Source organism: Lineus longissimus, chromosome 16, assembly GCF_910592395.1.
Source record: "Lineus longissimus chromosome 16, tnLinLong1.2, whole genome shotgun sequence".
Lineage (NCBI taxonomy): Eukaryota > Metazoa > Nemertea > Pilidiophora > Heteronemertea > Lineidae > Lineus > Lineus longissimus.
In genome coordinates this window covers 8,288,233-8,360,321 of record NC_088323.1, presented here as the reverse complement: position 1 = coordinate 8,360,321, position 72,089 = coordinate 8,288,233, and the positions used below count along the sequence as shown (strand labels likewise).

General features: G+C 40.9%; 1 protein-coding gene across 2 annotated transcripts; it reads right to left on the bottom strand.

The window, feature by feature from the left end:
- Window positions 1-38,779: 38,779 nt before the first annotated feature.
- Window positions 38,780-69,784, bottom strand: LOC135500350 (ecdysone receptor-like). Of its 2 annotated transcripts, XM_064791768.1 has the most exons (8): window positions 69,467-69,784; window positions 66,967-67,062; window positions 60,088-60,326; window positions 56,871-57,011; window positions 54,422-54,714; window positions 53,011-53,163; window positions 50,426-50,648; window positions 38,780-47,000 (listed from the first exon to the last, which is right to left on the bottom strand). In XM_064791768.1, the coding sequence occupies exons 3-8, from the start codon at window positions 60,314-60,316 to the stop codon at window positions 46,756-46,758; spliced, it is 1,284 nt and encodes a 427-aa protein (XP_064647838.1). In that variant the 5' UTR covers window positions 60,317-60,326; window positions 66,967-67,062; window positions 69,467-69,784; the 3' UTR covers window positions 38,780-46,755. The 2 variants fall into 2 exon arrangements, with proteins under 2 accessions (XP_064647838.1, XP_064647837.1); XM_064791767.1 differs by lacking the exon at window positions 66,967-67,062.
- Window positions 69,785-72,089: the final 2,305 nt, after the last annotated feature.

Genomic DNA, 72,089 nt, shown 5'->3' with positions numbered 1-72,089 from the left:
TAGTTATTTTCAATCGGCGGATGTATGTATGTAGCCATGACATGTACTCATGTACTGTACATTGTGTAGTGTTTACATTAGCAGACGAATGTTTGAAGCAAGTCAAGGCCCGGCTAGAAGGCTTCGTACTTTCTGTTCGGGAATTAAACAATCACACTTAATGCAACCTGCCTGGTATTTGGGCATAATTCAAGACACTGACAGCATCACTGTGCAAAATCATGGCGTAAATCGCCGTAAATATGTTGTTTTTTATCGCCGATTTCGTCAGCTAAAACTTGAGGGCCGCCATTTGCATTTTCATGTCATCGATGACGTCAGTGGTAAAATAATGCCATAAAACACTAAAAATTATTTTACCTCACGTGATCCTGAATGACGTGATGTGATTGGCTCACACATTAATGAGGTATGACAAACCGGGATATACTGAGATTTATTTCGAATATAATGATCAGTATATCGGAGCATATTCTTTACCCCTAGTATACTGAGATGTACATTATAACCCAGTATACTAGATTCATTCGTATCAATGTTTTCTACTGAAAAATATAAAGCCATTTTATTGGATACTGAATGCGATAGTATAACACATTATACATCATGGTATCCTGTCATGTTATATAATAGAAACTTGAAAAATGCTGCGTCAGTATTTCATAGAAAATAATATCCTTCCCCATTCCTCCCCCTGTTAATATGCATTCTGGGATTGAGTATCAATCTGTTATATTTAGTTTTATTGCATGATATGCTACTTTAGTTGTTGTTGGATGAAGTAGTAGTATACTGCTAAGATACTGTATCAGTATTACAAATGTTACTTTCTCACCGTTTTTACCTGTATAGTATGCTATCGTGCATCTTGACCCGCAATGTTTTGAGATCGCTGAATAGTGATGACGCAAACGCATGAGAGTCAGGATGGCTATAATGTTGTACTGACATGGTATAAAAATACACGAGGAATATCGCTCGATTCGTTTACTTGGTTGTGTATTCGCCAGGAGATGCCAGCGCGAAGACAAGACAATCGCTCTCAAAAAGGCACAACCTGTCCTCAGTTGTGGGGGGTACTATACTGCTGAGGTGGACGGGTCAAGGGCTAACTAAGAACAATGTTGCTAAGCCAACACTGAAGTATCGTAATTAAGGACTTACATAGGCCTTCCAACCCAACGCTGGGTAGTTAAGGGGAGCTAAGGATTAGGCCTACCAATGGCACTGAACGACAATTGTGTTAGGGACAGTTTGCAACTTCAACTAGAGACACTGTGTGTGTGTAAGACGGACAGAACTTCGTGGAGTTGTACTTGGCCTGGGATCGATATTTCGAAGCAGGTACTAACGCCTATCTACTTCACGGCCTGAGACATTGTCACAACCTTAAGTCACAACCAATAAGTTCGAGACTTTGAGCGGTCAAAAAGTAATGGAGAGCCGACGGTGCAACAATGTTGACGTCCTTGCCCCCCCCCCCCCCCTCCCCAGCACCACGTTCCAACAAATGAAATTAATCAATTAGACAAGAAAATTAACATGATTTGATTCGCAGGTCATAGTTCCGTCCTTAGAGGCTGGTTACTCTAAGTTCCGTCACACTATATAGTAAGGCGCCCCCCCCCCCACCCCCACCCCCACCCCATCCACTCACTCAGAATCTTTTATATTTAGCTACACGACGCGGAGCCAATCACCGACCGTATCGTGTGATGAAAGTTGTCAGCGATGGTCATAAGTTTATCACCATTGGCGTAAAATTTCAGAGCGATCAACGCTTGAGTACATGTACTTAAACTCTTTTTTCTGCCAGTTGGACGGCTCAGCTTATTGTCCAACATGTAACAAATCAACTCAATACCCTCTATTCCAAAACGTAATCGTTTTCTGATTGTCTCTTCTCCTCGGAAATCGACCAATGGGCATTTTTTCTACGAAATGTCCTCTTTTGACGTTGATGTTGAAAATTGTGTAGTAATGGAATATGCAAAAGCATCCTGGCCGCCATGTTTTGCAGGTAACATATACCTGACGCAGCCCCCTGCCAACGTTATTTGTAGCGGCATGGTAACATGAAGATAACATGATGTGAGCATCAAAATGCTTTCTAGCAAGAGATTTAACGATAGGGTAACACAGACTTAACGACATGTCCATATGCAACCAAACAACTAAAAGCTACGTTGTTGCGCAAGGTATATCATTTTTAGCCTAAGCAACGTCAACGGATAACATTGTCCTTATTTCATTACCCATATAGCACAAGATGTGCATTTAAATAAATGAAGCTGATCAAAGACAATTCTTCAATAATATAAATAAAACATTAATACTAACACAAACTTTTATTAGACTCATTGATGAAGGTTAAGGTGTCACTTTCAGTCATGAGAGTTGACGTATTATTTGTGACGCATGGTGGATCCGCCGAAGCAATGGCGACACATGTCCATAAACGTGTTTCTGAACGATTTACCCACCGAAACATAGATGAAAAAATTTACAGTTGAATTTAATTTACTCAAGAAATTGGTCCAGCGAGAAAAATCATCAATTTCATAAGTTGTGATGAATCCCATGCCGTCTAGCTGAGTGAGCAACATGGTAATGCATGCTGGGAGCCGAAGCAGGATGAAAATGTTCACCATGGCAATGGTTAGTTTGGTACCGTCCGTCCCGGCTAACTTATTCTTTGTTGATTTTATTGTGCCTTGTTCCTGTCGCATTCTTCTCCATCCTCGCAGGACAGCCACGTTGACAGGTATCAAAATGCCAAACAGTGGTATCAAGTGTATCACGAGCATAATGTAGACATAAAACCCTAAAAAATATGTGCTCGTTTTTCCATATTGTCGGATCATGAGCCAAGCTTCGTACACTTCTTCTTTCTCATTCCATACCCATTCAGTGTATCTTCTGCAAATCTTTGGCATAATAGAAATCAGAGAGAAGAAGAATGTCCCAATAACGGCCATCTTCGCATACCTGCGCGTGTCCATCGACTTTGCTTTCAGTGGCATACATATATGGATGTACCTGAAATAAAGTAATTTTGAATGACAAACCAGACCAACGGTGATGTGAAGCGTTAACATCAATGAAAAAAAACACTTATTTATTAATCTTTCATGGATATTGAAGAGGATACATAGTCTTACAACTTCGTCTATGACCTCACGACGACCAGAACGATCTCCAAATTTATTTGCACTTAGCAACTTCCGGATCGTTCCCATCCCGTCAAAGAACTGGAAGTTGTAAGACGCTATCTCATATTTAAATTAATCTCTAAAAATCACTGCAGGTAATTTCGTTAGTGATCAAATAATGAGTGTGTCCTATAGATAGAGCGCTTGGAATATTAACCCATTAACTCCTGAAACACCCGAGACAATAAAGAGCAAAAATTACCATCGGTCGAAAGCCTCACCGAAACCCCCTGCTCATTTTAAAAGATTTTTGCCACATCCACGCTGAGTTCGCGGATACCTCAGGAGCTAAAGGGCAAAGCTGTTTTCTGGTCCGGGGGTAGCAAAAGTGAAATTTACAGAGAAAAAAAATGTAGGGACTAGATTCCCGCGGAAATAGTGAACAGCAAGGAATTGATTTAAAGGCCTACGCCGTTCGTTGAATATTTGAAAGTTGTAGTTTGATTTGAAAATTTCAAATCGTGTGAATACGTACTGAATTTAAATTTCAACGATGCCGTTGTGTTGACATACATACACATACTATAAACACCAAAGTTTAGCAAATCGTTATGCATAATAACTGCACTAAGGCATTGTGTATAACGGCATTTCCATTTTTCGGGAACACCAGTTTTTACGAACGGCGTACCCCTCTAAGGGATCTAGACTTCCCGTCTTTCAATTGGTCGTCCAATTGCGAATACTGTATATGTAGAATACGTAAAGTTACTAGCATCATCGGCACTCGTTTTGCTTATACTAACTCTAGGAGAAAGGGCAGTGAGGGACAACATCATAGAATATCATTTGGCCGGCGGGAAAAACACGTTGAGATGAGTGCTCGTGATATTTGTCCTTACCTGTCTATGGATACTGTGACAACGACGTAAACATTCCACATATCCATAACATTGACGATTGGAAACATGAGAATGACATAGCTCTCGAAGGATTTATACACACCATTGAGGGGAACTCCCTTCACTTGAGCAATCACCCGATCCGGCACATCCAGTACAAATGAGAAGAAGATGTACATTATATCACAGACAGCCAAGGCCTGGAGTAAGAAATACGCCGACGACAACCTCTTTTGGCGCCTGAATACAGCTAAACAAAGCGCATTACCAATAATGCCAGGGATGGTAACGACAAGTCTTAAGGTTAGCATTAAAAACATCTCGTATTCAGAATATGGCTTGCGAAGCCCTCTGGTTGTCAAAGCAATATACAATTCTGTGGTATCCATGACGTCAGTGCTGATGCTCGTGTGTTACCTGTTTCCTAAGATGGAGGGGAGAATCAGGCAGGAATCATCGGTCCGCTGAGATTTCTCACATTAGTTTCACAGGTTTTGGTAGTTGTTTTTTTCGAAGATATCAGTAAGGGATCATATCCACTTTCATTTCGTTTCAAACGCTTTTCAAAACGAACCTAACACTAAACGAAACACAAAATGAAACTCAAACGATTTAGAAAACGTCTGTGGAACGGTTGTGGGGTGTTTTGTTTGCTCCAAGGAATAAATGCGTCGAACGAAAGTCAAACAAACATTAACGAACATCGTTTGAAACGAACTTCAATATTTATATTTATTCATTTATTGATGCTGAATAACGATTTATACAATTCGTTTACATTCCATGGTTCCAAATCTGAGGAGTCGCATTTTTGTCTAAGTGTCGGAGGTAATTTGTCTTGGGGTTAAATGATATAATTGCGCGAGCTTATTGATTGTGTGTCAACTTCTTCGAAACAAATTCATAGGAAATCGTCAATTTTTTATCATAAAATGCACATTCTATGTTAGTTGTGGTACATGTACATGAATATGATAAATAAAAAAAACGAGAATGTGACCGGTCCCCGTGACCGGCTCCCGCACCGGTTAGAATGCTCTCGACCGTTTGCTTATCCTCTGCATTGTAGTCGCGGGGCAGAATAGCAGTCTTGTCTTAACAGCTTTGATTAAAACATATATTGCAATAGATATATTGTCATAGTGTCACTGAAATGGTGGAGCTAGGTGTGTAGTAGTTGGATCAGTAAATGATGGTTTACCGGTGAAATCTTAGTGTTATCAGCAGTTCACTGATTGTTTTATCATTCACGTGACCAGTGTAAATCGCGCGCTGGATGATGTAAGAGCCTTTATGTCTTTTGGTATCATGTTGGTGCATGCAAATGAAATCGTGTTGATTCGGATCTACAAATAAGTGTGTGTGTGGGGGGGGGGGGGGGGGGTCACATGAACATTAAGCATCACTACTATACGCTGTTCTATATTCCTGTATGATTAGTTTCTACACTGATATTTGCCACTTCTGATTGAAAGTGCTCGGGGAGAAAGAATGCTAGGAGTGAAATCATAGGACTACTACATGTAACAAACATAAATCGACTAACTTAACCTTTTTCTTTGATTCAAAGAAGCCAAATTTTTTCGTTCAGAGTCAGCAAAAAAGATCGTTCATCTAATGATCATTTGCCGAGTCAGAGTCAGAGTCTTCTGAAAACGATCGTCTAATAATCACTTCATTGCCTTCCAGTGCCCATTTCCGAAAACCTAACTTCAGGACGAACAAAGCGATAACTTAACAAAACTCAAATCTTAACAGGCTTGGTGGTGATGCGATAGCCTCTTTACAAATCGGAAAATTATTTCCCTTTCTACAGGGTGGCCTAGAAAACTTTTCCCTCACACAATAGAGTTCTATTGTGGATGGGAAAACTTTCTGGGCCACCCTGTATATCAACGGTACTGCTTTTTTAAGACAGTAGCAACTTATAAATACTACAGGGTGGCCCAGAATTATTTTCCCTTGCACAAAAGAATTCTATTGTGTCCATTGTGTGAGGGAAAATAATTCTGGGCCACCCTGTCGAGGCGTTGTCAGGAACGAAATCAGCGCATCTAGCAACCCCTACATCCGAGGTCTACTTGATTAGCATTCAGAATGGCTGCACCACTAGACCCTGGATACAGGTTTACGTCATATCCAATCATATCGCTCGTCACCGCCAGAATCTGTGTGTGACGTAGCACGGCATGACCCGTCTATTCGGGCACAACGTGTCAGCACTGTTTCATCATGACCAAAACCGTTTGTAGCCGACCAAATAATTGTAAAATTGATCAGTTATCTCAGAGTGAATACAGATAAAGAAGCCTTGTACTTGAATATAAAAATGATTATCAAAAAGGATTTTGAAATAATATTTTCAGAGTCCTCGCGCGATTGGCCATTGTAAACACGTGCTTTTTCGGTTCTATTTTGCTCGGAGTGCTCGCATGGCTCGACTAAATGACGCAATTTTCTTTTAGCTGCTATTAATTTTTCATATCAGCATAAGTTTCATATAATAGCCCAATTTACGTTAATACATTACGTTTCTAGAGCCCTTGATCCCGATTCGGTTGATACGTTATCTTCCCTCAAGATCGTCCATTGTTCCCGACCGAAGCGTGAGCCTAATTCCTCAACCCCAAACACAATCCAGTCTGTGTCACCCTAGGTAGAGATTAATTACCAGTATATAAACTATGCTTAACATATATATCATTGTTTGGGTAGCTAGGACTACTCTGACTGGAAGGATGATTGATTTTTCAAAATAGTGACTTTGATGAACAAAACCTTTACAAAGATTGGGCCCATTTTGTTAGAACTTTGACTGACTGATTATTAGGTCTGTGGCGAGATGAATATATGAGCAGTTTTTGCAGTGAAATGTCTCATCTTACAAAAAAAGAGGATTTGTCAGCACTCTCTTTGCATTAATCTACAAAATATAGTGTTTCAATATTGGTCGAAGTCTTGCCTAAAAATTGATGAAACCACTGTCAGATTGATGACTTTGATTGCCTGAACAAGAAAGTAGTGAAAAGTCTCATTTTACAAAAAATAGGATTTGTGAACACTCTCTTTGCATAATATACAAATGGAGAGCTAGAAAAGTAAAGACGACATTCCTCTCTCACGCACATTCCCCTTTCATGGATCCTGTCAAAACTTCTCAAACCTATTCTACAATAAAGCGCAACCAACGGAGATTGTAATATAGTCAACATAGCAACACATAGTTGACATGTGACCCTCTTTTCTAGAATTGATGACATTTAACTTGGGATTAGATTCATGAGGATAAGCATTCTCAGTAAAATCCACTATTCCAGAACATTTGAAATTCCATTTAAAGCATAAATACTGTAAATTTTATAAATAATTTTAATTTCACATTTCCAAAATTACACTGTAGAACGGAAAAATTTCGCGTACAGTATATTTTCGCGAATTTCGCGAGTAGGTCAGGCTCGCGAAAATATTCTGCCGCAAAATCTCCTGCTTTTAGCTTGGAATCCATGTCATTGTTGCCATGTTTCAACAGAGGCACTGCATACAGCTTGGCCCAACGAAGGCCTATGTGTATATCTGGGGCTGGTCAAACTTTTGGTGCGAGCTTTTTAATGTGCTTTTATATATCTGTTTAACTGTATCAACTGTATTGTTCTCCTGTTTGGAGGTTTTAAATAAATAAATAAAAATAAAATATCCCGCGCAATTAGCACTTGTTATAATTACACCTAACTTAAACAATTTTTACTTAATTATTGCTCAAATTATGCCAAGTAGGGCGCATTTTACACTACAGTCCCCATACACTTAGCGCTTAGAGTCAAAATAGACAGTTTAAATTTTCTTGGAAAAAAATTCTTCACTCGCGAAAATATTCTGCCGCGAATATGCCCACCGTAAGGGATTTGCGAAAATGTTATGCCGCGCATATTTTACGCTCTAGAGTAACAACTGCGCACGGCAACTGAACACGTTTGAGTGATCAGTCTGGGTGCACAAAACACTGCGACTTTCTCGAGGCGGGGGTACGCTAACTGATCGGCAAAGCCGTGCCGCTTCTTCAAACGATGAGAATCAGGCCAGATCGACAAAAATGCCTTATTTAATAGCTCTAACATCGTTCATCTTCAGTCAATTTCAAATTTTAAAAGAGCTATTTGTGATAGAGATTGCTGGCGAACTGTCTCTTTCCCAAAAGCGACGCTGCACAATATTTCATCTTTTATTTCTTTTAATAGTGGGGAGGAAATATTCCCGAGATACACAAACTGAACGGCCAATCCCTCATAATCCGTAGGCAATCTTGATGAAATGGGTCCACCAAAAGGGCTAAAACGGGAGGGCCTTACGGAAAAATCATCAAGGGCAGAGAAACGTAATTAATGCATATCAGTATTTGTTTCCTATAATAGCCCAATTTACACAGTGCGGGTTCGATCCGGATCGAGACCGGTTTGGTTCAACACGCACCGTGTAAATGGGATTTTAACTAGACCGAATCGCCCTTAGCCGGCCTCAAGCGAATCAACCCCAGACTCGTCAAATAACGCAGCAGGTCGGTTCAGGAGAATTCGGCCGGTTAAGGCGGATTCGCGCTGTCGTATGAATGACCAGGTCGGTTTGAATCTGTGTGTGTTTTAGGCAACTGTCACATAGAAATGAACGATTCATTTTTCACGCCTCACGCGTGAGGCCATACGTGTCACACATGAGGCCTCACGCGTCATGATTCATCCGTCATTTTTTAGGGGATGTCACATACGGTTCACTTTGAACTCGTTCATTTGTCACTTGGCGTTTCCCGCGGACAGAAATGGACTCCGAGGACGAAATGTTGGCCATGTTGCTGTTAATGCAGAACGGCCGCAAAAGAAAGCGAAGGCAACATCGTACATTATGGTGTAGGGAACATTTCCTGGTCCGTATTTAGCTCGGAGAGGGCACAAGGTCATCTAGGGGGGGGGGGGGGGGGGGCGGGCAAATACTAAATTTCTCCATTTTTTCCCCAATTCTACACGAAAATCACCATTGTTTGAAATGCAGTACACCTGCTGACATGCAGTAAAATCGTGGAAAGGTGTGAGGTTTGCTTTCAACTGTGGGCTATCGTAAACAGTAAAAAAAGGTCTGAAACCATCGGATACTCACATATTCAAGTGATTTTGACAGCAGGCACCTCCTCTCTGCACCTAGTTCATGTCACAAAGAATTGGCCGTCCAATTCTTTGAGTCATTTATGACATTCATGAGTTCACGCATGAAATGACATGAATCGGCCGAAAATAAAAATGACTACAAAATCAGGCCCTATGTGACATGGTATATTGAAAATACCTGGGGAATTCTTCAGGTCATGAATGACCCGTGAAGCGTCACGCATGAGGCGTAAAAACGTGAGGTCTATGTGACAGTTGCCTTAGGCACCTATTCCATAGAGCTATACCCTATACTATACTATACGCGAACAATAGTTTCATGGTCATGCACCCTTTGTGAAGCCATTGTTCGCGTATAGTGTAGTATACCGTATACCTCTATGGGGAAGGTGCCTTATGTGCACGTCGTATAACGACGAGTCGTGTTGTGCATCTAACATGGGTGTATATACTCTACCCTCGTCTGTTTATGGGTACTTTCAAATTATGCAGGTAGGCCTCCAGGCCCAGCCCCTGCCGGTGTCATTCAGGTATGGAACTATTCTCGGCCATTGATGTGCATTCAACTGGCGCTGACCAAGGCATTTGTGGCAAGCGCTGGCCCTGTCATCATTCGCGATTTTTTACACAGCGTGCGCCAGAAATAATGAATCATTGCACTGTGAACTTCGGGCTCTATAGTCAAATTCATCAGTATTCTTCAACAATGAAGAGGACTTTAAAGACCTAATTTTCGGTAGCTTCCGAAGGGTCCTGCATGGTCCTGCCGACCGCTGAGCATCCAAGATGAGGCGATCGTCTGCGGTGCAAAGAAGAGCATTGCGCGGTTTTGCGGGTCATTCCGTTCACCATTTCGTTATGTGAGAACGTTACGTGACAAATTATTGACCTGGCCCGGCGGACGCGATGATCCTGTCAGTTTCTGTTAGGACGAACTTGTCACATTTTCTTCCCCAGACGGTCATGGCCATCCTGCACCATAAAACTGGGGGCCTATCTCCCTAATGTCACAAATTTGAAGATGGATCGTCAAGAACAAGAACCTCTGCCAAAACGACGCAGAAGTTATACCGTCACCGAGAAGATCTCCTATTTAAGGGATTTGGAAGCAGCTCTACTGGATGGGACTGTCGGAAGCATGCGTGATTTAGCCGCACATTACCGAATCCCCGTGCAGTGCACAATGCAGAAGTGGAACCTAAGAGAGCTGGAGGAGAAAGAAGAAGATGAAAGAGGAAAAGCTAGACACGTCAAAAACAAAGGCGTTGGCCTGTGGCCCACCGTCGAGGAACGATTACTCGATTGGTTTAGAGGCGTCCGGGACAAGAGGTTGGCTGTCGCTATTCAAGATATCCAGGAAAGAGCTGCATCCATTTTCGAAGACTGGTGGATGCATTGCCGCACGATGAAAGACAAGACCTTGTCGAGTCACGGCCAACCTTGCACGAATTTCATGCGTCGGGTGGGTGGGTGCACCAGTTTATGGAACGAAAGAAGATTTCCTTCAGGAAAACAAACAAAAACACGACAACTCTGCCCGCTGATGCCGCCATTCGAGTGCAGCAGTTCCGCGATAACGTCACCGATACCATCGAATGACTCGAAATTGCCATGAGATTTCTGTACAATATGGACCAAACGTTCGCTCTATTCGAACAACGCCCTTTGTACACTGCCAATGCTAAAGGGGCCAAAACTGTTGACGTTAGATCCTCGAGATCTAACACCAAACTCGGGTGCACCGTTACACTTGTCATCACCGCCACAGGGTGAAAACTGCAAGCTCATATCACGTTCCCACGTAGAGGATTTGTAAGACAACTTGCGGCCCTTGAAGACCAACAACTGCCAGCTAATGTAGTTGTAACTAATTCAACGACGGGATGGGTGAAACAGGAGACGGCAGAACATTGGTTCGACACGGTGTTTGAGCCTCATGTGACGGCTGAAGCAGCTGACCAATTCCTGCTCCTTGTAGATCGCTACAAAGTCCACCGGACGGAAGCCTTCGGTATGAGAGTGATTAACCTGGCAGGTGTTCTTGACTTCATTCCGGTGGGGTGCACTTCGCTCGTGCAGCCACTAGATTTAACTGTGATGAAATCCATGAAGAGCGAAATGAGAAAAGTCTGGAAGAGGTGGAAGAAAGACCACACAGACAACGAAGGACGTTGTCCACGCATTGAACTTCTAGATGTTGTTCGCATAGTGAGTCAGGCATGGGATACGGTACCGGTCGGAGTCGTCGAAAGCGGATTTGAAAGAGCCTTCCGACCTGTCCCCGTCGATGGAGAACCATTGCCTCTTCTTGACGAGGAGGAGGAAGGACTAGAATTCGAAAATGTAGATCGGGAGGAAATAGACATTATGTAGTAAGCCTTCATCAACTGGGATGTGATTGTGACTTCAGCCTTCGAGTAACTGCAGAGCAGGGACGTAGCTATCGTCCGGGGGGGGGCAAAAATCTTTTGCCACTTTCTTGCCAAGACTTGAATGAAAAACACTTTTTTGAGGGGCATTTGTCAACCCCCCCCCCCCCCCCCCCGCTAACTACGCTCCTGTGCGGTCTTGTGCCAATTTTGACTGTTCAAAAGAAGTGCAGAAGTGACGCGGTTCAAATTTGAGCGGTAAACAGTTCACTCACCTATCGTTGACTGCGTTACATGATTTTTGACACACCCTGTATGAAAGCACACTTCCAGTCTGACTTTTAATAGAACCACCTGTGCCTGGATTCCCGAATGGCCGCTTTTTCGTGGACTAAATACTGTTTCATAACCATGGTACGCCGCAAACCGCAAACGTTTACCGAGCCCGGCGAACCAGCAAACACAAATGGGCCTCTTTGTCAAACAAAATCCATGTAGTAATGTGGGAGGTACTACTGATGTTTAATGAGGTACCCATAAACGCCTTTGTTTTTGACGTGTCTAGTATTTCCTCTTCCATCTTCTTCTTTCTCCTCCAGCTCTCTTAGGTTCCACTTCTGCATTGTGCACTGCACGGGGATTCGGTAATGTGCGGCTAAATCACGCATGCTTCCGACAGTCCCATCCAGTAGAGCTGCTTCCAAATCCCTTAAATAGGATATCTTCTCGGTGACAGTATAACTTCTGCGTCGTTTTGGCAGAGGTTCTTGTTCTTGACGATCCATCTTCAAATTTGTGACATTAGGGAGATAGGCCCCCAGTTTTATGGTGACAGGATGGCCATGACCGTCTGGGGAAGAAAATGTGACAAGTTCGTCCTAACAGAAACTGACAGGATCATCGCGTCCGCCGGGCCAGGTCAATAATTTGTCACGTAACGTTCTCACATAACGAAATGGTGAACGGAATGACCCGCAAAACCGCGCAATGCTCTTCTTTGCACCGCAGACGATCGCCTCATCTTGGATGCTCAGCGGTCGGCAGGACCATGCAGGACCCTTCGGAAGCTACCATAAATTAGGTCTTTAAAGTCCTCTTCATTTTTTGAAGAATACTGATGATTTTGACTATAGAGCCCCAAGTTCACAGTACAATGATTCATTATTTCTGGCGCACGCTGTGTAAAAAATCGCGAATGATGACAGGGCCAGCGCTTGCCACAAATGCCTTGGTCAGCGCCAGTTGAATGCACATCAATGGCCGAGAATAGTTCCATACCTGAATGACACCGGCAGGGCCTGGGCCTGGAGGCCTACCCGCATAATTTTAAGTACCCATAAGCAGACGAGGGTAGAGTATGTAACCATGTGTATCCTATGATATCCATCAGTTAATAGGGACTGTAGCCTACAGTGAAAATGTTGCAACGGTAGTTCATAGACACTAGTTACATGTACATTTTGATATTCGAAGATTTGTCAAACTGGTCTATAAATTGTACGTGTAGTCAAAGCTGTGACAGGGTGGATGCAATGGCCGATAAAACACCGATTTTCTCAGTAGAACGTGAGCATGGTAGGCATTTTGATGCATTTTAAAACCGGCCAACTCCACCAACGGCCACGGTACGAACGAACTGGCCCCGATCCGGATCGAAGCTGGTTCAGCTAATTCGCACCATCTAAATAGGATTTCACTCCAGGTCAACTGACTTTGTCGGAACCGAACCTGGACTTTGCAAATCGTAAGAACTGACAAAAACCGTTAGACTTATGACCAAGTAATTGATATATTTGCGTTGTTAATGATATGATGAATATAACAAAAATTCTAAACGTGGGTACAACAGATAATGTATAGTAACAACCGTTCTGACGGCCGATCAGGGGGAGTTTACCGGCGATGAAGGATGGTATACGCACAACTACGGTAGATCGGTATGGACGTGATGCTGAGTCTACTCACCGACTAAGGAACGAACTGTTGCCAATGGCTATGTCCTCCCTGTGGAGCTCTTTTTCCCCTTCTGTATTAACGGAAATACTTAGCGAGAAAGAACGGTAATGACGCAGGCTAAATAGCTACATTTTTGTAATTAGAGCCGCTCTAGCTCGTGCTCTGCAGATCGAGTATCAGTTTAGTCGCAGTCAGTATGGATCTGATTAAGGCAGCAGTATGGTGTTTGTGTTAATTTCGGGAACGCTATATAGTTTTTTCAGCAGTCCTGAACGCACAGTTTGTTCAAAAAAAGGTTGTCGACTCATAGCATTAGGTCCGATAGGTGTTGATCGCAGTGTTTCCCCAATGGTCGGTTGCATTTTTGCTACACAAAAGTCCAAAAAGCCTGCCATAGTAATAACTAAATCAACTTTGAAATCGCCCATCATCAATACACGTGGCCGAGAAAACTTTTTCCCCACGAAGAGTATTTGAGTGTATGAAAACAATGTTTTATTGGCATCCCCGAAGAACTAGCATTGAATAAACTAGTACATGTATACGATTGATGAAATAAAATCCCTCTTTCTTCATAAATGAGTGGTCGTGTATATTAGTACATTGTATATTGCGTACGGGAACGACTTAATACATTCAGGGCAGTTTTTGAGTTGATTCCATTCGGAATTCCATTCGTGGGTGGCGGCACTTTAAGAGAATGTGCATGTGTGACGTCAAGCTGTTCCCTCTATTGCAAATGACACCAATTTTGAAATGCGTTTTGAAGGCGCTTTTCGAACATTGACCAATTGATGCTACACACCGCTGGAGATCGAGGCCGTGATCTCCTCTTTCTACGGCAACTCAGTTCATTTATGAGATGAGTACAAGTCAGTAATTAGTGCAGCATTAGCCCCAAACACTTAAGACCACCCCAAACCGAAAATGTCAAACCTGACTCCCAAATCAATAGACCGCGATTCTTTATTAAATTTCAGAGGTTAATATCCAAATATACTATATTTCTTCCATTGTACCAAACATCTTCGAGTCGGTTGTAATGTAACTCTGTTGTTATCTACTACCACTAGGCGAACGTTCATTTCTATTTCTGTCTTGAACCAATTAAATATGTCTAAGGGCCAATATTAATGCGCTGGAAATAACCGTCTACACACGAAGAAACCTCATCACACAGCACTGTTTCATACGTTATATAATTAAAAGGAGAAAATATTTCGGTCAAAGACTTGGAAGTTTTTGAATTTTTTTAATAGAAAAAAAGCATGAAAAGACGAACATGACAAATAGTTACGCAGATGTGCGATTTTAGCACATATAGATTCAATGGCGACCATTCCAAGCAGTAAGAGCAGGCCACCTGATTACACTACTATCGGTGTGTCGGTGGAGCATATCGGTCGGTGATAAGATTTAGCTCTCTAGTGAAGATTGCCGAAAATGTATGAAAGAAAACCAAACGGAATCAAACACATAACCGCAACAAAGCACCACACCACCAAGAATGTAATAACATCGCCAAATTCATCAACAAATAAACGTGAGCAAATCTATAATCAGTAAGTCTAATTGTTCGGAACAGTGCTAGAGAGTTTTCACAAAGCCCCCGAAACGTCCACGTGAATGCCTGTCCCATTGTTCGACTTCGTTATCAGGAGGTCATAAAATGAGATAGGCACGTAACTATGTGAACATGATGGTGCGGCGTGTACAGGGCAGTATTCTTTTCCATCGATTTTCAAAACAATCGATGACAAAATAAGCACACTCATGCAATATTTTATTTGAATACAATTATTGACGCCAGTTGTGTTGTTATTGATTAAATGTTGTATTGATCATGTCATCGCGATCTGTTGGATGTGTGTGCCAAAGCAGAACCATAACTTAAGGGACGCCAGGTCAGAGAGGTGACTTACATGCTCGTTAACCAGAACTTACTTCGTCTCATGATCAGTTGTTTGGTCCGGGATTTGGTCGACGAATGTTTAGATTAACCACGGCCTGCAGATCAGCGTATGTAATTTCTACAAAAATAGGGAGTTTGAGATCAGGGACTTATCACGGATCCTTATACGTATACGGATAGATATGTTCACAAAATCCGTCCTCTTTCTACATAGTTTTATCCGTATACGTATACGGATACTTGATAAGTCGCTGTTCTCAACCTCCCTAATGCATTTGAGATATTCGCTCGTGCCATGCAAATGCTGCATTTCGTCACAAACAAGGAGGCTCTTTGTCATACCAATGTATTTTGAATGTCACTTGACGATTAAATCCTCATTAATCCGTTACCGAAATGCGACATGTATGCTTGTCTTGATATCTTTCATGAAATGACGCGATTGGGTTCGCCAATTATGATATATTCCCTGAAGTTCCCCTTCTCGCCGAGAAGCAATCTATACTATAATGCGCGTTGTGGCCGCTAAATAGGAGGCGATTTTTGTTTCAAAATTGGGCCTCCGAAATACGTCGAATTCTTGCAACTTTTGGCTTCGTAGGTGTGGCTCATAAGTAAAAGTGTCACTGAGGGTGTCGTACGAATATCTTGGTGGTTTTGGAATAAATAACAACTTTGTGGAGATGACGTCAACTGGAGAGCTCCAAGTAATCTCTTCGCCGAGAAGTCCATCAGTAATCTCTCTGCATTATTACCGTCACGAAAATTGCCGAGCCACCTCCCACCTCCGCTATCAACCAATTAGATGTCCTGTTCAAATGGTCCCTTCCATGCGCGCATCATCAACTTATCAAAATCGACGTCACTGATGCCAGCATGCAAGATGCCGGCGCCCATATCTGAAGGAAAAATGAGACAAGACCACTAATGAATATTCATAGGTTGGAGGGTCCAGGCCTATCTATTAGACGAGTGCATGTTTTTTTACTCTCAAGTACATATTTGGAGAGGTATTGAAAAAATATTTGCTGTGGCAAGTCTACAGATATAAATAAATTGTTTGGTAAAAAAAATAATTTTGAATTTTGACAACCTGGCCATAGGGGGGTGGTTCAAATTTGGAGTGAAAATGGCCGAAATGGGTAAAAATGTCCACTTGTGTCAAACTTGTCAATTTAAAAAAAAAATTCCGTGGTCAATCACCAATTTAAATCGCACCAGTTACTCGCAAGACTAACCCGTATATCATATCCGAATTTCAGTTTCACAGCTCCACGCATTCTTTGATGGCGGGCATTTGAAATAACTGGAAATGGCTTGGAAAATCAATTGTGGTCTTGTCTCAAATGCTGCTTTTTCACCTCGAGACAGCCATTTATTCACAAATAGCTCATCTTAGGACACTATGTACCCAACGGGAGACAAGATTCACGCACACACCGGTAACTTAAACCATTCTGGCGCTAATCGCTGGCTGATATCGAGTAGGCCTACATCACCAGGCTGCCCCGTCGGTTTTCCGAGAATTGGTTTAGCATTGTGGACGCCTGTACATCATGTACATGGTTACATAGTTCCGTTTTCAAGAAGTATTACACTCATGAAAAGAAGTGTTACTCACAAACCAGCACCCCATTTACACCAAACCCACAACATACCAGCATCCACACAATCCGATTTTTATTCCTCGAACAGCCCGCGCCACGGGTATATGCTAGTATTGGTTAATGGAAGGACGACGCACATCATTGGGGGGGGGGGGGGGGGGGGTCTCCATTTCAAGCTCATAACACGTGAGTATAAGCAAGTTAAAATGATGGACTTTAGGTATCTTAATCGGATTAATTGGACGGTAGCAACAAAACGTTTGTTGAATTGATGCGTGCTAAGATGCTATATGTGCTTTATGTCAGTCATTTGCAATTGCAGCGTTTCAGACATACATATTTTTCATGTATACGTGTAATTTAAAAAGTTAAGTTAAAGTACTATAATACATCCATCAATCCACTGAAAATCTATGTATAAATTATTCATAAAAAATAAAGGATCCAGTAAGGTTGTCATTTACAACACCTATAGAGATTCTATACACAATTTGATTCTATAATTTTCTTTAAAGATTTGCTACGGAGAGTTTTGTCGGTGGATCATTTGCACTGACACCATCAATATCTCGAGAAAGCAGGTCGTCCGATAGAGAGTTCTATTGGTTTAGTTCTCGTAGACCGTGTAATTGCAATTCTTGACAAATAAGGATTATTGCACGTCCTGACAAACATGGACATAGCTTCAGCAAATTTAGTATTTTCCTCATTCCATTTCATGACAATGCACATTAGCGGAACCGATAATAACTTAACTTATGCAATCTTGCGAGTTCAGTCGATTCTTCGATGTGGCGTAGCATGCTCGAATATTCAGAGGTGTATTGCCTTTTCCATCACCTACATGATCGATCATGATGGCCATGATCAGAAGGGAACCTGTCATCTGCACAAGGATGCTGCTACCAAGCGCTGGAATTGCCATGACTGGAAAACAAGACATCGGCTTTGGAAAAAGCAGGTAGCCAATATTTTCAGTTTTCACATATTTGCAACCTATTTTGCAATAAGGACATATTTTCTGTTGCTGTGTGGACAACACGTTAAACGCTGGTACGGTGGTGCTCTCGATCCGTCGTCGGTCAGGTTTTGTTTCCTTCTCTGTCCTTTTGTTTGCATGATCGACTGACGAGCCCGTGTACTGCACGGTTTGGTAATACATGTAGTTCTTAGACTGATTGAATGCCAGGGCAAATGAGATAGGTACGTAACTATGCGAACATGATGGTGCGGCGTGTACAGGGCAGTATTCTTTTCCATCGATTTTCAAAACAATCGATGACAAAATAAGCACACTCATCAAAAATACCATTGGAGATGGGGAATATGCTCGTGTGACCTAAATGTGGAATACGGATGATACAGTGAAATCAAACTGGAAAAACGACTATGAAACTTTTCTACCGATGTCGCAATTGAAAAAAAAAAATTCTCGTTCGAATTCACGATGTAAGTCAACTGAGGAATGAAGTTAACGCCTACACTTCAACTTGGTGAATTACAGTCGTCTGGTAAAAAATCTACAGTGATAAATTACGTGTACCTGCACAAAATTACTTTTTAATTCCATACATGTGCTTTGGGCGTGCGTAATAAAGTCGTGTTCCAAGTCGTGGACTGGAACTTTGATAACCACTTCGTTGTAGCTATATTTTGCACCGATCGAATTTGGAATTTCAAAAAACTTTACTGCAGATGGAACATCACTATAAAAACTTTCGTCGATTAACTGAATATACATGTATTACTAAATAACTGTTGATGTAATTACACCTCCGAGATAAAGTCGGGGCAAGTGTTCGAACGTGCAAAATCCTATTTATCGGAAACAGCCTACAAAAACAGTGAGAATATCGATGTTTATGGAGCATTACAAGTACATGTATTTGTTTTATATGTATCAAATCGTTCAAACCTCAATTAATATCAAACAAATTAGGAAAAAAAAATGCATGAAAACAAGACCTGCATTATTTTTTAACGGACCATTTCCACATCAGCTGTGTAGAAAAGAAGACAAAACGTGGCAAATTTACAAGTAATTTTCATATATTGAATATCGATAATCTCATATTTACTGTTTAATAAATGCGTGTTCAATTACTAAGCGAGAGTAAGCGCCAGTGTTGTTTTTGTTACTTGCGCCTCATCTCGCGCTTGGCCGAAGCGAGCGATCCTCGGATTGGGTTATTTCGGCTAAAATAGGAAAAGCCACGGGCCAAAAAAATCGAGGGTCAAAAATTTTTAAATGGTTTCATACGGTGAGAATGTTTCCTTGGAGTGGACCATTCGATGCAAATTTCAGAAGCACAAGAACAGGGGAAAAACCTGTCTATATCTCGCTTAGATTGGTATAAAATATTAAACGTTCGGTTTGTTCTTAAACTTCAGTATATTAAAAGCCTCAAATGGATGCACTACTCTCTCATGTCTGAAGCTGACAGAGTTAAATCACTTAATATGGATATGGATATGGTTATGAATCTCTAAAAAATTATCAGTCAGAACAAACTCCATTTAATACCATCTTAGCAAAACCGTACGGGCATAATTCATCCACGTCGATTATCTTTCGTGATAATTTCTTCTAAAAATTTGGACACTCTCCAATTGTGTCTTTGCTAGGATCTTATATCATTGCCGTTGAGGTTCATTGGTCGAAGGCTGTCACCAACATCGTTTATGACCCAACGAAGAGTTACAAGTTTAGTTCTAAGAAACACGCAAAATTTGTTTTTATGATAAATTTTGGGGCATGCCTTGAACAATCTGATGTGGAAGCTGGTACATTATTGATGACCTTACATGCCAAGTGTGTCTCATATTATATTCTTTCTGTTGGTGCGAACGTAACAATAATTTGGCTGGCCAAAATTTCCTGCTAGTAAGCAATTGATTGCACAAGCATTTATTGAGTGATCGAGAAGACGAAAACGTGTAGTGGGTTAAAACTGCACTGCATGAAAAAAAAACTCCAATTAGCTTAGTAAAGGAAACCATTTAAAAATATCAATATTAGGGAGTTTTAAACGGGTCGGTAAAAGCTCTTGATAAATATTAGTTCACATTCAAAAATGTGAGCAGTTTCGAGGTACTCAATTTTACTTTTATCCCGTAAATTGCATATGTTCACTATTTAGCATTTTTGTATCATACAAACTGAATCAGACCATTAACCAAGATCCTAACCGGCTTCAAACATTCCATAGTATTTTTTGGTCTCTATCATGACAGAACCTCTTTTAGAATGTGAGAATACAAATATTGCACAGTTCCGATCCGAGGGGATCCATGGTGCAATTTCAAACAACCTCAAAAATGTCTTAAATGATTCTTTGACCCCTAGAGCTTACTGTAGTTTGACACCAAAATATTCATTCTAAATGTCAAGTATATGACCTCTAGAACTTATGGCTAGATACCAAAATCGTCAGCCTAAATGTATGTTTGATAAGCACTGAGTTATGGCCAACAACTGAATTTGGGGGTCTACATGGCGCCATCTTGGATTTCCCACGATGCAATTCCGAACCACCTCAAAAATAGTCTTAAAAGACCCCCCAGAACCTGTATCTTAACACCAAAATATCCATCCTATGTCAAGTATGGAGTGAGATATAGCCCAACATATGATGTGGTGGCCATCTTGTTTTTGATGTCACATTTTGACCCTTTCTGAGGCCTTAAACTTCCCAAACATTTGTCTTGCGATTTACAAGATTTTATGCGAAAACAGCATAAAAAAATTTCTATCAATTTTTGGCAGGCAGGGTGCTATTTTGACCCCATCATGCCAGAAAATCCAGATTTCCCTTTAATTTTCAGATTTGTGACCTTCAAATTACAGGTCATAGGGCACCCAATTGACATACCCCATGCATGCTACTTATTGAATCATCAGGGCTTCGAAAGAGTCGATTCCAGCATTGTTGCACTTCGAGATATAACTCTCGTTTGAGGTCATCTTTTAAGTGAACACTTGTATCTCTGTGAGTGCTAGATTTTGGGCTTTACCCATTTTTGGGACCTTTTGACCTCTGCTGACCTTGAAGGTCATCTAATCAAATTTCCCCATCCTGTAGCATACATTAAGACAATGATAATGAGTGGTTGTAAGTAGTCATAGAATCTTCCACCGCTGAGCTGTAGCCAATTTAATTTCGCCTACCTCCCCCCCCCCACCCAAAAAAAGGTTTCGGTGATGCCGTCCCTCTATCACAAAAACGTGTATGGAGAAGATGCGCAATTGAGTTCATCCGTCCACTAACAGTTTTCAGGTGTACAAGTCACCCCCTGACATGGTCCAAGTGTCAAAAAAGTACTCTTGGGGTGTCACATTAAAAGTGAACTTGTCACCATTGGGACCCAGATAATTTTCGGAGGATTTTCACTTTATCCCTCTCGGTATGACCTTTTGACCTTTGATGACGTTATCGATGACGTAAGCCAATCAGGATTGATATCATCAGATAGTATTTACCCAGATAGCTAAGAATGAGTATATTGTGGAAACAGTAGTATTGCACCAAAAAGAGAAAGTGTTTCCCCTACCCCTATTTTTGGGGCATCAGCCGTCCGGAAACAAAAAGTAGAAAAAATAAAAGTAAAATTGTTCATATTTCGCAATTGCCATTAAAAAATTGATAACCAAGGTGAGATACAGGATTGATCAAACGACTAAGTATAAGAAAAACCTCTGAGTTGACCTCCGACCATAAATATTCACATTGTTTAGCCTTGGCTCCACTACTAACTGTTATGCTCTTTCGTCTGTATCATGGCAGAACCTCTTTGACTTTTTCCTGAAAGGTCAGATTTCTCGAAAATCTGTGAAAAATGATATATATATATAGTTTATTTATCGTACTCTTGTACATTTTACAGTATTGTGCATTGTGCGCTTACAAGAAAAGGTGCATTGAACAAGACAAGAACGTAAAAACAAAATACATGTATCAAAGTCTATTTATGAAAGAAAAATTCTCATGGATCCTCTGCCCCGGGGGGGGGGGGCAAAGGTCAACTTATCATTCGCATGCTAGATGCGTAATAGCATCTGACAGCTCATCTCTATCAAAGAGGTGATAGTCACCCCTGTCTCTCATCAGTATAAGATCCCTGATCACACTGCCTATGTCATTCGTTTCGATATCACCAACTTTGTTACCCCTTCTAATAAGGTTGTCCCTATCGGTCCCTATCTTCTCACATAGTACATTGATGTTTCCCCCGACGGAGGAACTACTTCCGTAAATGACTAATTTCGCAGACAGTTCAACCAGTTCATTATTACTTCTCAGAGCAGTCTTAAAAAATTTTAAAAACCTGCTGTGCATCTGAAATTCCGGATTGATATCCCGGCATATAGTAGGCAACAAATTTGAGTGTGCCCGATACGGTAATTTGAATAGTTTCCTTATACATTTCCTCCAGGTCGTAAGCAGTCTATCCATGTGCCTAGAAGAAAAATCCCACAGTACGCTGCCGTATAAACACATGACATATGTTTTGAACAGGCGATATTTTACATCAATGTCGCAATGACCAAATGCAGAGACAAGTGCATCAGTTCGGGCAATCATGTTTCCAATAGCTTGATCAATAAGTGTCTGCTCGGCGTGGGGGCCTATGATATGGCCCAGGTGATTTGCTATATCTTCTACCTCAAGTCTGTTGTTTTGCCACCTTAAAAAAGTATCGGCTGCTTCTTTTCCAAACAATAGGAAGTGTGTTTTAATGACATTGAACAATAATCTATACTCCTCGGAATATCTATCACAAATCTTAAGCATTTCCTGCATGCCATGTCTAGTGGGGCACAATAGAACTACACCATCGGCGTACGCCAATGCCCCTACAAATTGTTGGCCAATATAACATCCGTAACACGACCGTTTCAAGTCCAGTAGCATTTCATCCGAGTAAATGCAGAATAAAATAGGGGACATTACTCCACCCTGCTTTATACCATTTTTTACATTAATTACCCTACTTGGAGTGTCCTTCCATTTTACTTGGACATATTGACACGTGTACAGCGTTGCCAGAAATTTCACAATCAGTGGACAACATTTCTTTTTTACTAACAAGTTGAACAGCCTGGTGTATTCAATCCTGTCGAATGCACGACTGGCATCTAATAACGTCACGTAAACATTACTTCCATGCGATAGATAATAATCAATAACTTCTTTGAGCACAAATGTACACTGGGTGCTAGAACTCTTTTTCTTAAACCCAAATTGCAGATCAGATGTGCAAAAACCTGAGGGCATTTTTCCATAATGATGTGGTCTAACACCATACATAAGACACTACTTAATGCGATTCCTCTATAGTTATCAGAATCGTTAATAGACTTTCTCTTGTTCTTGGGGATAGGAATTATAATCGACCTTTTGAACGCCTCTGGTATGTAAGAATGGGACAACATGAGCGTGAAAAGCTCCGCTAGCTTCTTGTCGAGTACCTCTGTACCATGTATCAAATGGTCACTAAATAGAGTCTTCCCACCATCATGTTTTCCTTTGTTCAGTTTGAAAATTGCAGATCGAACTTCAACTGCTGAGATAGTGTGGCTAATGCACCCACATCTGTTAGTTTCACATCTAGAGTCTATGTCGTTGTCCAAGTCTTTAATTATATCACTCATCTGATCCTCGTCGTAACCAACCGATGAATATAAAGTCTCATATTTAACAGCAAACCTATCCGCGATGGATCTGTCATCCATAGCATCATCAATTCTCACCGCGTAGGTCTGTTTCTTCTTTTTTCCCCTATTGATCAACTTCCAGAAGTCGCTGTCATTCTTTTCCAGGTATGCCATTGCTATTCTATTACTCTCAGCTACCTTATTCTCCTTTTTGGAGAGTTTGACGGCATGGTGGTATCTCGCCCTTAGTCGTTTTACGGATCTCGAATACGACCCCTTGCCTTTGCGACCCCCCAGCCTTCCAGATGTTGTGCCAAAGCAGCGCCCTTTCTCTAAGTTCTCTAATGTTTTCGTTCCACCCTGGAAAAGGTTTCCGACCTTTTGCCTGAGCATTGACCTGACTAGGAAAACATTCTTCCCCTGCAGTTAAACATGCACTAATGATATCATTGTGTAAAGCCTCGATCCCTTCCTTGTGGTCATTACATTTGAATATATTACAATAGTCGCGTGCCGTTCTTTCAATGGCGTTCACCTCCCTGTCTAGATTAAACTTATATTGCACAATGTCTTCTGGGGCGAGTGAGTCCCATTTAGGCACATTTCCTCGGGCACCGGCTGACTGCCCTTCATTATAAACATGTTCAATCTGCATGTTAAACTCGACAGAAAGTGGCGAGTGATCTGAAAAGTTATCAACATCGTGAGTCACTCTATGGTCAGATATGTCCCCCAGAAGATTCTCTGTGATATAGAAATGGTCTAACACTGACCTGCTGTTGTTTATCTTACTCTCGAATGTAAAATCAATCTCACCAAAATCGCTGATAGTCTTCAGTGACTCTGACTGCAGGAATATCTCAAGTTGTTGAGTCGTGTTCAGATGCGTTCTGACCCAATCTACATTAAAATCTCCTCCCAGAATTATTCGGTCAATATCTTGTTGAGCAAACAGAGCATTCAATTCTTGTAAAGTGTCTTCGTACTCGGTGGGGTTATCGACGCCTGGCATATATACATTGCACATAAGTATTTTTACCGAGTCAGTTAATTCTACAACAATGGCGCAAAACCGGTTCGTTTTGAAAGTAACTGGCGAGATTACATGCCTGATACTAGTCTTCCAGAGGATGGCAGTGCCACCATAAGGCCTGCCCCTCGTTATAACGCCAGGCTCCATCCCAGATACCGCGTGGGCATTGCATTCGGGAAATCTACTGGTCAACACATCAAAAAGTTCGCACTCGTGAAGCCAGTGTTCTTGCACAAATATAAAATCGTATTTGTCCGAAAGGATTGTCAGGTATTCAACTCTCCCAGTACCAAGTCCCTGAGCGTTGTAACTGGTGATGGAAAGTGGAAGTCTATTGCCGAACGACTGTGCCATGATTGGGAATAGGATACAAGTAAGAATGAAGTAATACGTTAGAGGGCTCTTGTTCATATAACGGATTCTTTTGTGGCGCGATCCCGAGACGGGACGATATATTTTCTTACCATTACTCCTTCAGGCCACGTGTCCTCACTCATTAGCTTTGGAAAGTCCGACTTCCCCACCGTCACTCTAAACGAGCAAAAAGCTGCGTCACAGTGCGAGAGCATTTTAACCGCGCGCACTTTGATATTCTGCTCCGACACGTAATCCTCTATGTCCGCTTCGAGAGTTCCCTTGTTTATCCTATAGACGAAAGCGTCCCTTGCTGGTTCCGGACCAGCCTTTAATTTGTCGTGCGATTTTCCGCTGCCAGTAATGGCCTTGCGCCTTTTGGCCTCGCGTTTCTTTCTTTTCAGTAATTCATGTATGCCTGGTTCGAAACCGTCACTGTCACAACCCACATAGTCCGATGCTAGCGACTGCATGCTATCAGCACCCTTAGGGGGCCCGGTGGCCTCCTTCCTCTTGATGAGTGATGTTCCTTAGAAAGGAAAGAGTTGTATTTCGCGGGCTGCTCAGTAACTTCCGCGTACGAAGGTATATCTTTAACTAGCGTTCCCTCCGATCTGTTGGACGTGGTACTCCTGGACATTCCACGGGCACCTCCCCTCCGACCGTTATGCCCCCTCGTTACAGGAGAAGTATTGCACGATGTCGATGCGTATATTGACTGGAATGAAGTTGGAGGCCCACTCGATCCCGTGACCACACTCTGCGAGGAATCCTCTCTGTCTGCCGTCAGCGTATCCATTGCTTCCTCCTCTACAGTCTCCTTGTTTTCATCTTCGCCACGAGTCGCCAAGTTCAATATCTCGAGAGAGTTCTTCTTCACAACACACTGAACTTCAGTTATTCTATGCTCAAGCTTGGCCAGTCTGTCGACCAACGAGATGTTATTTAGCTCCTCTGGATGAGCTCTGGGTATCTTTCCTAGATCGCTCGCTGCAATCACGAAGTTAGGTAATTTGTCAGCGGCGTCTAGCTTACGAATAGCCATCACATTATCAGCCGCATTTGCTGCCTCTTCTGTTCTATTAACAGAGGCTTTCCTGTTCTCCTTTTTGCCTAATGTATTTGAGTCACCAATCTCCCACAGCTTGTTTTTTGCGTGTAGGATGATATTTCCAGAGAAGAACGTTGATACCGCCTTTTTTACCGCGTCATAAGTCCCCGAGTTGATCGCGAATGCAACATACGCCAGTAGCGGATCACACACCGTCTGCCTGTCGTATTCACTGTATTCACCCGTACTGCACTCATTGAGTTCATCGCCTTGTACGTCCTTATCAACATTTTCCTCCTCATCAACATCTCCGTCAACCTTCGAAATCTTATGATCTGGGCTCGTCTTGCCATCTGGCGTTAGATTATCGAATGTTCTTTTAATCGTCACTCCACTAAACGCCGGTGAACCGCAGTTGTCCAATGGTTGTTGACTCATTGTCACACCTTTGGCATGCGATCATGCGTGACGAAACAGAGCTGCGTGTACATGTATGTATGTCCCTGACGAACTTGTAAATGTACAATGCACATACGAGTCAACAGCTCTTATTCAGAGAAAGTTTCTCGATAACTCGACGAAGGAATAAAACCTCCGATACTACGATGCACCACTCGAGTCTACTGCTATTACTTATTCGTATCCGATGTTTCTCAGCATACTACCATCTATCATTCGGCAGAAAAAGACGGATTTTTGCAGAGCAAAATCAGAGCTGCCGCCATATTTTTTGACATTAAATAAAATAAAATAGGACTTCCCAAATAGGTCTTTAAAGATCAAAGGTATATGTCGAATGGGGTTAATGAGATGTGAGCCAAACACTCAGAGTGACCCAAAGTGCCAGTACACTCTGAGTGTTTGGCTCACACCTCATTAACCGCATGATCAGCATATGCCGAGTTAGAGAAACCGTTATGATATCGGGAAATGCCTCCTGCTAGTGTATCTTGATTATATCAACCCGTTGTTGACTCATTCGGGATACCTTGTAATATCTAAAAAGCAGTACAATGAGCTCTACTTACCCATGCTTTCAAGAGAGAGCGGGAATATTCCATGACCCAAAATCCCATCGCATGTAATGCTGAATTAACTTTCTGTTTGTTGGGAACACTTAATTCAGAAATCATGTTATATCTTCACTTTCAACCGAAACGACAAACTAGCAGAAGGGAAACTATCGGTCGTACCGTAATGCAAGGATCTATGGTCAGTTCCCACCGTGGACGGAATCAGTCTTTTACCACACAGGGCTAAGAGTCATAGTCACACTGGCTCTTTTTCATTACTCCATTAGTCCTTATCGTAATGTCTACGTATTCAGCCAAGACGATAGAAGCGGATATTTTAAAATGATATCTCATTTTCATTTCAACGAGCTCACATACATTGCCGGCGAATATGGCGATGACGTCATAGGTGTAACCACTCGTCTTGGACGAAATTCTGTCTATGAAAAACTTCGAGCATTTCAGTTTGATTTAAAAGGACATGGTCATAGCCGAGAGTTGATTCTACCGTATCGTAAACTAAAAAAAAGCCTTGGTCCCGAAAAATCGAGGTTCGAGTATTTCAAATTGGTTTCCTGTGGCAAAAATGTTTTCTTAGAGTTGACTTATCGATGCGAATCTCAGAAACACAAAGGAAGGGGTAAAGCCTCGTTCATATCTTGGTTAGATTGGTATGCAATTGTTGACTTCTGGTTCGTTCTTAAACTTCAGTATGTTAAAAGTCTAAAAGGGATGCGCTACACACCTATTTCTGATGCTGACAAAATGCATTCACTTGATAAAGATAATATCATGTTAACCAATATAAAATGTGATCTAGATGGTTATCTCTATAAATCATCAGGCAGCGCGCACTCAATCTCCATCTTGGAGAAACCGTACAAGTACAATAAATCCACATCGATTATCTTTCGTGATAATTTCATCAGAAAATTGGGAGACGCTCCAATTGTGTCTTTGCTCGGATCTTATAATATTGTCGTTGAGGTTCATCGGTCGAAGGTTGTCACCAATATTGTTTATGACCTTAAGGAAACCTATAAGCTTCATTCTAAGAAACATGCTAAATTTATTTTTATGCTAAACTTGGGGCCATGCCTTGAACAATCTCATGTGAAAGTTAGGCCTACGTTATTAATGACCTTAGATGCCCAGTTTGTCTCTATTTATATGCTTATTGTTGATGCGAATGAAAGAATAATCGCCTGGCCAAAATTTGCTTCTAGTAAGCAGTTGACTGCGAAATTATTTATTGTGTGAAGAAAAAAAAAGTATACGGATGGGCCTATATTTCTCTCTAATGGTAATTTACTAATTTACGAATCTGGTTTAACTCTTCACATCTAAGCTGGACTAGAACATCGGTGCATTCCACCTTTAAAAAGTATGCAAGATTTTGTTGCATGAAGAAATTCATTGATGTTTTGGCTGATAGGACTTTTCATACTCCACGATGTGTTATAGGTGAATTTACACACGCGATAAGCTTTTATTAATGCTCATCCACAACCCTGAAATGTGACAGCAATCATAGGCCTCGGTTTTCAGTGGTCCGCTGATTTGCGCATATTATTTCGAAACGCACTCCAGTGGGCTCGTGTCGTTAATAGTTAACAAACTGACTTGAATGATAAAGTTTCAAAATGACAAGCAGTTTTTCTCCACTTTTGTAAAACAGTGTTCAAATTTTGAAAATGGAAATGTCCTGTTAACCAACTGGATCTTGTCCGTATTAACGGTGGATTTTGGGGTGTTCAAGTAGATTTCCGCAAAATTTCCGAAATAGAGAAATTATGTGGAGTAAAAGCTATACTTTGTTAATCATATGCATGATTATATTTTTTAAATAATCGGCGGTTATACGGACATGCGCTGGGAATGGCTGCGTCCTTTCCAACAGATATTGCTTTGATGCGACATTGCATGTTGACATAAAATTAATCAATGTTATATTTTGACCTTCCAAAAAGTCATTTTTCTGGGTAATCCAGAAATACGATCGAGTTATATAGGGGGAAAGTTCACTTAGATGCTTCATACGTAACTTTCTGTACCATTTTTTTTTCTGAATCATTGTCATCAATGAATTATCACGAGTTGAAGTTGGGCCATTTTGCGGCACATGGGTATAGCTCGACCACAATACTTGAACTGGTAAATTTCTCTGTATGTCTACCTCCGCCTTACCGCTGGATGGAATATCCTAATTTTTCGTATGTGCATGTAGCTTTTACCCATGAAACCACCCAGCTACGTCTCCAATCCATATTTAGCGCAAAATATGTTTTGCGTGTGTTTTTTTGTATGAACATCGTGAGATCGTGTGGTTTTTTGTATGAATAGCTGGCCAGGCTGACATGCTAAACAATAGACGGTGCCGCCATCTAAGCCCGGCACCTGAGTTATAAAAGCAAGATTCCCCGAGGAGCTCTATGAATTCTGGTGGTCTAGTGCACTGGCCTTAAATGCCAGCGACGCGAGTTCGAAACCCGCAGCGGTCAAATTTTCTTTCCTTATTTTTTCCGTGATTCTTATCGTTTTTAAGTGAATATACACATATATTAGTTAATCGCACTTTCTGTAATAAGCACAAACTTGCAAAATATGGCTGTTCTGATCGCGCAGATTTGTTTTACTTTATACGTACTGTTAAATTTAATTTGAGGATAATTTTACTTTAAAAACGAAGAAACCGACAAAGCCAGGCCGACATGACACGCGCGCGCCGCCTGTTATCAGTTTAATAAACTAATGTAAAATAGATTCCCAGCAACGACCAACACCAATATATACGCCAAGTGGTTACTACAACTCCAAAACGGACAACTTAAGTACATATACAATATAACGGCAACTACGTAGTCCCACCATGTTCACAGATTCTGTTCAAATCCCATCGGAATGTCATATCATACTAGAAAACGCCAAGATTGTCAATGCAGTCTTTACAGATTTGTCGCGGGGATTTGATCGGACATATAGGCCTACTCCAAAACAATCGCCAACACACGACTTGATCCTCAACATCAACGACGTGCTCATAAGTAAGTTGCAGGGCTCCACCAAAACGTATTTGAGTGCATAAAGGCCAGTTTCTGATGATGAAAAGTTACAGGACAATTATCCCATTGGATTTCATACATGTTCAATGACTGCGACGGCATGCCAACCGTTCGTCTAGTCTCATCTTCACATTGGGTGTATTGGTTATGCTTCTCCAAACCTTGACATCCCAAAAGGACTCTACGTGTATATGGAACACGCTTTTAAACTTTTGGTTAAATTTTCAGGGAGAAGTTGTTTCAGTTAAAAGTATCTAATCAGCATATTATGTTTTAAATAGCCAGTACCGGTATACAGTACCTACTTGTATAATTTGCGGCAGCCGCGGCCTCGTAAATTTTGTAAGTCCATATTAGGGTTGATACAGTTGGAGTGAGTGTTTCTAGAAGAACGGCCGATTATGAAAGTCGTAATATATCCTGAAGATAGCCTGTTATGAATGTCTGTGGTTTTTATTAGGTTATGGAATTATTGGTTATTCTTTTGACGGGATTTCACGATGTAACTGTCGCTTCTAATACACATGAGGTATTAATTTGACCGTGAACACGATGGGCGTGGTTACTTTCACAATTCTATGAAATTGAGATGTGACAGTGTCAAAAAGTATTCTCTCCTAAGAAGAGTTTTAGCCATGAAACATAAATGATGTCAGTAATTTAATCAATAAAGTTGGTTCTTCTAAAAGTCCTTGGTCCTGTCCAATGACTGCTTCTAAATGGGAACGACAGTCGTTTCATGTAATTTGCTCCAAACGAGGCTCGAAAGATGATCGCATACCATTTTGTTAAAAAAATTGCTCGAGAGTATATTATAGTAATGGGGACAACCAAAGCGCCTAGGTCTTCCCCATTAACAATTGTCCATGATTGTTAACTGTGTTTCGGCAAACGTTCAACCGAAATGTCACACCGCCCAAGCATAGACGTGGCCACATTCCCCAGCCTGAATACTTCCCTACGCAACAACTTATGTCATATATGAGTGGTCCTTTGACACCCTGCTATGAAGGGCTTTATGGTGGTGCTATTCCTACTTACCCACTGGAAATACTAGAACTTGAAAAATTTAGGGCTGGTTAGGCCGTGGCAAATTATACAAGTTACAACAAGTTACAAATTATACGGGCAATTGCTAGTAATTCATGATGTTGGGAAAGTTGAAATTGAAAGAATGTGTTTGGAGGTTTCAGCTTGCATCTTCTTCCTTTTCAAAGTCTTTGAGTTTGATATGTTAGCACACCCTGTTGTCCAAGTTTCATTACATAACGGCTACACGACTGCTATTTCTATGATCCAGGTTAGATTGCATATAGGATAGCATTCTTGATGCTCACCTGAACATGGTAGTTGATAAATGCTGGACTCAAGATTTCGGATTCTAGATGCTGGACGCTGGATTTGGCATCATCGGATTGCATAGCCTGGATTCAATCAACCTTGCCTCCCGTTCATGGCATGATTTTAACTTAGGTCTCACTAGCCGGTGCGGAGGCCTGGCCTACCTGCCTCCAAAAATGATGCGACTTCATTTCATACATACCCCTGTTCCAGCAGGTTATGACTTTTGAACACCCACTTGCCTGGTTTTCCAGCCACTGTCTAATCGTGAAAAGTGTGACAACAGTCGCTGTTGTATGCACCGAGCGTTATCCGTGAGTTATATGAAAAAAATAAATAAATAAAAAGATGTATTTGGCATAAAGAATACACAAAACATATCCAACTTTTATCCCCGTTATAAGGATTTCATTATGGTCGCTCTCCAAGGTAGCAATACTTTTTTTAATGTTTACTTATCCATACCTTGCATGTATTGTATTGTATTCTTTATGCCAAAATACATCTTTTTTATCTAGATATTTTTTTCATATAACTCACGGATAATGCTCGGTGCATACTACAACGACTGTTGTACTGCGCATGTTTTTCAAGCTTAGACAGTGGCGCCTCTGTCGGGAAAACCGGGAAAGTGGGTGTTCAAAAGTCATAACTGTTCCAGCGGCTGTAGACCTGGCAGTATCTCACTCTCACTTTGACTCTCACACAAACCTATGCGTTCTGAATATCTTGTCACTTGTAGAATACATCTGGCCAAGTTTCAATGTCGTCTCGACATACAGTCATGCATAGACTGATGCAGCTCAATGCATGAGACATCATGTATGTCAACACAGAATTTGAAAAATTCCACCTTTATGCCTTGTAACTTCAATATTAACGATGGTGAAAACAAATTTTCATACACATCACATTTCTACGCATCACCTTGAGAAAGCCAAATGACAACTATTTCTATATTTTATATGAATATAGGCTGTCGTTGTTGCTTTTGTTTGAGATTTTTTCCCTCGAAATTTTACCTTGAGAACATGTGCAATCTCACAGGAACCAGTCTATGTCAACATCGTGTTGAGCTAGAAATAGCAAAATAGCCGTCCCAACTGAGTAGTGCCATGTAAAATGCTACATGTGCTTGATAATGTCAGTCATTTGTCGGTGTAGCGTTTCAGACATACATTTATTGTTTTCCTTTGTTTCTCGCTATTGAGGAGTCATGGCCCAATTAAAGGCCATATATCTAGGTTTGAAAGCATGCTTGATACTCATGAAATATGTTGAGGGTTAAAAAAACAAGATCCCAGACATTAAAAAAATTCTAATGATAAAGTCATTATTTAGTTATTTCAATTTTCAATTTTAAACTATTTGAATTTCCCACCACACACAACTTTAGATTAGTTCCACATGTGGCCGCTAGGGATTTTTTGATGACGTAGATCAGGCCAGTCAGAACAAAGCAAGATGGCTTCCGCATACAGTTCAGAGAGTGAGAGCAGTGAATTTGAGGATGTTTTGGTCGATACAGAAGGATATTTAAACGTTGAGCCGTACATGTTCGAGCCATTAATATCACTAGATCATAATGAGAGTTTACGTTTTTTTTTTGGCCAACGAACGTTCCTTTGGAGGCTGTCGCATGTAAGTGGGGTTGGTCAAATCGAATACAGATGGAACAGCTGTTTTTAACAAGTGGCATTTAATATTCAGTTGGATGCAGATATCCGGCTTCATGTGATAATCCGCATCGATAAAGTGATCACTGCAAAGTTTGGCCGAAGGCCCAGGCTTCCAACACTCCAAACGTTTGCACTTCCGAATCCACAGCTTCCTCCTCTCTCGTTCAACTGGCTTTGGAAATTCATGAAAATGGGTCCCATCCGTCATTCGATTGTTCTTTGTGCTATCCTTGACACAATTCGGAGCCACACAATACACCATAGTGGATGAAACACATTAATTCCAGGTGTGCATAATTAATTAAGGCCCTCCTGCTTTTATGATTGCATGACATGTACAGATAGCCTGATCTACATCACAACTTTTGCTGAACCCGCCGCCTGGCTCTAACAAGCCAGTTGCTAGCCTGATTAGGTAATCAAGTTGTCAAACACATAATTGGCTATATCTTCAAAATGGATGGAGCTAATTGCATTTGGTTTTCTGTATTGTATAAAGTGTCAGGTACACTTTTGAAATCGTCTTACAGCAGAAAATGGCAAAAAACCTTGAGTTATGGCCTTTAAGTATATTTTGTCTGAAGACAAGGAAATAAGTGTTATCAGTCTTAAATGGGCTCATACCTATGTTCCCCGGTACCTGCATGTATTTAGAGACAATAGTTATCTTATCTATAACGATACAAAATTCGAACTTGTTCATGATCATGAACAATTTTTTTAGAAAATCAGATACTAGCGATGGTCATATATACAATTGTAAAAATGTTCAAATAAATACATGAAAAAAAAGAAAAATGAAAGATGCATCTTTTCGAAAATCTAGACAATCAACAGCCATATTATCAAGGTGCATTGCAAGAAAGCAGAAAACATTACAAATTGAAAACTATCTTGATTGTACTTAAGACGTGTTGTACAACTGGCTCGAATTTCAGTTTGATAAAAATATGAACTGGGAAAACTACGGGGCATATTGGGAAACGGATCATCTTTTACCTCAAGCTCATTTTGACCACGCAAATGAAGAGGATTTAATGCTATGTTGGAATTACTGGAATATAAGGCCTTAGAGGAACCCCTTTAGCAGACACCTATTAATTAAGAACAACCTCTCTATTAAGGACACTAGTTTTGGTCGAAAATTGGTTGTTTCCATTGAATTTGACTTCACTAATCAGGACCCCATTCTAATAAGGACAGCACTTGTCAGTCCGGAATGTGTCCTTAATGGAGAGGTTCTACTGTAGTTCCAGTGTATTCTAACATCTTGGATAGATAATGTTAAAACCGTCATATGGAGAAAGTTTAGATTTTCAAGTGCTCAGAACTAAATTGAAAGGTTATCGACCCTTAGACAATTGAATTATATCTGCCCATCAATAATCGTGTCTCATTTGAAGTGATTTTCTGATATATCTGGCCAAAGGTACTTGGCTGAACTCTTTTCACCAAACTGTAACAGTGTGATCACTTTGTTATCTCTTACCAAATGTCTTTGTTTTTTCAGAAGATACTTCGGTTTAGTTGTCAAAACACCAAGTGCAGTGCCTCTGCCGATTCGCTGTTTGATTCTTTCCACGATCCCCAGCCGCAACAACAACCCAGCTGCTACCTATTACTTACTCCCCGCACCATCAGCGTTTCGGCGCGTCTTCATCTTGTCATACCGTTGTTTCTGTTTGAATATTTCTCCGACAGTTTCTTTGGCCCAGGGCCGAGGTAGAACTAGTTCATAAGCAGCAGAGAAGTTGCAAAGCTATGAAGACCCAACAACTGTGACCCTGCTGTAGACATGGCGAATTGTCGACCGGCTGGAGCTGGTAACATTGACAATACCACACCGTACCTTTGGTCAGAACGATATGAGAAAATGAGATCAAGGTCAAAACACTCAAAGTTTTCGGCTTCTTTAGAATGCGCCTATGACATACATTGATGATCATGCATTGATTTTTGGACCCTTTTATACCTGAAGGGTAGGTCATGCACGTGTGAAAAATTCATGCTGCAAAACTTTCCGAATTTTCTGTTCTACCAGCTTAACTGTTTTTGCCAGAAGTTCATAATAAAAGCTGATAAACTGAATAACTGAATAACTAGATAAGAGAGAACTTACAAGCAACCGTCGTCATGTAGTTTGTGGTGACCCCGAGGAACCGTTCTCCCCGACAGTTTTTGTATCAATGCAAAAGCCACTAGCTCTTTCTCCATCTGTGACCAATTCATTTCCCGACTTTTTCCGTATGTTCTCACAAGTTTTACTGTAGAAAGCGTTGTTCATCAATTTAAAGTAGTCTTTCTCGAAATCAGTCTTAGAATCCATCCTTTTTTTAGTGTTGAAATTAATGTAGGACGTCAAACACTTTGACTGCTTGAAACGGATTACAGAATGAACCTTCTTCAGTACCATACCTTGCTTTAAGTAAAACTGTAGAATCCTGTAATGCACTATGTAGTTAGTCTTATCCATTTGTGTCAGGATCAACTATTCTACATTAGATCTTTTTTCATCTCCCAATAACTCTCTCTGGTAAGTACTGAGAAAGTACATCATCATCTAGGAAGAGAGACTCCGGGAAGAATGGGAAGTTCTTTGATTCGAACTTGATGTTTTCGGGGTAAGCCAAGTTGACCTCTAAGAAAAAGCCAACTTCACTGTTTTTAGGAATTGTTCTTCAGTTATGATTTCAAAGTTTGTTTCGATCATTTCAAAACTGCCGTGCGGTTGAGGTGCCATCGTTGCCCAACCATAGAGGTTATTTGCGTCGATGTAGAGAAGCTTGTGGTGGTCATCGATCTTGATGTCTCTTGTTCCCATCACACCTGAAATACCTCCGCTTATTGCCTTTTAAAAGTAAGTAAGATGTTGGAGTCTGTCAGAAGTTCGATATTTATTTCAGTGTATTTCAAACCAGCTTAATTGACAGGTTAGGCCAGGTGCCGAGTAAGCGTGGCAATGATCAATCTGAAAGTAGTCTAAATTGACATTCGTGAATTTCTCAAATAATTCAGCTAGAAGCAGGGTCCTTAGGGGTCTAATCCTTCCTATCTGAATTGCTTCATGCATTTTTGTGACACTAATGTTCTCCATATTTGAACAAATCCTTTCAACTGAGTTCCAGAGGATTTTGTGGTCAAGGTTGTTAACAAGTGTTCTGATATAGCTGATTTCATGTCACATTTCTGTATTGTGGCCTTTTTGTTTCTCCTATGTACGAAGCATCACAGGAACAGTTTATCTTGTACACCGTCCCTTTGGGCTCCGTTGTATTGTTACCTGGGCATTTACCAGTTGTCAACTATCTTATCGAGTGGTTGGTTTGAACTTTTTACCTCATCAATTACTGTCCGTGTTTCACGGTCTACTGTTGCACGAGTTACTGTTGCTAATTGAGGTTGTCTTCTTGGTGCTGTGCTTTCCATTATAGGTGCTGGTTGACTGCCACCAATAGGTGCTTCATCAGATGCAGTCATTTCTTTTATCATGTTAACAAATTTAGTACCATAATAATTTTTTGATGTGGTCTCAGAAGAGAATGTACCATCCTTTTGAGTTGAAGGAATTACCGTGAACTTCCCTTGCCCATCAGTGATAGGAATATCGCGCCAAGGGGTACAGCACACTCAGGTAGTACCAGGTTAGTACCGAAAAATACGGTAGTCTCATGAAAGATTGTTGTCATTTCTGAGTTAGCTAGACCGGTTTAATTTCAGGTACTTTGAAGTGAGTACCTTAGGTGGTACCCATTGCTGTCATCAAGTACCAAGTACCATACTACGAAGTTAACCTTGCTGCGGATTGTGCTTGTCTTCAAGAGCACATTGAGACTGAAGATCTATCAATTGCAAAAGGTCCTAATGCGGTCTTTCTGTAACAAGTACCAATACTGGACCCATGTGCGTTTGTCTTCAAGAGCACTTTGAGACTGCAGCTCTCTATATATATTTGTTTTAATGACTGCGGCAGCTTTTAATGACTGCGGCAGCTATCACCACGCTAATCTCCTAAAGAAATGGCTTTATTAGCCATGAAACATAAGGTGAGTTTCAAAACCACTCTTTCGTTAAAAGATAAACTTTATTTCTATACATAAACATGTTCGAAGATGTGATGAACATTATTAATGAACAACAGATGCAAATCACAAGAAGGACTGGACAGTTGTATAACAACTCAACAAGCGTTCCTTATTGGCCGTTATGTTCTCCCCAACTCTGGACTGCACTATCCTATATGGCGTTCTCTTAAAAGAATCAAGATGACAATTTTCACAAAACAATATCAATATTATGCTATTTGGACTTGACTGAAAGGACGGAAATAAAAAAGAGCTTACTTTCGAATAGGTGAGCCATCCTGACAAAACATGGCGACCTCGATTAAACTGAAGGCTTTAAGGTGTCGGATTACCAAAATAGGCGGGGCATCGTGACTTAAACATTCAATTACTGCCAGGTATCACGAGGAAGTTTCGACTCCATCCGAATAGCTAGATGTATGTTTGATAAGTAAGAAGCACAAAAGATTTTAAAAGATGCCTCTGAATTTGGCTAATAACTAATACAAATGCATTGCTGACAAAATTCATCTTCCTACTGCCCTTTTTTGGAACATTGCATTCAGAAGTTGTAGTTGCATTCACATCGGATACGCTTTGGCTTTCACATAACAGAGTTTTTTTCAACTTTCAAAAGGTAACCTGAAGAAAAAAACGAAAATTCGAAATTTGCGCGCTTTAGACGACTAATCAGTAATTAATTTATTAAACGTGACCTAAATTGCAAAAAGGACTCCGTTACGAGATGCAGAGTTATTCTGCGTTGATTCCAAGTTTTATTTGGTGTATCGGACAACGGAGCTCGGCGTGAATAGCCTGTCTATGTTGCAAATACCGATGTTATAGTATCAGTAAAAAAATAGTCGTTTATCATACGCAAAATTCCTCCAGTATTCCCGATTTCTTCATTAGGAGTCGGTAATCCGTCATGGCTAGCACCATAACAGAAGTGTTTTTGAAGGAATGAGAAGCCATGATACTCGAAGTTAATACCTGATATACTCACCAGATGTCAGGATTGCATCTGTCATGCTACCATTACGCAACAGTGCATGCATGCCTGGTACGCTTGCCGACACTCCAGACAAACAAGAAACACACTGATGTGCAGGATAATTTTAAAATAGCGGGCATGACCAATGTATCAGCTCATTCTGTCCTGTCATCTATTGAGTAGATCAGCGAAACACTCTAAACAGAATGTTAGTGATGAATCCAATCATGTATGAAAATAAAGCAATCTTTTGAATTCTCAAATTCCCCTACCTCAAACCAATACCAAACAAACATACAATTTATTTTTTCTACTTACTATTTCTGAAGTACATCCAGGGGCGTAGCTAGCTTGTGGCCTTGGGAGTGCAAAAGGCGCTCTTGGAGGCAAAATCACAATTTTTGGGTGAAAAACATATATTTTGGTGACGTCTGGGAGTACTTGCCCCCCCTGCCCCCCCCCCCCCCCCCACCCATCTAGCTACGTCCATAGGTGAACTAACACTTTTAACATTTGTTAATGATAATGATTAACATTACGATAAAATGTTACACTGCAAAAAACTGCGGTATTTGTCATGCAAGCCGCCCAGTGGGATGTTTTCAGTTACGAAGGATAACGCCATACCTAGAAAACTTTCAAACATGAAAGAGTGCCCTTTTCTTCCATGTAGGATCGGACTGAGTATAATCCATGGCTCATAATGACAACTCTCTTGGGTGTGCCAGGTGTGATGTCGTCGACGTCGGATGACATACTAGTACGTCTTTATGCACGATGGAAGTATTTTAACCCTTTATATCTTAACTGCACGATAATTGCTGAAATGTTCCAGGGAAATACAGGAAAACACATAAAACTGTTCCAGGATCGGAAGTGTTAACAAAAATTGATGCACACATCAGAGTGGGGAAGCTTTACGAGAGTTATTTCTCAAATATTATAAATATCAGTTCGCCTTTAAGATAATAAAAACTATGGCACTGGTAACAATCATTGGAAGCATAAATAAACAAAGAAATCCTGCTGATAAATTTATAAGTTAGCATCACTCAAGGCCTACTCCTTTTTTTCATAATTTTGAAAGCTTTAATCGTGTAACTACCTGTCGAGTACAAAACTAAAGAATATATAGTACAAACTATAAATGCCAATTTTAAGCAAATTTGCCTGCAGTATATATATATCTGGTGATCCAAAAAAAGTCCCGTTTTGAAAGTTCAATTGCGCAGTCACTTTTCCATCGATATGTTTAAATTCAGCCCCGATCTAGCTTTGGATATTGCAAGTAAGCAATTAAAATTTCAATATGCTAGGGTTATATCACTGATATAGTACTAATGTCAAGAATGTAAGTCCAAAAATGCGATTTCAGTGGATATGAATAACTGCCTTATTTGAGCAGGTGCTCAATGACCTCCTTTTACCTCAACTATGCGGTAGGCATATATTTTTTTCGTGTTGAAGTGCTTCTTCTCACTTCATCCAAGGGAAATTTTGAACCAACTTCCCACAATTTTTCGTTTTAAATCCGCTTCAGTGAACTTTTTTTCAGAGTGTCCCGTTTTTTTTAGATCACCCGATATAGACAGCACTATGGCAAGGCTATCTTGATCCGTGGAAGATGTCGTCATCTGGGGGGACACCACCATTCTGAGCCTCATGGCCTAGTGGTCAACACTAGCTGGCTATCACGCAATAGGGCCCGGGTTCGATTTCGATTATTTCTGGATGAACTAGAACTAGAATTCCTGGCTCTTTACAACACATTCAACGTATGAAATATTCGAGTCAGTCAGACGAGACTAAAAGCCATGGTCCCTTGTACCTCGAGTGTCTATGCAAGGGCGAATAAAATATTCCGCATAGGTGGACATTAGCATATAATGGACGCCATACCTCCGGCAAAAATCCAATAGGGTTACGACGCCGAAAAGGATTGGATATGACGATTTTGCTTTATAATGCATATCTACAAGACGCAAATCGTGTACCTCGAACTATAGGTCTGAGTTGGGGTTTAAGCTTTAAACCTACGTTGTCAGAAAGAGTCGCCATCTCTATCACAGGAAGAGGTGTGCAGTGCCAAATGGGAGTTGAACCCATAATCTTTAGAGGTGACAGACAGGTGCTGACGTTAATTTCTTTGTTCACCTAAAAGTAAGCATCAAAATCTGTTCCCTCCTTCTGTGGTACAACTATTTGATGTAAATGAGACAAGAAAAATCTTCAAAACCTTTCCAATAACTCTTTCGCTTCCGCAGTGTTATTGAAGTTTTACCAACTGTCCTGGTGTCAAACTGGTCAAGCACGCTCCTGTACATTGTTATGTGTATTGTACTACAATACATGCAGACAATACACATTGTAGTACAATACACATAACGCACAGGAGTGTGCTTTACCAGTTTGACATGAGGACAGTTGGTAAGAACTTGCTGCAAAGTCAACATTTGATAAAACTTTTGAAGAAAATTTTACCAGATATCATTATGAATGGTCTTTAAAAGCTATCCAACAAGAGGCCCAAGGGCCTGGCGCTCAGCTGAGTTAATATCATTAATATCTTCCCGGTGTTCAGTTCATTATGCATGAAAATGGCATGCTCGATGGTATTTGATATCCTTTTGCGTTCACTACGGTACGAATGTTTTTGGTTGACATAATTATGCCACTGTTCATTCCTCAATCCTGACCATAATTCGGGTGAAATCATCGTATGAAAATATTTACCGAAACATGAAGTTTATGCCATGAATGAGGATACTCATTGTCATAGCCTCGTTTACAAGTACGAAGTATTTTCCCGCGAATATTCAAAACTGCTTGGCTCCTTGCCAGTTAAATAACATGTGACTATACACAAAATAGAAAACTTTGATGGAAATTGTAAATCATTTTTTTACCTATCAGGGGAAACAAGCTGATGATGATCAAATAAATCATTCATGAGAAATCGTTTTGTTGCTGAAGCTTGCATGACGAAGTTAATGCTAAACCTTTTCTTGTGCTCTACTGCGCCACCGTAGTTTTCTATTTAGACCAGCGATGACGTCATTTCTGGTGATTCCCTACGTTGTCCAATGAGCGCTTTCTAAAATGTGCCATTTGGTATTGTACAAACAGAATGCCGTAGCTCCCTCAATTTCCAATCAATTTTTATGGGAGTGACATTATTGTATTGCTTAGAATGTCTACTTTTTACTCATGAAAGAATCGTAGAACTAAAACTTAATAGGCGAACAGAATCATGCCAATTCACTGCACATACTGTGGGAATTCTCCACTTCAAAATACATCGGCGATGTCATCGCGAACAGAGCATGCACTTCCGATATCGTTTTCACAGAAATGTGGCCAAATTTTCAAGAACTAATTTCTGAAAGTAGTCCCTAACGACCTTATGACTACCACTGAAACGAACTAGTGATAATATCGCCTACCAGACTACTACTTTTTAAGCAGAAAATTGGGTACTTGAGCAAGGAGGATACCGCGGTGACGTCACATCACGTGATCCCGACCCATATTAGTGATCGCTATGGCCAATCAGATTCAGTCTACTGACAGCACCAGCACTGAACACAACCTCCACGTCTCACTGTCTGGTGCGCTCCTGTACACAAAAACACCAATAGACATGAAATATTGCAATACCTAGTATGGATTCTTCCTGTGTAAAATAAAATTTACAGAGCAGATTAACTTCCACGAATAAAAAAGACGTTTGACGTGGCCAAAGTGCGGAAATAATGTCTCCGCTAAAATACACTACGAAATACACTAGGCAATGCACTACGCAATATACAGTAGAGATGCAGTTGAGTTTGTTATTGTTTTGACTTAGAAGCCCGCCCATATCATAATATATTCATGTATTCATGAAGTATGAACTCATTTCTGTCCCATACAACTCTAAGAACAATCAATTTCTCCTTAAATCATCACCGAAACCGCGATATCCGCAGGAAGATTTCGTTCTAGTGTCCGAAAATGCATGATCTTACAGGGGCGCTAACTCGACAAATAGAGGGGATCTATGGGGATCTATGCGAGTTTTAGGTATTACAGGTCTCGAACTTGTAAAATCTGTAAACATGCCTCCAAATCCCATTATGATAATGAAGACATTGCCCCATATCTGGGAGACTGTTTTGAAACCATCGCTAATTTTGGAAGATCGGTGCCCGGCTATTTGGTTTAAAAAACCCTATTTTCCCCATCAAAACAGCACTTTTTATTATTCAAATGATAGCTTATTGTCTGAAGACTTATTTCATAGCAGAAAAGTACTAATAACTCTGATTTGATGCGAAAAATCTAACTTTTTTGATGACTTGATTTTCCCTTGGCCGTGGATCGGAGACAAGACCACTAATGAATATTCATAGGTTGGAGGGTCCAGGCCTATCTATTAGACGAGTGCATGTTTTTTACTCTCAAGTACATATTTGGAGAGGTATTGAAAAAATATTTGTTGTGGCAAGTCTACAGATATAAAGAAATTATTTGATGAAAAAATTAATTTCGAATTTTGCTAATTGGGTAAAAGGGGGCGTGTTTTGAGTTTTTTCTGCCAGTTGGCTGAAAAGAGTGGAAATATCAAAGTCTGTCTAATTTGTCGATTAAAAAAAAATTTCCGTGGTCAATCACCATTTTATTTTTCACCATTTACTTGCCCGACTGTCCGGAATAACATAATCTAAATTTCAGATTCACAACACCACGCGTTCTTTGATGCGTCGCGGTCAAACATTGACAATTTAACTGCTAAAAGGCTTAAAAAATCAATTGTGGTCTTGTCTCATCGAGTTTGTTTACAATATGCAGCGCCATCTTGGAAAAGCCGTGACGTCACCGCGGTATCCTCCTTGGTACTTGAGTGTCATTGAGCTCCAGGCGTAAACAACATGCCGCCATTTTGTCTCCGCTTCGGTATATCGTACGCCGCTTATAATGCACCTTCTCAATTAAAACCAACATAATAAGGCCTTACATCGTTGATTGAATAGGAACACCACACAAAACACAATAAAGTGGGGGTACAATCGATTACGAAGCTGAAGTGAACAGTGATTTATTCCTGGAGCTACTGCTTTTGTTGTGTAGCTGCCATGTTTTGAAAACTGGCAAATAGGAGACTTCATTGATGGCTGACGTCATCGGGCGGGAATTTGAATCGGCAGAAATAATTAAAAGGCAGGTAGCGCCCTCTCCTGTTAAAATTTTGAACTTTTTCTCAATAAAATAGATTTTCAAGAATTTTATCTTAATATTAGAGCATATTTCGACTAATTCTGCTGCTCCTAGGCCGATATAGGCCAGTTTCCTTCATGCACTCTCGCTCGCAGGAAGTAGGTCGAATGGCGACAAATTTTGTTTTGAAAGTAGAGTTTGATCAGAAGTATCCAGAAATGCAAAATTGAAGTCTCTAGGTCTTACGGTTACAAAATGTGCACCATGGGTTTAACGGATGGACGGATGGATGGATGGATGGATGGATGGATGGACAGACGGACGCCACTGAACAACTTATTTGACAAGCTCGGCTGACTTAGTCAGCTGAGCTAAAAATACCCAGGGATTTTATATGTGGAAAGTTTTGTTTTAGTAAAATTTGATGAAATTTGAAGGGTCTTCCATATCGTTTCCACACAGAATATATTATATAGTATGTGTATACATACATGTGACAATGGCCGAGGTGTGCAGTGAGCTGAGGGCAGTGCTGCCATCTTGTTTCTTCAGGTGTAACCAACCAAAAACTTTGACGAATTTGGGGCAAATTTAATAGCAGATTACTGCAGGCCAGTAGTACAGTACAGTAGTGAACAGGCCCGGTGTAAAAGGAATGGATGTCCTAGGAATGCAGGACCCCATACAATAGCTGTGTATTGTCAACGAATGTGGTTAATGGTTTGGTTATGGTTAGCTACATAATCTTCAACGATGGAACTCGGCGACTCAATTCACTTCAACAAAAGGACCAGACTTAGATTCCAGGGGGACTTGCATTTCTTGTACACCAGTATATACCAGGTGTGGTAGCGAAAGAGCTATTGAAGGCTTATTCTAAACCTTTTCTGTCAATCATCAACATATTAACTGTAAAATAAGGTTAACCAGTCTCTTTCATAACATACAAGGTGTGAAAAAAAAGTCTTGTTACCTTTAAACCTGAATAGCAGTTTTTAAAAGCATTTTTTTCTGAAACTGTTTCTATCCACTAAAAATAGAGCCAACTGGGATTTTATGGATTGAAATCCCAATGAAGAATATCCTGCCATTGATACACAATGAACCATTTCGACAATGCAGTCATGCCATTATTGAAAATGATCTCATATGACTACATGGGTAAACCGGCCAGGCCTCTCCCACTACAAGAGGGATATGAATTGACCTCAAATGCTGGCGTTTCATGCGCTGGGCCGAAAGTAAACAACTAGCATTAACAAATATCTTAATTATTAATTATTTCTGCGTGACGCTTGGCATCACAAGTCACCATCCGCACAATGATTGGCGGATTGGAAAATAACTTAGTATAGGGCATGCGCCTCGTGAACGTCTGGTCATCTCTTAAAATAGCGGTCGGGATAGTTTGGCCATTCTTCAAGCAACTATTCTGAAAAACAACTATCCTGAAAAACAACTCCATGCACGGTCATTACAGAGAAAATACATTACAGAGCTGGGGCTTTTGTCTGGGCAGGAGCTGCGCACTAGACTAAATTACATTCGGCTGGAATACTTGGGTCTTTTTCGAGGGCGCACATAGGCGTGATCGACGTACAGCGGATTGGAGCCTATTTCAGTGGGATAGCATCTGACCAACACTGAGATTCCAAGTAAAACAGTTTAGTATATGTCATCATCTGAGGGGATAAGGCATTGTCAATGAAACCTAGGTAGTTGGTATAAAAGCAGGATGCAGACTGGATCCTGGATTTTGCATCATTGTATTGCACTGCCTGGATTCAATCAACCTCGCCTCCAGTTTAGGATAAATAGTATGGTTCCCTCATCAACCGTTAAAATTCCACTGGGACAGAATCAACCAAAGTTAACCCTTTAGATCCTGGAACACTTTTATGTGTTTCCCTGTATTTCCCTGGAGCACTTCAGCAATTTTCACCCAAGAATACCCCCTGTACAAGCCAGCTACAAAATTTCAATAATTTTTCATCAATAGATCCCTAACTGGCCGAAAACTGGTTTCATTGCTTAAGTCAATATGGCGTCGCTTGAGATCAAATGTACTGGCAGGCGGCTAGTGTCCGGTTAGGGATGTACAGACGGATATCGGCCTGTTGGGATCTAAAGGGTTTACAAGCTGCAACGTAAATAACTTGCACGGTAAGAGGAAACCAGTCCTGATCGTTTCCTCTTTACATCTTGAATGAAAAAGATACCATTGAAATGAAATTGAAAACTTTTTTCTCAATTGTTGTGTGACCACACACCGCATGGCCAAGCTCTACATCGCACAAACGGAGTCCAACCCTTCACCCAAGCACCATACTCCACATTCAAGAGGGGGAACGATGAAGATCAACACAGGGCAATACTTGGCAATACTTAGTGGAAAAGAGTCAGCCTCTTGATCAAGTGGTTGTGGGCTTCGACTCGCGGCAGAGTCACTGCTTGGTTCCCCTACTGGTCAAGTTCAAGTGATAGCCTTCCGGTTGCTCCTTGAACCCCCCTAATTGATTTCTGTGGAGACTGGGGTGATAATAACATGGTATCCAAAAAAGCACTTAGAACAGGAAAACATAAAAGCGCTACATAAAGAACTCAATATTATTAATCTCACTATTTTTCTAGTGCTGCCACCCATGCATAAAATAGGAGCATCTATTTTTAGCTCATCTCAACAACCATCCTAAAAGTATTAAGTCCCAATCTGTTCAAGTCCAGTCCATTTGTCAATTCGATGAGGCCCACTGTGGACGGAATATTGAACAGGAGGCCAGGTTGGTGGAATCTAGGTGGCATACCCAGATGACAGAAATCGAGCATCCAGTGTCAAGAATCTAAAATCCAAGTTCAGCTTTTACCAACTGGCAACTACCTAAAACCTACACCATACCGAAGGGCAGTATGCTTGCCATTAGTCATGGTAACAATACTTTGAAAATCCTTCTTGGCGGTAAAAGATGGCGGTTTCTTCACTAAGAAGTGAGAGTTGTTGTTAAAATGTCTCTTCATTCTCACCTCAATTTGCTCCGATAATTAGCCCGTCTAAAACATGTCGCCCTCGAGCAGCATCTTTTAAAGATAACTACTTGAGTGAGCATTGATCAATGGCAATCAACATAAGTCCTACCGGTACAATTTTTCAGTCCTACCAGTCTTGAGAAACACTTTTAAAAAACGTTATTCAACTTTGTTGTCACACAACTAAAAAGTAGCAAGACTGTTTTTTTTCCATCGTGTACATTCACTTGGTAGAGCTATATTATATATTAAAATACTCTTGTAATAATGGCGGTATGTGCTTCTGGGCGATCATGAGTTTCTTCAACACCTTCAAGTGTTCATTACTCAAAGTCCGCAGGTCAGTGAGCTTCATTAAAAGCTTGGCGAATCGATTCATATTGCAGCTGATCGTCTGATATTTTGCCTTTGTGTAGGCGCGCAATGTTTCAAGATAAACTTCCTGAATATTTTCCATTTGTTTCCCGTTTTTGACGGTTTCACGTTCTGAAAAGATACAGAGGCAACAATTACACCAGAGCAACATAAAGCGAGTTTAGAATATGGTAGCCATGGCAACCAACTTTTCTTGTATGTGTTGCAGGGATAAGGGGACAAGGGGACCAGGTTCCCTTCATAGCCAACATGGCTACCAATTCAAATGCGGTTACCGTCAATTTGGGGAAAACACTTCATCCAACCAAGCAAAATTCTAAAATGAAATGGCCAGGGCCATTGTGCTCACCTCATGTGGAGGAAAGATGGATAAAGAGCATGGTATTGTGTCATGTAGTGTTAGGTTTGATGTAGGTCCAAGCAATTACAATTTCCCCAAAATGGCCAATTTACAGTACATTCGACCTCTGTGACCTTGAAAAGTAGGTCAAATCAAAGAAGACCCGGGTGACACATTGAATGGTTGTTAGAATTAGATGTACCTATGATATAAAATTGGTGCCAATCGGGCAAGTCATTACTAGGAATAATGGCATTTTGAAGAATTTAGGATTTGGCCCCCTCCCTGGAGGCCAAACAGCAAATCAGATCGCACCAAACTTCGGTACCTGAGATCACCTGACCAAGGGGTACATGTGTACTAAATTTGTGATCAATAGTCATTGCAGTTAAGAAACGTGCCATAGTTACGGCCTGACAGCGAATTTACACCATTTGACCTCTGTGACCTTGACAAGAAGGTCAAATTAAAAACCTGTGTGACATATACTGTATAGTGGTTAGATGTACCCATGATATCAAATTGGTGGCAATCGGGCAAGAAGTTAAGGAATAATCACATTTTTAAGGTTTTTGGATTTTGCCCCCTGGTGGTCAAGTGGTGAATCATATTGGACCAAACTTCGGTCCCTGAGATCACCTGACTAAGGGGTAAATGTGCATCAAATTTGGTATCAATAGTCATTGCAGTTTAGAAACGTGCCATCGTTACATCCTAACGGCCAATTTACACCATTTGACCTCTGTGACCTTAAAAAGGAGATCAAATCGAAAACCCGGAGGATATATGATGCACCTTTGCTAGAAGTACCAACCATATTTTTTTCAAAATTTCCCGACTACTATTAAGGGAGATATTGCATATTTTCACTTTTAACGTTTGGCCCCCTGGTGGCCAAACCATGAAACGAATTGGACCGAAACTTGGTCTCCAAAGGTGTCATTACATAAGGGTACATGTGTACCAAGTTTCAACTCAATAGCTCTAACAGTTACGAAACGTGCCCTGCTAACGGACGACGACGACGACGACGGACGACGGACGCCACGGTATGGGATAAGCTCACCTCTGCTAAGAGGTGAGCTAAATGAAATGGCCAGGGCCATTGTGCTCACCTCATGTGGAGGAAAGATGGATAAAGAGCATGGTATTGTGTCATGTAGTGTTAGGTTTGATGTAGGTCCAAGCAATTACAATTTCCCCAAAATGGCCAATTTACAGTACATTCGACCTCTGTGACCTTGAAAAGTAGGTCAAATCAAAGAAGACCCGGGTGACACATTGAACGGTTGTTAGAATTAGATGTACCTATGATATAAAATTGGTGCCAATCGGGCAAGTCATTTATACTAGGAATAATGGCATTTTGAAGAATTTAGGATTTGGCCCCCTCCCTGGAGGCCAAACGGCAAATCAGATCGCACCAAACTTCGGTACCTGAGATCACCTGACCAAGGGGTACATGTGTACTTAATTTGTGATCAATAGTCATTGCAGTTAAGAAACGTGCCATAGTTACGGCCTGACGGCGAATTTACGCCATTTGACCTCTGTGACCTTGACAAGAAGGTCAAATTAAAAACCTGTGTGACATATACTGTATGGTGGTTAGATGTACCCATGATATCAAATTAGTGGCAATCAGGCAAGAAGTTAAGGAATAATCACATTTTTAAGGTTTTTGGATTTTGCCACCTGGTGGTCAAGTGGTGAATCATATTGGACCAAACTTCGGTCCCTGAGATCACCTGACTAAGGGGTAAATGTGTACCAAATTTGGTATCAATAGTCATTGCAGTTTAGAAACGTGCCATCGTTACATCCTAATGGCCAATTTACACCATTTGACCTCTGTGACCTTGAAAAGGAGGTCAAATCAAAAACCCGGAGGATATATGATGCACCTTTGCTAGAAGTACCTACCATATTTTTTTCAAAATTTCCCGACTACTATTAAGGGAGATATTTCATATTTTCACTTTTAACGTTTGGCCCCCTGGTGGCCAAACCATGAAACGAATCGGACCGAAACTTGGTCTCCAAGGTGTCATTACATAAGGGTACATGTGTACCAAGTTTCAACTCAATAGCTCTAACAGTTACGAAACGTGCCCTGCTAACGGACGACGGACGACGACGACGACGACGACGACGGACGACGGACGCCACGGTATGGGATAAGCTCACCTCTGCTAAGAGGTGAGCTAAAAAGGAAATGGTACTGTTTCAGCCAAGGCTAACTGACACGGTCAAATTAACATGCTTCATCTTACCATGAACTAATCATGGTCACCCAGCAATGAACAATATTTCTGGTTATGGAGCCGCTAGTTTTCGCCAAATTAGAATTTTTTTAATTACTTCTAATGTGTATCCGATGCTTATATTTTGACCTCCCTTTTCTTGATATAGGAGACCAGCGACAGAGTAATTGTTAGAGCGCCGGGGTTATAACCAGGAGGTCATTAGTTCGACACTTGGTACTGTGTCCTTGGGCAAGGCACTTAACTCTATTCACTTCTCTCCACCCAAGACTAAATTGGTACCAGGCTTGCCTGGGAAGTAACCTGCGATAGACCAGCATCCTCTCCAGGGGGAGTAATACTCCTAGTTGCTTAATGCTACGGAAACCGTGAGAAGCTCCGGCCGGCTGAGCCACGTTCTCAGTTGGGCAAAAGCCCAGATACACTTCTTGAATATTTTCCATTTGTTTCCCGTTTTTGACGGTTTCACGTTCTGAAGAGATAGCCCAGCTGACTTTAACACGTTCACTGCCGAGCCACGAGTATACTCGAAAGCTGGTTCCTGCTCCATTGCCAAGGCATGAGATTTGTCACCATCGCCAAGGCAAGAGTATATTCGGAGTAGTCTATGCATTATTCCATGTATTTCAAATGACAGGCAAGGGTAAATACGCTTCCGTTCTGTAAAGCATTATGGGATATACGTTTATTTTAGTGCGTTTATTATGTACTAGGTGTGCTCTAGGCTCACGGCCTACACTCATGTTGTGGCAATGGAGCAAAACGCAAAACCTGGCAAAGGTGGCAAATGGCAGTGCGCTCAAAAAAATGGGGCGGCAGTGAACGTGTTAACTTAACTTAACTTCTCCTTGTGTGACAGGCCCCCTTAAGACAATGCAAGTCATATTTTTTAACAACAATGTTAGATTTAGGCCCTGGAATTTAGGACTTACCAGAAAATATTGTTATTGCAGTGATCAGAGCAAATTCAGCATTATCAGTATGCAGCTCTGCCATGCTCCTACAAAATGGCCACATGAAGTCCGTGAATTCTTCCATTCCACCGAAACTCAGCTGGTCTTTGGTGAAAGGCTGGTTGTTAGAGAAGATAATACAATGGGTCCTCAGATCATATCTCCTGGCTGTGCGCAGCATCATCACTTCTGACGCGGAGCCCTGCAAAACCAACACAAGATTAACACAAAATATTAAAAAGTTGACCCCAGGCAAAGAGATTTTAACACTTTTAGCATCCAAGTGTCACCCCCCCCCCCCCCCAAACACCCCTTCTCAGACCAACAGGAAGAATTTATTTATCAGAGAATAAAAAGTTTTTTTGCATTGGCTTTCTCGAGACCAGAGATTGATGAATCAACAGAGAAACAGGGTTGGCTCTGTGAATTTTTTCCTCCTAGCCACTTTTTAGCCAAGGGCTGTCCATTTTAGCCATACTGAGTCAGCTCTAGTCATGCCGATCGTTTGTCCATCTTGGGGCCGACCCAGCCCACAGTAACATGTGCGAGAATGGCAGCCCGCCAGTACTGAGACTGGCAAATCAACGACGATTCGAGGAACCCGTGACCGGAGACTCCATGGCAACGAAGCGAGCGGGAAACTAACCGATAATGTATGCGTAAGGCGACCAGCAGCGCCACCAAAATCACTGTGGCGGCAACGGGTGGAACTACAACGCAGACGATAGCAACCACTTGTGATAGCGCGGCCGCCCGCAAATATGATAAAGTTTGACTGACTTACGATCTTGGTGCATTTGGTGTGGAAGTGGATCTTTTTGATAAGACTTTGATCAATTTTCGCACAACACTATTACTCTCTCACCAAATCATGGCAATTCAAATTGAATTCGCAAAATATTTAGCCAGACATTGTTTTACATTAGCCACTCGTGTGCAGCTTTCGCAAGTGGCAAAAATGCGAACGGGCGCGCCAACCCTGAGAAATGATTTCTGTGATTCCTTCTTCTGGTTGAAAAATGACAAAAAGTTACCAAAATGATGCCCTTTTCAGCACTCCAGACTCCCTCAAACAAATCTCGAAATCAGAATCGCTGTACAACTGGTGTCAGTGCGTTGAGTGAGTCAGTTCCTTCACCACCCTGAAGATGGCGTCCGTGTTGCTTTAATGTTGAGGCGTTCAGAAAACGAATGAGGGGGGGTATTATTGGCAAACACAGTAACAGAGATCTACGTCTGATGGTGCTGAAAGTGTTAAAGGCAGATTATCCCTAAAATATGTTTGTTCTTTACCTGTTTCATATGTAAACTATTTCTCTGAAAGCTTGTGAAAGTTTTCCTTTTTTCAACTCTTAGAGAGTAAAAAAGATATTATTTGTTATTTTCAGTGCACACAACTCCTGGAGCAGGACTTTGGGCAATTCTGACCATTTCCTTGGTTTTAAAACAGAATCATATCCAATAACCTACAAAATTTGGAAGCAAATAACCAAGCTGTTTTTCAGTTATTCAAGTTTTGCTTTTTCACAAAGACTGTAGTTTGAATCTTGCAAAAAAGCAATCCAATCTGTGACAAGAGACAGTGATTTGCACAGGAACATAATTGTACAGTAGAACCTTTCTATTAAGGACACCGTTGGGACTGACAAGTGCTGTCCCTAATAGAGAGGTGTCCTGATTAGAGAGGTCAAATTGAATGGAAAGACCCAATTTGAGAGGGTGTTCTCAATAGAGAGGTGTCCACTAAGGGAGGTTCCACTGTATTAGCAACGATCAATCGCGTGACGAAGTAAAGTGGTTTGTCAAAGGACACAATCAGCCTTGTCTATAATTGGTACTGCAGCGCAATATGCATTGACAGAGTAAAATGAGTGGCCCAAGGACATAAGTAATCACCAGGCCATGACAAAGACACACTTTGACATGCTTGGTTTTCATATTTATTCCTAGTCGGAACCGTTGTGAGTTCAGTTGGTTAATTCAATAATATTTACCACTCCAATTTCAATTCTCATTATCATATTATCATACTAGTTCTGGGCCCAACTGCCAGATCGTGCACTCACTGCGAAAGTCATGAATCATATCAAATATGATCCTTGAATGGCATTTTTAGAAGTACATGTATGCATAATTATGTACAAAAAACACTACTAAAATCTCGCAATCGTAGATATTCATTACAATTCATCAGAAAAGTTCATTCTGCAGAATAGTAAAATAAATGACCAATTTTCATCAAATATTCAAAACCTCGGGAATGAAACATGGAAACCATGCAGAGTGCCTTCATCCCCACATGTATGATAACCATTGACATCATGCGTGCTGCACTAAAACGATAACGAATCAACAGCGCGATGGGCAATTATGATTTTGTTGTCTCTTTACTGTCAAAAAGGCTCCAACAACACTGTTTTTCATTTTAATTGAATAACTATTTCCTGTCCGAGGACAGGCCAGCTCAGCAATTTGGAAGGCCCGTTCGATTCTAGGCAGTCTGGGGAATTGATGCTCCTGGTTGAGATGGGATTTCAATAAAGATTGCTCTATCCTTAACAAACCTTCAGTACTGCAATTTTATCCTCTTCCTGCAATTCTGGAAACGAAGGCAATTCTTTAGCAAATTCCACAACCAGTTTGGTTGTTTGAAGAGTAGCAAGGGTCATCTGTGCAAACATGAGCTCCGCTTGTTGAAGGCCGGACACCTCAAGAGCCTGCAGTAAAACAACACAATTTATGTTTATTACGCTGCAAAAGAACTACTAAGATGGACCAATTCAAGTGCTTGGTATTCAATTGTCTCCCTTACAAAAAAATCTGAGATTCACCATGGTAATTTCTGAATTTACCATGATGAAATCAACATTTACCATGGAGAAATCAGTATTTACTATGATGAAATCAGAGTTTACCATCCATGCTCACCATGGTGAGTGTAGATTTTACGATGCTTACGATATGGAAAAATATTTTACTGGCCAAATTCACCAACAAGTTTACCATGGTGAAATGTGGATTTACCATGTTGAAGATGGGACACATTTTCACTGAGGGCTGCCCCCTAATTTTTTGCCCAATGGTTGTTCAACCCCTAGACCCCTTGCTTGTGGAGCAGGATTTATGTTCTATAATTACCGGTGTTGTATTTGCCGTTTTATACGATTCATGACTTTAAGAGATGGATACCTTTCCACATGGTGGTTTGATTAAAGTTTTGGGTTTTTTAGAAACACAGTTAGGAATCTTAAGATTCCTAACTTCGTTTCTAAATCTATTATTGCCATTGGCATTGACAGTGTTCAAATTATTCGGTCTTCAAAGTAACAAATTCCCTGACAGGTTTCTCCCCTATTTGATGGTATCAAGTTCCAGCAGTTAGAAAAAGTTGGGAAGGCGTAAACTGCTGATGAAAATACTGATGCGGCTCTCTTAAGTTTCGAGACTCGACATTTCTTTAGTTTTTGATATTTTTCAATCAAATCTCAGTATGTTCTACTCTAGAACCATTTAATGTGGTAGAAAAAAGGAAATGAGAAAAAAATGTATCTGAATGGGTGTTTTTGATCAAAGGGTGGACAGCATTTTTTCGAGGTACGCCAATTGGCTTTTAGATTCTGCTGACAGGTCAAATACACGCAAATTATCAACATTATTTGTTCCAAATTTGATATTCTAACAAGTCCAAGTCATATTCTTTCACAAAATAACTTTTTATTTGAATGACAATGACAATATCATCGAGATTTAGGCCAAAATTGTTGGACCTCTCTCAGGCCAAAATAGTTGGTTTTTGTTGATCCACAATGTACATCATCAGTTTTTTCTTCCTATACCACCTGGAATGTTTAAATTTTTTACCTGCCATACTTTCACCACTGCGTTTGTTATCTTATGCCCTATTATTTTTTCCCTAAGTTAAAAAGTGTGGCAGGTGATCTCTAAACCCGCAAGCTCAAAAGCGACAGTACATACACTTATTTCAGCTGCATCTTCTTCTGAGGGCAATTCATATTTGGCTTGTAAAGTCACCAGTTTTTCAATTAACATTCTGTGCTTTTCACATATGAGCGTCATCGGATTATCACTGATGGTGGTTTGTGGAATGATGTCGGTACCCGTTTCCGTGGTAACAGGTGATACCACAGATGATACAGGTGAGCTGTCTTGCTTCTCATACTCTTCCTTGACGACGTCCCGTGATGCCTGCCGAGGACGTACCTTCCGTCGTGACATGCGAGCCTTGCACTGTTCGTCTGACAGTAAACCTATCGTAAGAAGAATTCTTTATTTACAACATCAAGAATGCTAACACTTATACATTTCAGAAGTTGGTAATGGCCCTACATGGCTACACATTCATCTGAACAGTACCGGAAATTCGTGAATACAGGTGAACATTCATTCTCATCGGCAGACAGTAAGATTCAGTCAGTAAGGTTTAAGTATATACAGAGGAACCTCCCTTAGCAGACACCTCTCTAATAAGGACAACCTCTCTATAAAGGACACTATGGTAGTTTTGGTCCCAAATTTCCCATTTAATTTGACCTCCCTAATCAGGACACCTCTCTATTAAGGACAGCACTTGTCAGTCCCGAGGGTGTCCTTAATACAGAGGTTCTATTGTATACGGTGGAACCTCTCTAAAATGAGACCATGGCAGGTTATCTGCATTTTGGTGATGCATTACTGTGCATCGTGGTGTGTTGTATGGGTTGAGGGGAGGCAATGAGTTAGGAATTACTGGAAACAGCCCCTGAAGTGGTATTGTATTAATGTGCACTGATAAATTTGTATCACTGAAAAGAGGTCAATGGCTTTATTTATTCGTGATAAAGTAATATTATCATATTTTATGAATATATTACATTATCATATTACATTTAAGTAGGCCTACATTGTCGGCCTGATTATAGAAATCAATGTATACAGAAATAACCTCACCAGGAAAAAAAACTGTCCCTTATACAAAGGATGTCCTACTTGCAGAGTTGTCTGTCTGCTCAGGAAGGTTCCACTCTATATACTCAAAACGACTGTGTCAACTTTTCTAAGCCAGTACAGGCATCGGCACAAAAGGCCTATTATACCTGTAACAGGCTTATGGTCACAGATGTGCCTCGTTTGGCCTTAGAAATAACAACAGCTGTATATATTGATATTATTATGTAGCCACATATGATTTCAAAATCAGATATAAGTCTGTGAATGCATTATTTCAATAAGACCGTTCAAGCTGGAATTTTATCTACACGTCATCATCAACAGTCGTGGGGCCAACATAAGAGAGCATGACCTTTACAAATCGCACTGAAGTGTTCCTTTTACAAACTTTCTAAATAATGATACAAAATCACAGGTAAACTACCAATTCGAAGAAAATCAGGGCAAGTTACAGTCACCTTTGTGAAAGTCCCAAGCGACTAATTCTACAAGAGATGATAGGAAACAAATCAGTGTAAACCATGAATTTTCAGAAATCACTGTTTTTTATATAATATCTTTGTAATTAATGAAGAACTTTTTAAATGTGATCTGTGATAATCATTTGGTTTTCCCCGAGATTGGCTTTATGATGAAGATGAAATGTGGTCTCCTCGAATCAAAGTTTTTCATGATGGCCCACACTGATCAGTGAAAGGAATTCAGCTTGAGCCGTCAAATCAAAAAACATGTATAAGTTGCACTTCCACCTAGTAAATCCCTGGGGTTTTTTTGCGCTTCCACCTTTGAATTGCCGTGCTTAAATAGACCTGTGTGTGAAAACCCCGTGTCTATTAGCCCCATCGAGCTCGATGGGGCTAATTTAAACACAGGTTTGACCCCGGGTTAGTTCCACCTATAGTCTTAGTTCCACCTATCCAAAATCCCCGGGTTTTTCGACACCCATGTCTTTGCCGTGTGTAAGAAAAACCTGGCGAGCGCTTCCACCTATAAATCAGCATAAGATATTGTTAGTCGATCCGGAGACAGGTGACGCTGCAGTTAGTACCTCTCCTGTGTTTTGTAAATGTTAGAGGTTAGAAAGTGTGTATCACGCATGCGTCATAGGGACAGCAATTACAGAAATCGAACAAGCCATCTGTCGCCGTGCTAAGGAACTACAGAATGCCATGTTTCTTGTGCTTCCACCTATTAGAAAGCCCGTGTTTAAATTAGCCCCATCGAGCTTGATGGGGCTAATAGACACGGGGTTTTCACACACGGGTCTATTTAATCACGGCAATTCAAATGTGGAAGCGCAAAAAAACCCCAGGGATTTACCAGGTGGAAGCGCAACTTATGTGTTGATTGAAGGGGAGTAACATTCCATTCAAACTTTTTCCATAGAAATGAAATAAAATCGCGGTCAACAACACATTTTTGTGTGACTTCTGCCGCCCCCTCTACCTGCGCCCCCCAAGATAGAAAATGAGCTTACACTCTTCCCGCATGCCGACCTCACGACACCGGCGCAGGCGGCAGAACTGGCACTTGCGCCGCATCCACATGTCCATCTCACACTTGCCACCTTCCTTGCACACATAGTCAGCTGAGCGGGTGATGCTGCGCCGGAAGAAACCTGAAATAAGGGGAAGCATATTACACGCCTATCAATCCTTCTTTCACTGCCGAAAACCCCCCCCCCCCCCGATCGGCTGTCCGAACGGCTGTTACTCAATATTGTTTGTCACAGTGCATTCCCTTCCTTTCCCACACGTCCATATCACAACAACACTAACATTACACTAATGGTCACGTACGGTACTTTCTACATGCTCATAACTTCTTCCAAAGCCAAATAGACCTATCCCAGACTGTCAAACTATACAATTTTCATTAAGTACGTTATGCATGATAATTTTAGGGTTTGGGGGATCTGAAGTTAGGGGGGTGATTTTTTACGGCTTTTAACCTGCGAGTCAGCTTTTTCACCATCACTGGTTGAATGGAGCCTCAAAACCACATGAGTATGCCAATTGGACTGAAACTTCATTACTTTCTTCATTTTAAACACACCTTATTCTCAATTTTAGAAAAATTATACTGAAATGGAAAATGCCATTCAACTGGTATGGTGAGACCATGCATTGATCTCAAACTGAACTATTTTCGTGTTCAAACTGCATGCTGATTGGATTACTACAGGTGCGTGTCCTAATTGTGGGTGTCGCACAAGACACACACTGAAAGCCATCGTCGGGACTGGAAGACCAGGAGTTCAATGAGTAATAACAGTTATTGCTTGGGCGGTTTCAGGACAAATGTACTGGGTGTTGTATAGAAGAAGGGTAACCTGATAATAAAGCGAGGCTGGGAACATTAATTCAGGCCGTCATTCAATGGAACCTGCACATCAAAACCTGCCAATAGGGGGCCCTGCAGGCAAGTGGACCATGGCTGTAATGAGAAAGCCATTTCCCGGGTCAATGATTATTGAATATTTTATCCCTGAATTACTCTACATGGGGAAATAGAGTAGAACCTCCCCTTGTGGACACCACTGCCAGGCGGACACCTCTGCATTACGGACATGTTTGTTCAGTCCCTATTTTTTTCTAAGTCATTTGCTTTAACCAAAACCTCTGTAGAGCGGACACCTCTTTACTCTGAATTGCGGACACGGCCATGGTGACTTTTTGGTCCAATCCCCTCACAATTATGGACAGTAAACAAAAACAATGGCTTCCCGTGTTCACTTAGGTAATCGATTAGACCCAACAGGTGTGAAGTTTGCGTATTTGATGAACATAATTAGACAACGTGTTCAGTTAATAACAAGGTGGAGTGAATTCAATGTCCGTTGCTCTCCTATGTTTCGTTTAATTATCTTCACTGCTCATCACATTGCCAAGCTATTGTATATTCTAACATTAATTGCAGTCCATTGAGTTGTTTGTCCCCTTGTGCTCTTATTACAAAGAATAAAGCTTGATGTGCAGTAGCTCAATGTAATGCTTTTATACAACTAATTAAAGATGTACGCTGTCTATGTAGTATGTAGCGTACGAACACAACCTGCATATATCAATGTTGGCAAATTAATATGACCTCCACTAGATATGCCATAAGGTATTACAATAAAGTAACTTCAAGTACGCATATATACCCCCGTGTTCATACACACGAATCCACTTTTTGGACAATAATGGCATAACCTCCCTGTTAAGGACACCTCCACATTATGGACACCAACGCCCAGTCCCATGGGTGTCCGCAATAGAGAGGTTGTACTGTAGCACCAAAAATGTTGTTTTATTGGTCCTTAATTCTATTTTGATGAGTTTTAGGGAGAAAATCAACAAAACTTGATTTGAATGGAAAATGCACGAGAAGCATAATGTACCTTTTAGTACTGGTGCTGCCATCTAGATTTTTAGTTCTGCTGGTTCCTCATAACTTAGTGTCAAGCAATTTCATTGGCCACCCATTTATGAGTGTGCGTCTGATGGATTTCCCACCATATTAGGTCCGCGGTGAAAGGAGGAGACTTAGGGATTGTCATTTACTGCCGGTAAGACGGCATTTATAGCAATAACTTAATCAATAAGTGACCCCCAATGTCAACTATAACCCCCAAATGTCACAATCACATCTTAATGTTTTTAAACAAAGTCCAAAGGTATAGAAGTAAGCTGATTTCATTCTTCGACACATCAGATATTGGCATTGGTCGTGCGATTAAAATCTGGACGTTGATGTCAGCTTAGTCTTTTCTGGGTTCTCGTTGGCAGTGCAACTGCTGTTTATGGCCTATTGCTTTGAGGACATTTCACCATCCCAAGACTGGTACCATGAAGGGCAATAGAATGCATTTGATGTCAGGGAACAGCAAGCAGTTGATCAGGTCTCTCCACAGTGTTTTCTCAATGTAGGATGATAGTAGTTTCATGGTTCTCCACAGGGTTTTCTCAATGTAGGATGGTAGCAGTTTCATGGTTCTCCACAGGGTTTTCTCAAGGTAGGATGATAGCAGTTTCATGGTTCTCCACAGGGTTTTCTCAATGTAGGATGATAGCAGTTTCATGGTTCTCCACAGGGTTTTCTCAAGGTAGGATGATAGCAGTTTCATGGTTCTCCACAGGGTTTTCTCAATGTAGGATGATAGCAGTTTCATGGTTCTCCACATGGTTTTCTCAATGTAGGATGGTAGCAGTTTCATGGTTCTCCACAGGGTTTTCTCAAGGTAGGATGATAGCAGTTTCATGGTTCTCCACATGGTTTTCTCAATGTAGGATGATAGCAGTTTCATGGTTCTCCACATGGTTTTCTCAATGTAGGATGATAGCAGTTTCATGGTTCTCCACATGGTTTTCTCAATGTAGGATGATAGCAGTTTCATGGTTCTCCACATGGTTTTCTCAATGTAGGATAATAGCAGTTTCATGGTTCTCCACATGGTTTTCTCAAGGTAGGATGGTACACTTAATATTCGAGAAGTTTTTCCAGGGTGCAACACAAGGTAGGGAGGCAAGCAATTTAAGGTAGGGTGGTCCTATAATATAGAAACCCTTTACAAAATTTCAGACCCATGTAGGGTGGCTCTTCTAAGGTAGGGTGGTGAGCTGCCAAAGTTGGGTGGGAGAACACTGAGTATGATAAACAAAATGGCACAAATAAATGTGGGTTACTGGGTTATTGCACACATGTCTTCATACCTTTACATCCCTCACAGCTGAGGGCATTGTAATGATACCCGGACGCCCGGTCTCCACAAATGAGGCAAAGCTCCTCATCCTTCTTACCCAGGCTACCCTTGACGTCCGACTGGGAAATCTCGCTTGATTGGGGGAGGGGGTGATCCATGAGCAAGTTCCTACCATAAGGGAAAGAATCTTCAAGTTGTGTAAGAATCATTGCTATCTCACCAACCTCGCCAATGAACATCTACCAGTATCTGAAAACATACAAAAAATATGATATGTGTCAGTTATGAGGAATGAAATACAAGGGCAATGCGTAGCTTAGAAATCCCTAACGAACTTGAAGAAAATATAAGATGGTGGGATCCTGGAATCAATTATTGGAGAGGGAAAAAATACATGGCACCTGTGTTGAAGGGACAATATGGGCAGCAGCTACGCAGGCGTGAAGACAAAGTTACACAATGTCGCCAATAGGGGTCTCTCACATCTCGCAGTAGGTCAAAATGATTCACACTCGTACGAGGGATATATATTTAGTGCTAAGTCTGACATGACCAAGGGCCCTTACTGTGTGCACTAGTCACTTGAAGATGGGTCAAATTAGCCCCTCTCTTGCTGCCTATAGTCCCCCTTTAAGTGAGTGGAGCAACCCCACCCATCAGGAAAAAAAATAGGGCACATGGAAATAGTCATGGATGGAAAAAGTCATGGCCATTTTATTTTGTAGTTTTGTAAAATTGCAACTTTGCATTTGCTAGCGCTTGGACAACCCTGTATTCTAAAACACATGGATTTAGAACGAACCACACTTTACAGTGTAAATGCACTATCCGCAAACAGTGCTGCACTATCCGCAAACAATGCCCCGTTTTGAAGTCAGTGAATCATAAACTCTTTGATTGGTGCAAAATGTGGAAGCTGTCACAACGCATTCAAAACCACATTTATTTTTTGTTTAATTTGAGATATTGGCCGAGGTTTTGGCCAATATTTTTGCTCCACCCGAGCGGTTTTGGTGAGACAATCAATGCAGACAGTGAGGTATCAATTCCTTAAACACAATTTTTTTTCAATTTTCAATTAAAGCAAATCTTTTTCGCTGACACATTTCCGCAATTAACTGTAAATAAACAAATAAATCCATGCAAACATTTGCATGTTTACACATTACTTTGAGCATTTTGATTGATTTGGTTTCAGAAAATGCTTTATCAGTTTCGTTACAGCAACGTTCATTGACATGAAGAAGCCCAACGACAGCTATCCCCACCACTTGTTTGCAGTCCAGGTCTGGAAATGCCAATGGGTCACTCTTGGCAGGAACTGGAGAGGATCACCAGGTAGAAAAAACGATTGGGGAAAGTTGTTAGCGGCCTATGCCCTCAGAGGGGAGAAGGGTTTAAGTAAAAAGTATAGGTCTGGAAGAGTAAAGTAAATCAAAAGTATAGGTCTGGAAGACTATATTCATAGGTCTGGAAGACTATGTTCATATAGGTCTGGAAGACTTCAGGATGACTAAGGCAATAATGAACCACAGAAGTCTACATTTGGTGTGAATACTGCTGGTAGCTGGGTTGTTGGCATGGAAGTTGTTGTTACCTGTAATACAGCAACTTGTATCGAATATAGTCTTGATAGCTCGATGTTTTATCTACGTTGTCACAGGCCACTGCAAAACGTGGCGAATGCGCATTCATTGGATGTGAACAAGCACAAGACCTATATAAACACTGACCAACAAAACATCTGTGCCCAAATACAAAGACTATGATCTTGACTGTATATAGGCCACGGGAACAGCTGGTGAATTGCAATAAAGTCACAAAACCAGTTCAGTATGGCAGACGGAAGAGCGGATGAGCCATTTACACAGTGCTTGTGAGATCGTGACCAGAAATACAGTGTAAATGTGATTTTTATAGCCCGAACCGACCTTTTAAACAGAACTAACACTGGAGTTGCTGCATAGCGCAGTGCAATGTGGTAGAGTTCATCTACCTAGGCCAGGTGCCACACAAACAGAGGATGGCACTTCCCTCAAGGAGGTGAAAATGCGTATAGCCAAAGCTGCAGCTACAGCTGCCCCTGCCAGACTGAGGAGAATTTGGCAGACAGTAACATCTCAATGACGTCAAAACTAAGTCACAGCTGTCACTGTGTTATCTGCCTGTCACAGCTGTCACTGCACATACAATTTACAGCTGAGTTTGACAGGGGCCGAGGGCTTAAGGATCCATCCCTTGGATTGTGATTGTATGAAAAACTACCGGGCGAATTTGAGACAAGACCACAATTGATTTTTTAAGCCTTTTAGCAGTTAAATTGTCAATGTTTGACCGCGACGCATCAAATAATGCGTGCGGTTGTGAATCTGAAATTTAGATTATGTTATTCCGGACAGTCGGGCAAGTAAATGGTGAAAAATAAACTGGTGATTGACCACGGAAATTTTTTGATAATCGACAAATTAGACAGACTTTGATATTTCCACTCTTTTCAGCCAACTGGCAGAAAAAACTCAAAACACGCCCCCTATTACCCAATTAGCAAAATTCGAAATTAATTTTTTCATCAAATAATTTCTTTATATCTGTAGACTTGCCACAACAAATATTTTTTCAATACCTCTCCAAAAATGTACTTGAGAGTTGAAAACATGCACTCGTCTAATTGATAGGCCTCGACCCTCCAACCTATGAATATTCATTAGTGGTCTTGTCTCATATTCTTATACTTGCAAGGATGGCACCATGGCCCAAGTCATTAATTATGGTAAAACAATGGATCACCTTGACCAAATTATTTTCTTTTGTCTCGCTTCAAACCTCCAAAAGTAGGAGAAATAATGGGAATTTTACGGTGAAATTACACATCAAAATTGCTGTGACACCCTTCTCAAAGATGGCGAAAAAATGATTTCATATTTCCTTCAGGAACAGTCATTGACAGTGCCCTTTTCAGCAAGAATTCCATATATCATTGTTGGCATGTTTCCACATTGCATCCAGCTAGGCCTTATGTTGATCTCAGCTTGGTTAACGATATACTCAGTAGATAAAAAAAATTATTTTATCACAAGAAGAAATATTTATAAGTATTTACCTTGTAAATATTTTGTCCTCACACTAAGGACTTCTTCAGTGCACTGACTGACAGAGGTAGCTCTGCTGATGTCAGCTGACCTCCAGGGTTCTCGGATTTGAGGATCTGATTGTATGTGTGAGACAGTTGGAGGCAACTGTCTCTGTTCATGGTTGTCTGGCTGGTGCCACAAGTAAATTTCTAATAGTGCACCCCGGTTGGGAGACCAGTTGCATGCCATGTTTGTTATAAATGTGCTCAATTTTTTCACTGGGTCCTTGTGTGTACGGTAGGACTATTAGGCCTTTGTCAGAACACTCTCCGTTGTCACTATGGTGTCACAAAGGTGAAGCAATGTCCTGACTACACCTACTTTTTGATTCAATGGGTGATGTAACAGAAAGTTTAAATACTGGTCAGTGTGTGTGGCCTTGCGAAAAACGCTAAGTTCAAGATGACCATCCTCACATTTGCGAATGTTCGAGTTCAAAAAACCGAGTTTGTTGTCCTTCTCAAGTTTCCTGGTGAACATGATGTGTTCATTCTGGTTGTTGAGGTGGGCCGTCAACTCATCAACCTTAGCCTTTTTCATTATGGTGAAGGTGTCGTCAACATAGCAGGACCAAGTTCCTCTTGCTGGGCTTCGTGTCGCCGTTCTAAATAACCAATCTTGTTGTTTAAAACGATCCTGTTCGTTCCCGACTAGTTGTTTCTCAGCCCTCTGAAGGATTTTCCGTGTTTTCTAGGTTTTAATTGAACATTTTGGCCGTAAACTGGGTGGAACGATTCCCTTGCTCTTGCAACATAGTGTGAATCGCAGATGGATCCGAAACGCCGCCAACTTCTCACACGATCCTTCTAAAATCTGTACTTCCCTGACCGAATCCTGGCCGCATCTCTCTGATTGATCCAAAAAGATTCATCAGCATGGTGTTTTAGATTGAAAAAAGCTCTTTTATCACAAGCAGCAATATTTACCTTGTAAATCCGAGAACCGTAGAGGTCAGCTGACGTCAGCAGAGCTACCTCTGTCAGTCAGTGTACTGAAGAAGTCCTTATTAGTGTGAGGACGAAATATTTACAAGGTAACATTCTGCTTGTGATAAAAGAACTTGCATCAATCTAAAACACCAACCAGATGAATCTTTTTGGATCAGTATATTCAAAAAGAGGTGATTAATTAGAGACCTCCTGCACCCTGTGCAATTAGCACGTATCATTACCCCTAGCAAACACAAATTCCATATTTTTGTGCTTTTAGGCTTATTACCCCATACATTGAGACCTGTTAACAGTGGTTTTGAGTATGGTATAGACGGGTACACTTCTGCACCTATATTTAGACAATTAGACAATTCGTATTTCATTGGCAAATATGTGTCCATCACTCAGCATTTGCGAAAATTTCATGCCATAAAAATGTTCTGTTCTACAATCGTTTTGGTTGACAGCGGCAACATCAATTCAGGTCAATCTGGTCGAATGAACATTTTAACTCTCAAAGTTAAATTTTAATATTTATTGGCAATTAGTTACGGTGCGAAGGTAGACATCCATCCCATTATAGAAATAGCAAACCATCCGAGAGCTAAAAATAGCGAACAATTGCATGAATACTTCACTAATCTATTCACATTAACCCATGCCAGATGCCAGACAATTTTTCTCAGCCATCACACATTTCAATAGAATCAATAACAAATTTCAGTCTCCCTGGACTTAGATTGCGGATAGTTTTGATTAACAGCAGCGATGTTGATTCAGGTCAATCTGATCAAATGAACATTTTTAAAAACTTTTCAATGCTAAATTTTCACAGAAGTTGGCAATTCATTGTGGTGGCATTATCTCAGAATAAAGGTTTTTAACATCCATAGATCCCTTTATAGAAATTGCAGTTGAACCAATAATTTACTGTAAACAATAAAGTTTTTGACAATTTCCCACTTCCCTCCTGATCGCATTAGTCATGCAGGATCTTGGATCATGAAAACACAGTGTTTTCAAACTTCATTTTGAAAAATACTTATCATTAGTTTATCACAATGTTCTGAAAGGACAGCATGCAGAAAACAATGGAGATTTTAGTGCTTTCAGACAAATATTTTTTCATGTCTTGTTTAGTGAACCCATAAAAAAATGCCAAATTTTAAATACTAATTTTTTTTCCAACAACCACCTGAAAAAACTGCTAATTTCATGAAGAAAAAAAAAAGAAATCAATGCATTTTAAAGACTTTTCAGAACAGTATTTTATTCCAGAAAAGAATTTTTATTTTTATTTTGTCCTCTGCCCAAATATTTTGGCTTACCCATTTTGTAAGGTAAGAAATAAAAATTTATTTTTATTTTTTTCCCGACCTCCTCGGAAGATCGTTCAGAATATTAGTTCGCTAAACAAGGCATTAAAAAAATCTCGTCTTACCCCAAGTTCATACTCCTAACAGGTAATTCGTTACTTGCAATTGAAGCTCTCTCTAAGATCTTTCAGAATAATACTTTGCTAAACAAGGCACTAAAAAAATCTTGCCTTACCCCAAGTTCATACTCCTAACAGGTAATTCGTTACATGCAATTGAAGCTCTCTCTAAGATCTTTCAGAATATTAGTTCGCTAAACAAGGCATTAAAAAATCTCGCCTTACCCCAAGTTCATACTCCTAACAGGTAATTCGCTACTTGCAATTGAAGCTCTCTCTAAGATCTTTCAGAATAATACTTCGCTAAACAAGGCACTAAAAAAGTCTTGCCTTACCCCAAGTTCATACTCCTAACAGGTAATTCGTTACTTGGAATTGAAGCTCTCTCTAAGATCTTTCAGAATATCAGTTCGCTAAACAAGGCATTAAAAAAATCTTGCCTTACCCCAAGTTCATACTCCTAACAGGTAATTCGCTACTTGCAATTGAAGCTGACGACCTCGTGCTCCGCACCAATGCAAACTGGCTACAATAAAGACTTATGTTTTCTTTGTTTCTGTTGTCCGACATACGGTATTTTGTAGTTTATCACCGGCCGGTAGACGGCCAGGCAAATTTTATGTCGTTTGTCGAACAGTTTAGTATTATATCAAATTAAAATTTTGCTATTTTGTGCAGGCTGAGGGGCGCTTAAAGGCCTCTCTCATTAAATAGCCATAGCGGCTAAATAGCATCGACACTGTATCGTGTTAGGAGTGTCAAAAGGCACATGTGCTCCCCAAAGTAGCTGCCAGAGAGAGATTTTCTAAACTATCAATGATCACAAAATTGTGTCGAAATGAATTTTGATTATAAACCCCTCAAGCCTGGGAATAAAAATTAATTTTTTCGTGACCCCCAGATGGGATCGATTAGATCAGGAACCAACATTCATTGTTTTTCACTTAAGGAATTGATACCCAACTGGAGGTATTGGATGTCTCCATAGCCAAGTGGTTAAACACTGCTGGCTACCACGCAAAAGGGCCCAGGTTCGATCCCAGGGATAACCCAGGATTTCTGGATGAACCGGCGTGGCTTTCAAGGAACTAAAATTTCTGGCTCTTCACAGTCCCTTTGAATGAGAGTTTACATCTGGTGTCTATGACGGACAGGTTAAAGACCCTACTAAGTGAGAAACGTGAGTAGCCTGCATGGACTCAACCTCTTGTCGAAGTCGAATTCGCTAGGCCAATAAACCCAATTGGCGCATAACCGTAGTGTCACGCATAAACGCTCATCCCGCCTTGGAGGAGAAATACTCCCTGGAGAAAATCACCTTCAAGTGAAGACCAAACACCAATGAAGAAGAAGAGGAAGAAGAACTATTACACCTAAGTTTTTATTCTTACCTGTAAGGTATGAGGAAGTGTAATATTTACCGGATTCAGCCAATTTCCCTAAAATTTTGCTTTTTCGGTTGAATAGAATTTAGAAATCGATTTTTGCTAAAAATAGATTTGAAAATTTTATGAATTATTTTGCATTCATTGCAAGACATTGGGTTTTACAAGTATGCAGACACTTTTTTGTAGCCTATAAATTATGTCCTTCATATTTTCATATTTCATGCAAAATTCTTGCATGAAGAACCGGGCTATAATGTATGCAGCAGACGATCTTTTGACTTGCGCTGCCACCTGAGCATAGCTAAGTAACTATCTATCATTCTAAACCACTGGAAGTGGAACAGGTAAATTGTTACCTGTTGGATGCTAGAGTTGTTCGAATTTGTTGTACATGTGTGCAGGATAGGTCATCTACGGTGACCCATAGAGGACATGCGTTTAATTTCAATATATAAGAATAGAACCGCGGTGGATATTAGGGCCGTTTAGACGACAGGCGAAAAGACCGCATTCGGATCGAATCTGGATGAATCCGGATTAAAACCACCCAAGGCGATGGTACCTTTTTAGTCCGGATGCAACCACATTGATCCGGATCTTTTTGCGTTTACACGACGAAAAATTAATCCGGATTCGGGACGCATCCGGATTTTTTCGCGTCGTCTAAACGGCCCTATTATTTCCCACCGCGGTGGATATTATTTTCCTTGGCGGTGGTGGGAATTATTATTTTTAACCTGGCGGTGGGAATTATTTTTTCGGCGGTGAGAAATAAATACGACGGCGGTTGTAATTCGAGAGAAAAAAATCGCATTGTAAAAAGAAAAATATTCTAATATATTGAAAATAAACGCATGTCCTCTGTGGGCCACCGTAGACATCAGCCCCGTAGTCCCAGAGCACTGAGAGGGTCTGCGTATATACATGTCAGCCGGCACGAAGGGTTAACACATTAACACTCAACGATCCATCAAAAAAGCAAGATGTACTAGGTGTTAGAAAAACCATTTGTCACTTTTGATTTCAAATAACTTCTAAACTACTTCTCCGATAGGGACCAAATTTTAACAGCAATTAACTGCCACCCACAAAGCACAGTACATTATACCTACCGCACCTGATTTAGTCGATTTTAAAAACGTAGGGTTGGTGCTGGGATAAGAAATTAGTGAAATTGACGCCAAAATCAACCAAAATTTGTCTCTGTGGCTTAAGGAAAAATTCGAAAAGAGAAGAATTCGACACAATTCTTTCACATTTCCAGTAACTGTGCCCAATTAGAATTTTGACCCAGCGCACACCCTGGAATATACGCGCGCCCGCGCTCTCTATACAATACAAAAAATATAGTATCTAAATGACGATTCCATCTAGCGGTTATATTTTGGAAATAACTGCAGGCGATGTTGTATGATAAAAAGTCAAATCCGCTGCCAACACATTAGGCTACAGTAGCAATGAATGACAAAACAGTGAAAAGTGGGGCTTCACTTGCTTGAGCCTTGGCGCAAGGACCCAACGCGCCGGTTGACGGCAAAATAGTGAAGCTGGCGAAACATTTATAACGGGTCACCGGGATCTCATTATGGACTAAAAGCGTGATTATGGGGTTGTAACTATTTTGCTGTATATTGTCACAAGGAAAGAAAAGCATGTGACCTAACGCCAACCTATTTATGTAAAGTGATAATTAGAAGGTATATAGTTCAGGTAATGTTAATGAATAATCATTCCTTATCGTCTTTTGAGAGCATTTTTAATTGTAAAAAGTATGCCTACGTCACAGAGTCTCTTCAACGGTTTTTTTTTTTTTTTGAAACAGTAGTCTCGCGCAACCAGACCTTCACGTATTAGCCAGGCTTTCTTTGTACTAGATGTTTTCCACCACAATATATCTAGGCCGAAGATACACTGCGCAAGATTACCTTGAGCTGGAGCTAAGAATAGATTATGCTAATGAGCATATTTCCTTATTGAGTTTTCCCAGAATGGTGCATATCGCGTGAAGCTACTTAGCCTAATACCATTAGGCCCCGCGTGGTGGCGCTGAGGCAGCTGCTGTAATCAAGAGAGTGGTTGAGTCACCCAAGAAGTTGTCTTGATAATAACAAATGACGAACCTATAGCCAAAATTGCTTACAATTACATTTTCGCAGTGCTACAATGGAAGACCTAGTAGTAATACTGAAACCACATGTCTCTTGACTGTGCTTTAAGAGAGACTGGCATCATGCCTAGTCTCGCATCACGCCTAGTCTCTCTTAAAACATGCCAGTCTCTCTTAAAGCAGGGTCAACAGACACCACTATACCCCCTCACACTCAGTAACCACAAACGCCCACCACCACACTTCTGGGTAAGAACTCCTGCTAGTGCTTAGGCCTAAATGTATTTTTCATGCAAGGTCAATCAATCGTCCATCTAAAATAGTAAAATAGACATTAGAATAACTACAAGTAGACTAGTTACTCTAAGAATAGACATGGTATTATGGAATACTCACTACGGATTGCCATCTGTACATGGAATGGTAGGGCGAACCGGCCTGGTTTGTGGACATCCAGTACAGTATGACCTACTTATTCACAACGGGAGCATTCCACTGACTGAGAATAAATTGTTATCCTCATCATATCTTGGGTACATCCAAAGAATGATCCAATGATCCAATGAAATTGTTATCAGCTATCAACCGACCCTGGCCATACACTGATGATAAACTGAGAGCCCAACACAGCTTTATCATGATACATCCCCTCATAAACAACACACAATCACAGACAGCAGACGAGACTATCATAATGAGACCATCTGGGTGACGTAGACATGCACAAACACGTCAGAAATGGGTCATTATTACCTTGACTGTTGCAATCAATGGCATTCTCCAATAGCGATGATATTCAAACAGATATAGGACGGCACCTCATCGCTGCAAGGAGTATGCATTGACTGGATGCCTCAGTTGAACTATTCACTATTGTGTATATCGTGCACTACAGTTTTGATGTATACGGAGATGATCTGACATTCAATCGGCCCAGGAACATGTATAACAAGCATTGAATCCATATTTTTCCATCATGATGAACTGTATGAACTCAGGGGGGCGGGGGGGGGGGGGGGATTTTGTTATCTTTGTTCATTAATTAATGTAATGAACCTTGAAGAATAGAGCAGAAGAAAAAAACATTGCAACCCTACGTACCATGTATACAGGGTGTCTCATAAAAAAGGTAATCCTAGCAAAATGGGTTATAATACTTTTAAACCGTATTTTCTGCAACTTCTCTCATTGCAGCACAGTAAAAGCACAATTACAAGTAGAAGATAAGAGCTTTGTGTTGATAGCATTGCGATGTCCAACTTGTTATGCATGACTGGACACCATGGTCTTGAAAAAGACATGCAGAAATCACCTTTTTCCAAGTAGGGAAATGACATCAAGCCACATTACGTGGCTTGGAATGAAAGCATGTTTAATGATCAACAACACATCACTTTCTTTCAGATAAATTTTGATCCGGATCGAACACACACCGTGTAAATTGGGCCATGATTAATTTGAGGGTGTTGAGGTGCTTATGGTGGGAACAGGATGGTGCTCCAGCACATCGCCTTCGCGCAGTTCAGGAAACCTTTTGTGCGGAGAACGAGTAATCGCGCTGAACTGTCTAGTGGAGTGGCCACCAAGGTCACCAGATTTGACTCCCTGTGATTTTTTTCTTTGGGGTTAGACCTATATACCTGAAGATCAAGGTTTATGAGACTAGCAGAAGTAAGAGCACGCATAATCCGGGAGGTCAATGAGTTGAGGGGCAATCGAGAGATGGTGACACGGGCTGTTCAGGATTGTGTCGAAGTTGTCAATTAAATGCATCCAAAGAGGAGGAGGTCAGGTGGAGGGTGTCGGGGCTTAGATTGTAAAAATGTTGAATTCACGTGGAATAAGGCATGTTCGGTTCAACACGCACCGTGTAAATGGGATTTTAACTAGCCCGGGCCAAGTCTTGAATGTCATCAGATCTCTTTAAAGGGAGGATATAGGAAGCGGCTAGGCAGGCAAGATAAAGTTACATATAGCCGCCAATGGTATCTCACATCTGATTCACGCCTGCAGGCCTACGAGGGATATATTTAGTGCTAAGTCTGACATGACCAAGGGCCCTTACTGTGTATACTAGTCACTTGGAGAAGGCCAAATTAGCCCCTCTCCCCCTGCCTAGCCTAGCCTATAGTCCCCCTTTAAGTGACTATTGGCCCTCTAAATACAATTGATTATTAATATTATTATTGTTATCATACACTCTTAAAGTCTATCAGAAGTCTGGTAGTATGAAAACATTGCAAATCTTTTTTCTTTTAATTGGTCACGTGTAGATGCGTGCACTCAGCCTTTTTGGCTCACCGTAGGGGAGTCTATACAACACCGCTGCGTCCGTCGTCCGTCGTCGACGTCGTCCTGTTTCAAAAACAGTGGCATGTTTCTTAACCGCTAAAGCTATGAATTTAAAACTTTGTACACAGGACCCCAGGTCACGTGGCCAATGACAATGAATTTCGGCCCGATCTGATTCTTGACTTGGCCACCAGGAGGCCAGAAGTGGAAACCTAAAAGTGTGATATCTCTCTTAATGAGTGACTCGTTTTTGATAAAATGCTTATGGTAGGTACTCCTAGCAAGGATACACATGACTCCCTACGTCATATAACCGCTGACAATGAAATTCGGTCTGATCTTATTCTCGACTTTGCCACCAGGGGGACAAAACTAAAAAAGGTAAAAAGTTCAATATCTCGCTTATTAGTGACTTTGTTTTTGATGATATTTTTATAGTAGCTTCTCCTAGCAAGGATTCATCACATTTCCTACGGTTTTTTGATTTGACCTAATTTTCAAGGTTTCAGAGGTCAAATGGTGTAAATTGGCCATTTGAGTGTAAATATGGCACGTTTCTCAACCGCTAAAGCTATGAACTTGAAATTTGGTACACATGACTCCCTACGTCATGTTACCTCGGACATCGGATTTCGATCCGATCTGATTCTCGACTTGGCCACCAGGAGGACAAAACTAAGAAAGGTAAAAAGTGCATTATTTCGCTTATTAGCGACTTGTTTTGATG

Coding starts and splice junctions, on each gene's coding strand:
- LOC135500350 (XM_064791768.1), bottom strand. CDS start 60,316: ATGTTCATTGGCGAGGTTGGTGAGATAGCAATGATTCTTACACAACTT. Junction 57,012..60,087: donor CAGCTGTGAGGGATGTAAAG/GTATGAAGACAT, acceptor CCCTTATTTCAG/GTTTCTTCCGGCGCAGCATC. Junction 53,164..54,421: donor AAGATGCAGCTGAAATAAGT/GTATGTACTGTC, acceptor GTTTTACTGCAG/GCTCTTGAGGTGTCCGGCCT.